The sequence below is a fragment of the Wolffia australiana genome, chromosome 2, assembly GCF_029677425.1.
Source record: "Wolffia australiana isolate 7733 chromosome 2, ASM2967742v1".
Taxonomy (NCBI): Eukaryota; Viridiplantae; Streptophyta; class Magnoliopsida; order Alismatales; family Araceae; genus Wolffia; species Wolffia australiana.
The window spans coordinates 16,535,702-16,606,634 of record NC_135836.1 but is presented as its reverse complement, the minus strand read 5'-3'; the positions used below and the strand labels follow the sequence as shown (position 1 = coordinate 16,606,634).

Sequence of the window (70,933 nt, the reverse complement as noted above, 5' to 3'; positions counted from 1 at the left end):
TTTGGCATTTGCATGGCATGCCTTGCACGCTTTATGCTTAGCTGGCACTTACTACGTGGGCCACCCCTCCTAGGATGTATGGGCCCCATTTTCCCCTTATCGGCCTGGTACCCACCCGGCGGGATCCCCACCAAGATGGCACATGCCACGTACGATCCCCCGCAAAAGTTGCGTCTACCACACGTGATGCCTGCTTTGGTGGCACCTGCCATCTAGGCAACCCGAATACACTATGGGCACCATGAAAGTGACCCACTTATGTGGTGGGCTCCACATGAGCAATGGCCTTACGTTGTCCCGCCACATAGGACGACGTCTTGAACATGGGTGGGGCCCCCAATTGTAGATCAGGTCAGACATAGTTTGCGCTGGGTGGTGCCTGCTCAGCCATAAGCAGGCCCCATCGTTGGGTTGGGTTATTGGGTCGGTTGGGGCAGCTCAACCCAATGCAGCGTGGCTCCAACCGTGAGCCGCCAGGGCGCGCCGTCATTGAACATGCCTAGTTCAGGCCGAACAGGGCCTAATCACGCAACCCAATTCAAATTTTGAACAGGGTCTGTTAAAGCTCTAGAGGGCATAGAACGGAAAGGAGCGTCATCTCAAACGTGAATGTGCCAAAAAGGAAGGTTTACAACCTTTTGCCACCCCATTTTAGACAATTTGGATGTCATGCTTCATCCTAGTCAAGGAAGAACTGAGATCAGATACAACTATTGGGATATATAGGCCTCGATGTGGATGCACAGAAGAATTCCCTAAAACAAAAAACTTAAACAGAATCATCATGGCATCATTAAAACAGAATCATTAAAATAATCTCGACACGGTTTGCACCCATGATTTTTTGGATCCTCAAGCCAGAAAAATTGAGCTGATCTTGTGCACATCCTCTAAATCTATCCATGCAGTCCATGGCATGTTGAATCTCCTCCTTTGCCTTGAAGACCTCTGTTCAACCTATGTCATCGTCGTTACACCGACCCAATAGCATCATTAGTGGAGTGGAGTGGCAGGTAGAAGAGAGAAGAAGGGGAAGGCCCCTGAACATTTCTATCTCGGGTGAACTTCATTCACGGCCTTCCCCTGTGTATACTTAGCTGGTATTTTTCATAAAACCCTCAGAACTTAAGTATATCTTCCAACGTCGAAATTATCATTTGTTCGTGACCCTCTAACCCCATGTATTAGTCAAGTTAACAAATCCAACATCCCCATAACCTTTATTGGCCTTCCAAATTAATTAATTATATTATCATATGATTAATTAATATCAGATCCATTAAACCCAATTGATAGGTTACGTCTCCAACCCTTAGCGTGCCAAGCTACACCTCGTTCTCTAGAAGATACAATGGAGTATGTATTGACTAACTCATGGAACATGTTCATTATCTGTTACTGTGTATGTATATTCCCTCGTCAACTTGTTGCTCCAATGATGAGTTAGGGTAGGGTCAACTGTCAAACCCTATTCGTTCATCAAAGTTAGTACTAATGCATTCAAAAATCATCGTATAACTCTTCTTTGATATTTCACTAGCTTGGCCAAGTACATCATCGCATCGTCTTCCTTGAGCTGTCACCTCTTATATCGAGGGTGGTCTACCACATCTTGACCACTCACTCATCTTCATGAATTTCTTGATGCACCCAAACTAGGACTGTCTAAAATTCGATGATTAGAAACTTCTAGGTCACGGGCAAAGTACAATTGTACGTCCACAATATGTCTTTGGTGTCTCAAGTCTACGGACCACTTGCACAACTATGGTGTGAATGAACTTGATTGACAGATCGGTATAATACCATTCAGGGATTCGTGGGGATCAATTCACTGAACTCTTTCCACTAAAGAGCACCCACTATATATCATTAGTGTATCCACACTAATGGCTACGAGTCCAGCCATACTCATCATATGAGGGAGGCTAGATAGTGCTACTCTATCTAGACACTTCGATGTTCTTATCGAGTATCCTTCGAATAGGAATATTTAGAATACATGCTTAAAGAATAGTGATCTCCATATTACGATCTCATTATAATTCACTATGTCTGATCATGTATTCATGGACTTGATTATAAGTATCGCACACGTATTATAATGAATATGTCCTATTAATGAACATTGAATGAGATATGAAATGTGTGATTGGCTGGCTGACCACATATATTTCCATCAATATAGATATGGTAGTATTTCATACATCACTGTGCATAACAAATATCATGACGGGAAAGCATTTCTCGCATTGTGCGTCTCCATTAAAGAAATCAAATGTATCTATATTTTACATGAATCCCTAATGCAGTTATCTAAATTGGGACTACTACATTGAACCATGGGTAAATGGGGAAATTCAAAGTAATAACCGTGTTAATAAAGTAATATTCCAAAATTTTCCATAATTGAGAAATTCATCATCAATTTAACGTCTGAGGTTGATGACCACTTGTCGTCAAGTTTATCCATTTAAAAATTGTTGTACATCTAGATTTCAAATTTTCTGAATGCTTTCATTATTATCTCTCTGAAATGTTTTCTATTTTGTTAGAAGAATATATGACATGTATGAAAATTATACATTCCATGTCTTGATCAATATTCATTGATACAATATAATCATTATAATGTGTGATGATTATAATTGATTAATATGAATACGAGTTGTGACTAAGTGTATTACGGCGCGATCATAATGCAGTCATGATTAGTCTTCAAACATGTCATCTAAATATTCCAGTTCAAATAATAGTCGAAAAGGAAATCAAAATATCTGGAAAGAACACCACTATCTAGTCTAGCTCGTATGATGAGTATGGTTGATTCTATGGCCTTAATGTGAAGATGCTAAAGATAGATATTGGATGCTCTTTAGGGAAAGAGTTTAATGGATCGATCAATATTATCTATGAATGGTATTATACCTAACAACAAGATTAAGAAGTGGTCCTTAGAACTAAGACACCAAAAAATCATGTAGATGCCTAGTTTTACTTTGAGTATGCCCTATGAGTCTCTAGCTTAAATGTATAAATATGGTGACTATGTGCTCAAAATACAAATGTATAAATATGGTACTAATAGGATATTGAATAAGGAAGAAGTATTTAAATCCATGGCCATGGCTGTGGAAATATCAAAGAAGGTGCTCTTTGATGATTTTACTATGCATTAGAACTAACTAGAATAACTGGTTAGTGTTTGATAGTTAATCACAGCCAGACTCATTTAGGAATCTCAAATAAATGAAGGATTATACATCCATAATAATGGATGATGGATAATGTTCTTTAAGAGAGTTGACATACTCACATGTATCTTCTAGAGCACAATGTGTAGCGTAGAACCCCACAAGCTAAAAACTCAACATGTTATTGGCTTCAATTAATCATTTATTAATTAATATATGTCAATTGATGAATCGAATAGTAGGTGCTAAATGACATACTTGAGTGAACTGTTTAATGACAATTCATATTTAAATTTATCATTTAAACATCATATAGCACTTAATTCATGAAGTTGGCCTAAATTAGTAATTGAATATTTATAAGTATTTTATAGACTACTCCACTTGAATCATAGAGTTAAGTGGAATGAATCTCACTTCTCTTTTAGAGTTTTTGATATTTTCAGGTTTTAGGTCTCATTTGAGTGTTATAGGGCTAAGGAAAAGAGGTTCAAGAAGTCCCATCCACGTTCAGAGCTCCAGGAGTGGCCCAGAGTTACAGCTTGCATGACTTAAATGAGCCTTTGTTCTCATTAAGGCCAAATCTTCAAAAAAAGGCAAGCCAATTGAGCAACCATAATGAGGAGAAATCAGAGGATTCAAATCTTATTGGAGGACACCTCTTCACCAGGATTGAGGCTGCTAAAAAGATCTGGACCATTCAAGACCTTGGGAGATCCAAGGGTCATCATTTCCCTCTCTTCCCTATATAAACCCCTCACAATCCAATGTATTATTCACTCTTGTTTCAATCTAAATCCAAGATTTAGTGGCCTGTGTGGAATTGTTCTTGAGTCCTCTTACCTTTAGTGAGAGTTGGGTAGAGCAGGAGCATTCCAAAGCAAGAGCTGTTGGAGAAGTGGAAGAGTCTTGATCACCTTGGGCCTTTGCGGGTGTGACAAAGAGGTTTGATTACTATTTCTTCCCCTCGTCTCTATCTGTTCACCTTTGTCTGCAGGTTAGTCTTAGATCAGCTAGCCAACATCGAGACTGTTCTAACGCCTCGAATATCTAGAAGGTTAAATTTATTTATTTTATTTTAAATTCAAAATAATTCTGAAAAATCCTTAAAAACTCCCAAAAATCATACTTTATCTAATTTTTCCTTTTTGGATTAATTTTAATATAGATAAAATATTCTTAATTATATTTTTTAGTAAATCTAGTTACTTTTCTTTATAGGTAATAAACTATAAGTGCAAATCTACCAAAAAAATATTTTAAACTGAAAATTCACTAACTATTACTTTGCTCTTTGGGGATCCACATTTTCTCTCCCTAGGCTAGTAAGGTGTATAAATATTGTTTTTTTAATTCAGATTACCTAAACGACTATAATTAGTGACGGTTTTAACACTGATACACCCCAAAAATTGAGTTATCACCAATATATTTAATAAATGTTATTATGCTATTTATGTTAATAATTAGACTAATAAATTTGCCTAGAGGGCCACACACATTAGATTGTTGGATATTGGTGGATATACTAAAAGTTTGAGGACTTTATCCCAAAGAGCATAAATATAGGGATACACCCTCATTTGATAACTCTGGGAGACAGTTTTTAGTTTTCCCACTGTCCATGAAAATGGGAGCACAAGGAAAATGACTCTAAATATATTGTCTAATAGGCCTTAAATGTGTTCATTTGGTTTCTAATATTTAGGTCTTGAACATAGAGCGAATAATGTGACATGACGTTAGTGAAAGAGCGGAAGTTTTGAGCCCATGGTATAGATAACACAGATCACAGCGTTCAACTTGGAAGTTCCAAAAATCAATCAAGGGTGTTGGACTAATCAACTCTCTCTCTCTCTCATATCAATTCCTACTCGTCAACATAGTTTGACCTACCAGGTGTTCTGTCACATGGAGCACGTAATTTAAGGCAATTGTTGACTGTTATAATGGCTGTTGAAAGATATATTGGGCTTGAAGTGTAAGCCCAATACGTGCATATATGAATCCCAAGGAAAACCTCATGAGAAGTGACAGTCTTTTTTCTCTGATGGGACTCCTCCACTCTCTGATTTATCTTCTTCTTGCATTCTATAATAGCCTAAAATCTATGAGTTAAAGTTATAATAGAACTTGATTGCAAGGGAAAAACATAATGAATTACCTGATTGAACCAAAGAAGCGGAACCAACTATGTCGCTGGTCTGAAGTTGACACCGAAGTTGTAGTTCCTCCTTCAATTGTGTGATGTCATCAATGTTATCAATGTGTTGCTCAGATTGTTCTCCTTTTGATTCATGACACATCACATTATTACTCTTACCAATAATTTTTATCTGTCCATGTCATGTCCTCCATGAATCTTCTGTTAAGTATATTTGGTATGATGATGCTTGCGGTAGTGACTACACCATAATTGGTCCTGGTAATCTCGAGTCCCTTTAGGTTGAGTCTTCTTATGTGCCAGTTTAGCATATGAAATTTGAGGTTGGATAACTGGTGGAGAAGGAAGTGGATTTCTAGTGGTATTCTACAGAGTTTTAATCATGCATACAGTTTTAATCATTAGTGTAATAATGTAGTTAGTGCCAAGCCCGATGCGACTTTCCTCTTTTCTAACTTGTTGGAATGTATCGTGAAGATTGAGCTTATGTTCTCTATTGAAAAACTGAGCTCTGACAGTTTCAAATTCAGGCCGAAGCCCCATGAGATTCTTATAGACTCTGTCATGGAGGACATATTGTATGTCCACAAAGTCAGTCGTAAGAGAGCGTTAAAAGTCAATTTCCTTCTCTTTGGCTTGGAGTTCATTAGATAATTCTAAAGCCAATCAATTCTTTTGGAGAACAGTAAAAAAGATATGTTATTAGCTTGGCCCAAGATCCAGTACATGATTGGACCAAACATATGGAGATAAATCGGCATTTCATCAAAGACAAGCTGGAGTCTGACCTCATTGAGATCACCTACATCTAGGGTTGGTCTTTTCTTGCGACTGGTCCGAAAAGAGTCCGATGTGCAGTCCGGTTCATTTTTTTGGACTGCACATCGGATAGTTCTACAGTACTTTACACCGTACATCAACCATAGTTATGTGCAGTGTGAATGTGCAAATTTGTTCGGTTTATTTTTAATGGCAGATTACAGTGGCGAGAGTCTCACTTCCGATTTCCCTCTTCCCTCTAAACACTAAAGACTGAAGTTTTGCTTCCCTTGGAGAAGTGAACACTGAAGGTCTGAAGCTTTGTTTACCTCGTCTGAAGCTTGAGAACTCAGTTGTCGAGTTCAATTGGCAAGTTGAAGTTGCAGGTTAGATCTTTTTCAACTCTTCAGGCAGTTCAGCTGCAGATATTTTTGTGCTTTTTTCAAACTGATTGGATATGATTTTTTCTGTAGTTAATCTGAAGATTTCTGAGCATTTTTGGTGATCAGTGGACAGTGGATTTCTGAAGATTTCTAACCCTTCTTTGTCTAATCAGGTGCGTTTAATATGCATTTTACTTGGAGTTTCTCATGGGTCATTTATGTTTAACTTACATCAGTAAGAGCTTTCACCCCCCATAATTATTTAAGTTTAAAATTGGTTTTTATAAACGATGGTTCAATAAATTTGATCTACTTGAATTATAACCAATAGTTTGTTTATCTGATCCAGAGATCTGATTTTAATCAGATCTCTGGACTGAAATGACATTAATGTTATTACATTCAACCAATGCTTATGTCCTTCTCTTCTCTTTTCTTCTCTTCTCCTCTCCTCTCTTGCTTATGTTCTCTTCTCTTTTCTGTTGTCACTGTCTTCTCCTCTCTTCTCTTCTACTCTGTCCTTTTCTCTCATTCTCTTCAGTCTTCACTCCTCTCACTCTCTTCTTTGTAATCACTCTCTTCTATTCTCTTCTACTATGTCATCTTCTATTAGTCTCTTCAGTCTTCACTCCTCTCATTCTCTTCTCTGCTGTCACTCTCTTCTATTCTCTTCTACTATATCATCTTCTATTAGTCTCTTTAGTCTTCACTCCTCTCACTCTCTTATATGTTGTCACTCTCTTTTCTTCTCTTCTACTCTGTCCTCTTCTCTCCCTCTCTTCAGTCTCTTCACTTCTTTAACTCTCTTCTCTGTTGTCACTCTCTTCTCATCTCTTCTTTCACGAGCTTTTCTTCTCTCACTTCTCTGATCTCACTCTCTTCTCTTCTAGCCTCTTCTCCTCTCTTCTCTAATCCTTTTCACTTATCTCGCTCTCTTCTCTTCTTGTCTTTCACTCTCTTCTCTTCTCCTCTCTTCTCTTCTCTAATCCTCTTCACTTCCCTTACTCTCTTCTCTTCTCTAATCCTCTTCATTTCTCTCACTCCCCTCTCTTCTCTTGTCTTCTCTAATCATCTTCATTTCTCTCATTCTCCTCTCTTCTCTTCCCTCACGAGCTTTTCTTCTCTCATTTCTATCATCTCACTCTTTTCTCTTCTCCCCCTCTCTTCTCTTCTCTAATCCTCTTCACTTCTATCACTCTCTTCTCTTCTCATCTCTCACTCTCTTCACTTCTCTCATTCTCTTCTCTTCTTATCTCTCACTCTCTTCTCTTCTCATCTCTCACTCTCTTCACTTCTCTCATTCTCTTCTCTTCTTATCTCTCACTCTCTTCTCTTCTCTTCTCATCTCTCACTCTCTTCTCCTCTCTTCTACTCTGTCCTCTTTTATCACTCTCTTCTCTTGTCTTCTCTCATTGAATGATTAGTGGGGAAAGAGTTACCCCTCCTGAAATAACCATCACGGACAGAGGAGTTACCCCCTCCTCCGTGGATAACAAATCCTTGGGGAAATAGAACTTGAACTGACCGCTTCGCAGATGCTTTACCCATCTCACTTTTCTTATAACTATTAGGATAAAAGACAGTGAAACCTCACATGGCCCAAATTTTACAGTAATGTCTGTGGAGGATGAGTCAAATGATAATGGCGCAAACAAATAACAGAGAAACCCCATCTTAATATATGTGATGCGCTAAGGTACTTCACATCTCTATAATGACAGAAATTCAGATGCAACTTATGCGATGTAATTTGATAATCTTATATTTTAGGGTTTTAATTTGTCATTGGTAATTGAGATTATTCAATAAAAATATATTTAACCGTACGAGTCATCTCCAGGGAACGATGATTAAGGATTTAATTTTCTTACTATAGAAAATGTGATGAAGACGAGAATAGAAAATGTGAGCTAGTGATATCGAGTAAAAGGATGTAATAGTTCTAATTCAACTTAAATTAGTAAAGAAAAGAGGAAGTGAAATTAGAATTATGTGAAGCAATATGTGGGTGAGATAGAGAACGTGAAGGATACGATAGTGATGAATGTAGGAACGATACGATAGAAAAGATAGAGACAAGATTAGGGGAATGTAAGGAAGTTGAATGATGGTAAAAAAGATTATAGTAAAACCTAATTAAGCTAACAATGATAGTGAGAAAGATCAATGTAAGGAAAATATGCTTACCTTAGATCCTTATGTTCTGCCAAGATCATAATAATTGCAAGTGCTGGTAAGCTCCCCCTCTTCTCTAATGCTTCTTCCCAAACACGCAAGACACCAAGAACACACTTTTTGGATCACAAAACTCACTATCGTTTAATCTGCTCACTCAAGCAGGAAGCAAGTTCAAGATGAATTTCACACCTCTATTTATAGATTAGAGGATTTGGATGGAAAGATGAGGGGGAGACAAAGTAGTGCTGAAAATTTCAGCTCAATCGGAGTTTTTGATCGCTAGATATTGCTGTTTGAAGTTGGAGAAATCCTAGCCCTTATTTTTCTCTCTCCTCATCATCGTCTCTCACAATTCCTTTTTTGTTTCCAATGAACCGTCATGTCATTGGAAATTCTGTATCTTCTCATCTTCTGCGCTCACATCTTTTGGAGTCGCCACCTATACCTACAATTGGAAAAAGACAAAAACAGAATCATTCTATTTATATTATTTAAATAGTTTACTTTATTCTTCTCAGAGTTGATGTGGCAACGCGTCAGTGTGCGCCACGTCAGAGCTTTCTTATTTTTGCCCAATTTCTGGCTGACACACGCATGCCACGTGTACACACGAGTGCCACGTGTACACATGGCACCATGTCAATGTTGGGTTCTAGAGGCCTTAACATAGATGAAAACGATGATTCCACGCAGGGAAAGACACGTAACAGAATCAAAATGGCATCGATAAAATCATGAAATGAAGTACCTTTGCACGGATCCCATCCGTGATTTCTTGGACTTGGAGTGAGACGAGTCGAGCTGCTCAAGTGTGAAGCCTCTAGACATATCCACGCGATCCTCGGCTTGTCGAATCTCCTACTTTTCTTTGACGAGCTCCGTTCAATCTTTGTCGTCATTATTACTTTGTCCCAATTGCATCGAATTTGGAGAGGGGATGTGGGGAGAAGGGAGAAGAAGGGGAAAGGCCCTTGAACAATTCTAGCCTGGGTGAATTTCATAGGTATTTTTCAAGGGCCTTCCCCTATTTATACTACATAGGTATTTTTCATAAAAACCCCCAAAACTTAAGTATATCTTCCGACGTCCAAAAAGACCATTTGCATGTGACCCTCTAGGCCTATGTACCAGTCTAGTTAATGACTCTAGTAGCCTAGTAACCTTTATTCGCCTTCTAATACTACATCATTATATAGATTAATTAATGTCGAATCGATTTAACCCAATCGATAGGTCGAGTCTCCAACACGTGGGATGCCAAGCTACACCTCGTGCTCTACAAGATACAAAGGAGTGTGTATCGACTCACTCATAGAACTTGTTCATCATCGGTTACCATGTACTTATAATCCCTCATTCACTTGATGCTCCTTGGACGACTTAGGGTATGGTCAACTGTCAAATCATAATCGATCATCCGAGTTAGTACGAAGCATTCAAAAATCATTGGAGAACTCTTCTCTGATATTTCATTTCCTTGGCCAAGGACTTTATCGCATCATCTTCCTTGAGCTGTCACCTCTTATTATAGTTCCAGGACGATGGACGGGGCGGATCGGAAACGGTTCGGGATGAAATTCGTCCCAAACTTCATCCCACGATACCTCCCGGACGATGGACGGGACGATTTTTCGTCTGGGAGGAAAAAAACCGTCCCGTCCCGAATGTCCAGGATGGTTTTTCATCCCGTCCGGCCGAAAAATTGTCCGTCCCTTCGTCCGAGACGAAAATTCAGACCCATTTTTTCCCCGCCCGCCCGCCATGGGTTTCCCGCTCGTGGAACCCTAAAGGGCCTGTCTGTCCAGTGGCTGCCTCCTCCGGTCCTCCCTGTCCCGGATCCCCTCCTCCAGTCGTCCCTCTCCCCGCTCAGCCTCCTCCGGTCCTCCCTGTCCCCTCTCCGCCTCCTCCGGTCCTCCTTCTCCCCTCTCCCCTCCTCCGGTCCTCCCTGTCTCCTCTCCGCCTCCTCCGGTCGTCCCTCTCCCCTCTCCTCCTCCTCCGGTCGTCCCTCTCCCCTCTCCGCCTCCTCCAGTCCTCCCTCTCCCCTCTCCCCTCCTCCAGTCCTCCCTGTCTCCTCTCCGCCTCCTCCAGTCGTGCCTCTCCCCTCTCCCCTCCTCCGGTCGTCCCTCTCCCCTCTTCGCCTCCTCCGGTCCTCCCTGTCCCCTCTCCGCATCCTCCGGTCCTCCTTCTCCCCTCTCCCCTCCTCTGGTCGTCCCTCTCCCCTCTCCGCCTCCTCCGGTCGTCCCTCTCCCCTCTCCCCTCCCCCGGGCGCCCCCCTCCCCGCTCCCCCTCCCCCGGTCCGCCCTCTCCCCGCTCCGCCCCCTCCGGCCTTCCCGGCCCCCTCCCCCCTTCTCCGGTCCTCCCCCTCCCCTCTCCCCTCCTCCGGTCGTCCCTCTCCCCTCTCCGCCTCCTCCTCCTCCTGTCCCCTCTCCGCATCCTCCGGTCCTCCTTCTCTCCTCTCCCCCTCCTCCGGTCGTCCCTCTCCCCTCTCCCCTCCTCTGGTCGTCCCTCTCCCCTCTCCGCACCCTCCGGTCCTCCCTCTCCCCTCTCCGCCTCCTCCGGTCCTCCCTGTCTCCTCTCCGCCCCCCCCGGTCGCCCCCCTCCCCTCCCCCCCCCTCTGGGCGCCCCCCTCCCCCCTCCGCCCCCCCCCGTCCTCCCTCTCCCCTCCCCGCCCCCTCCGGTCCTCCCTCTCCCCTCTCCGCCTCCTCCGGTCCTCCTGTCCCCTCTCCCTTCTCCGGTCCTCCCCCTCCCCTCTCCCCTCCTCCGGTCGTCCCTCTCCCCTCTCCGCCTCCTCCGGTCCTCCCTCTCCCCTCTCCGCCTCCTCCGGTCCTCCCTGTCCCCTCTCCCCTTCTTCGGTCCTCCCCCTCCCCTCTCCGCCTCCTACGGTCCTCCCTGTCCCCTCTCCCCTCCTCCGGTCCTCCCTTCCCCCTCTCCCCTCCTCCGGTCCTCCCTCTCCGTTCTCCTCCTCGACGGCGGCGGCGGCGTTCTCCCCTCGCGGCGGTGTCGTCGCTCTCAACGCTCCCCGCTCCACCTCGACCTCGGTAGCGGCGGCGGCGTCCTGCGGTCTAGGCTCTCCCCGCTCCACCTCGACCTCACCGGCGGTGGCGGCGTCCTGCGCTCTCGGCTCTCCCCCCTCCACCTCAACCTCCGCGGCGCCAGCGGCGTCCTGCGCTCTCGGCTCTCCCCGCTCCACCTCGACCTCCGCGGCGGCGGCGGCGTTCTCCCCTCGCGGTGGCATCGTGCGCTCTCGACTCTCCACGCTCCCCTCTCCACTGCGTCAAGCGGCATCGGCGCTCTCCACTGTCAACGTATGTGCCCATCTTTTTCTTCTTAACACAGTTACCGTAATGTGTTGCCATCTCTAAGACTTAACACAGTTACGTTCTGTATTATATTTCTTCTTCAGCAGCCGTGCGCACAGTTGGAAAATCAAGTTTGGTATTGCGGTGAAGAGTAAAATTTGGTCCGTGGTGCTAAAAACCGGTTGGTAACACCCTCAACCTGCTACTTCGTGTAGATTGTTTATTTCTATTACACGCCAATGGATAAAATTTATATCCTTTGAGCAATGCTCCGCTAGACGTAGATGCTTGCGTTGTCCCCGAACTATACCCGTGGCTTACGCTTAGACATTTAGGTAGATGGCAATTTATATTCTTCCTAACATGTAGTAATTAGATTGTTCATTATATGCACTCCTACTTAGCTGTTCAAACAGGTTTTATTCTGCAAGGTCGCCATGCACGGTAGTCGTCCCATTCCGCGCCGTAGTATCTGACTGCTCCTCCAACGGCTTGCCTACCACCACCCCAATGACGACGTCGTCACCATTTCCTCAGATTCGGATTCCGATATTGACAACCCGAAGCCTTCCACAGAACCACTACCGGCTGGACTTTGTCTTCCGTCTCCAAGAACCCTACTTCCACATGGCACGGCCCGACAACACGCCCTTATCATGGAAAGTTCATGCCGCCTTTTGTCCCGTGCATCCCTTCCTTTCCCGTGCGTCCCTTCCTTTTTGGGGTTCTGGATCCCCCCCAAAAGTTACCAAAAAATTGTTTCGCGAATACAGCCTTTTGGGAAGCCCATAACTTTTCGTCAGATATGATCGGCGTCGTACGAGCAATAGTAGCCCAACCTTTCCGCGATGACAATGTCGACACCGGTGCCCCAACATCTGAAGTCCCCTTGGCGGAAAGCGGCGAGAATGGGTGGCTAGTCGAGTGACATCTGCCGCATGCTTATAACCAAGCTTACTTCTTTAAAAGTTGAAGGCTAGTTGTTTTTTTTGTATTTCTCTTATAAGTTGGACGAACACAGTTTTCGCTGAATTGAATGTTATGCTTTATGTTTATCGTTACTTCTGCTCTCGTTATGTGTTACGTCTCTATGTTCTTGCCCTTCTCCAGTACTGATTGCGTTTTACTACTGAATTTACTTCATAATGTAATTCATACTTCCTTTTTTATAAGTGATATTGTCTCAATAACTGCTCAGGTAGAGCAATGGAATCGAACTCTGCCAGCACCCCAAAATCAATGGCTAAAGCAACGCCGTCGATGTCCACAAATTGCAACGCAATCGAGGTTGATGATAACTTATCGACTCGTAGCAACAGACAAAATCGATCAAGAGTTTTAGATTATTTTGTTGAATCTAGTCCGGATGAGTATCAGTGCACGCTCTGTCAAGCTGAGAACCCCCTCTGCAAGCTCGTCATCCGGAGGAACAAAGACAAGAGCACGAATTTTTTTTGGCGGCATCTCGAGAAGACGCACCGCAGAGTTCATGATGAAATATGTGGGCGCAAAGTGAAATAGAGAACCATTCTGCATTACGAACTATTCGCACGTAAGGGTTACTTACGCGGCATCACTATGGAGCAGACGAAAGAAGAGTTCGTTAGGTTCATCTGCGACAATGATCTTCCTTGGCGGCTTGTAAAGAAGAAGTCCTTCCGAAGGTTGTGGTTCTATGGGACACAGGCGTTGGGCGACCTTCCGGGTCCCGATGCGGTCAAGGCGACAGCCGAACGAATGTACGTCAATGTCCAAGGGAAGCTGGTGGAGATGTTTGCGGAGGTCTCTAGCGTATCACTTACCGTGGACGCTTGGACATCCCAAAACAACATCCCCCTTTTAGGGATCACTGCTCACTGGGTCGACAACAACTGGAAGATACGCGAGCTTCTTCTAGGGCTGCGTCAGATAAAGGGATCACATAGCGGCTCGAACTTAGTGACGCTCGTCGTGGAAGTGGCATATCATTACGGCATTGAGTCGAAGATATGTGCCATCACCACGGACAATGCGTCAAACAACAAAACAATGATTGCTTCTATAGTGCAGCAGTTGAAGCCAGTGAACCCCCAGTTCACGATAGACCGACATGTACTGTGCTTTGCCCATATCCTGAACCTCGTCGTCCAGGCCGACCTCAAGGTAATTCGCAATCCGGAACCCCCTACAGCAAATTTACTACGTGTCCGAGATAGTCGCCCAGTGACACCGTTGGACACGGAAGACCCGACAGACTCAAATGTTGAAGAAGAGATGGCGGCGGTAGTTGCACCTTTGGGGGAAGCCGTTTCACGCGTGAGAGCCATTGTGAACGCCATTCAGGGATCGACGCAGCGTATGGAAAAATATGTTGACATGTGCAAGATGTTTGACTTGCCCGATTCCAACAAGATAAAGATCGACTGCCCCACGCGTTGGAACTCAACCTTCAAGATGTTAGAGCGTGCGCTTGGGAAGAGAGAAGTGCTGGACCACTTGGCTATGCGGTTCCTCTCGACGCCGAACAGAGATTACGGGCTGTGTCAGGAGGACTGGGAGATGGTAGACGAATACCTATGCGTCCTTGGGCCACTATGCCAGGGGACTGACTTTGTTTGCTCGACGAAGAAATTGCCGATAATTGAAGTGACATCATTAGTGAGAGCTCTCAACGCATCTTGAGCATGCCACGGAAAATGCGAGGGCAACTTTGGATGCCGATCGTCGGAATGCCCTACGATCAGCGTGTGGTGCTATGCGGAACAAATTGATGCAGTATGCAACGGTGCTTTGGGCCAACACAACCATCGCAACAGCCGCAACATTAGATCCTTTCTCCAAATTAGATGTGGTGTATCCGTCGTGCAGACAGAATGTGATTTCCTACCTAGGCACTCTATTGGAGTCTACGGCTTCTGCGAAAGGAGATGGAAGTGACACGGAGCGGGTCACGGTGTCCCTAAATCGACAGCCAAAGCAATATTCAGCCAAGCGCCAGTATACACGTCCGTGTAGCCGTCAACGCCCGAGGTCAGCGCCACGGCAAGAGCTGGATATGTATGTTAACATCCCATGCAGCGAGGAGGAAGATAACCCACTCAGTTGGTGGAAGGATGTTGGTATGCGGTACTTGCCAAATCTGACGGTAATTGCTCGTCAATTTCTTGCCGTTAGTCCAACCAGCGCACCGGTGGAGCGACTTTTTTCGGTTGGCCGAGGCATCACAACGTACTGAAGATCAAGGCTTGATGCAGAGAGCATTGAAATGTTGATGATGCTTTGCGCCTGGTTCCGTCGAGAGGAGCAGGACTCCGACGACTCCGATGACGACTCCAACGATGATGATGAGAGCTCCAGCGATGGTAGGTTATGCTACAGCTATTTCATTCTTTTCCTAATCATTTTTCTATTTTATTAAGCCCCCATGTTTCATGTTGCAGAGTAACGGGAGACATGATAGGATCACGTTGTCGAATGCAAGCAGGGCAGACATCGTCATTGTAAGTACAGTCTTCGTCTTAACATTGTCAATACTTCCTTGTACATCACTTGCATCCTTCTCGACTCTACAGTGTTCACCGTCAGAGATGTGCGTCGCTCCCATGAACAATATATTGGTCTTCGCAGACTGTGTGTGTCAAAATTATTGTGTCAAATACTTGAATTCCCACTGAACATTAATTTATATCTCACAATTACATGCCCATTTACTTTCAGGAAGAGGGTGTACGGTTCATCTCAGGCAGCAGATACGGTGTGGGCATGGTGCGTCCTCTGCGTAGAGACAAAGCGGCTCCCAGACCAACCCCCAGACGTCGTATTACTTATCTGTTTTCTTCGCACAGTACAACTAGCTTCTAAACAATTCAGTTACTGGCTACCAATTTTCTGTTTTGGATAAAGTAAATGTGTGAGTTTTTCATATTCATTTACGTACTCCATCCGAGGCATAAAAAAGTAGGGGACATGAAGGTGGTGGAAGTGTCCCTTGCAGAATCATAAACAGAGGTGATTTTATTCTTAGTTCTCATTTAACTCAGGTGATTTTATTTTTTTAATTTCATCAGTATCATAAAATTCCACCCTAAAAGGTTGCTATGAAGGTATACAAATGGGCATAAATGTAATGGCATCTTCAGGGAAAAGGGTAGCGGACATGAAGTTGGTTGAAGTGCCCCTTGCAGGAGAATAATCTCCACTTGAAACATTTTGGAGACATGTTGTTTTGGTGGTGGAAACATCTCTAAGGAATGAAATGATAGACTAAAGCATATAAATTTATGCCGACCTCTAATTATTTTCAGTATACTACATTTCACATATTTATTTTATTTACTACGCCATGCAATTAAATTAACCAAAAAAAGGGTGAAATATTCCAACAAATATAGCAGAATTTCCAAAAAAAAATGTGCAATCGCAACATAGTGTAATTTTTTCGTCCGAAACCGTCCGTCCAACGTCCCCAATACTCAGACGGACGAATTTTTCGTCCGGGGGGACAAATTTCGTCCTGTCCTAAGAACCTCCGGACGAATTTTCGTTCGTAAATTTGTCCGGAGGTCTCGGACGGGACGAAATTCGTCCCGCGGGACGAACAATTCGTTCGTCCCGCGTCCTGATACTATACCTCTTATACCGAGGGTGGATGATCCTCTCTTGACTACTCAATCATCTTCGTGAACTTCTTGTTGTACCTGAACTAAGACCATTTAGAAACCCATGATTAGAGACCCATTGGCCATTGCCAAAGTACAACCGTCTGTCCACAAGACGTCTTTGGTGTCTCTGGTCTAAGGACCACTTACACAACCGTGACATGAATCAACCTGATTGACAGTTCCATATAATACCATTTAGGGATTCATACGGATCAATTCAGTGAACTCTTTCCACTAAAGAGCACCCACTATCTATCCTTAGTGTCTCCACACTACTGGCTACGAGATCAGCCATACTCATCATATGAGTAAGGCTAGATAGTGGTATTTTATCTGGATACTTCGATTTCCTTCTCGTGTATCCTTTGAATAAGAATGTTTAGACCATATCCTTAAAGACTAGTGATCTCCATATTATGATCTCATCATAATTGACTAAGTCCGATCATGTATTCTTGGACTTCATTTTAAGCATCACCCGTGCACTACAATGAATATGTTCTTTTAATGAACATGGAATGAGATGTGGAATGAGTGATTGGCTTGCCGGCCACATATATTTTCATCAGTCAATGCTCCATGTGGTCTGCCCACCATTATCGACTTTTAAAAAGAGAGAGAAGAAAATTTTATTTTTTGTCTTTTTGTGCCTCGATCCACTAAAAGCATTTATTGTGAAAAATCATCCCTTTTTTATTGGTCCATGTCACCCCTCCACTGAAAAATCCAAAAATTGATTTGCTAATCATACATACAATCATGGCTTCGCTAATAGCGATGCCATGACTTCTCGGGTAAATGATTGGTTGTCGTCAATCATTGCCGCTAGCTATGATTTGTTGATGTTCAACGAATCGAACATCGACACGTGGCGGCGCGAGATTAAAGGGTTAGAAAATCTGCTAAATTTCATATTAAATAAAATAAAAGCCAAAAAATACAAATATATATTTTGACTTAGGAAAATCATATCTTTCCAAATTCAATGTCTAAAAATTCCAGATAAATCATTTTCTGTTGCAAAAAGTTATATAATTTAAGATTCTATTGTCAGAAAAATAAAAATGCATAAAAATGAAGAAAATTTAGAACATCATTTTAAAAATGGAAATAAAGCATGTATATATGATCAGATTAAATTACTAAAATTGCATGTTATCATAATTTTAGACTGCAACAAATATCTATACAATAGTCCTCTTTGGAGATATGGAAAGGTTTCATTGGAAAGTGTTCGCATCCTTGAAGGGCAAGGGGAAATGAGTTCCAAGGGAGATGTCAGTAACTGAATATTTTGATGCAGCAGGTAGTAAGAAGAAGTATTATATTGGCCTTACGCTTGAGCATATGAAGCAAGAATTGGTGCGCTTCATACGTCTTTCTGATTCACCGTAGAAAATTGTTAGAAGAAGAACTTCATAAGACTTCTCCGTTATATCACACAAGAAGAGCTATCAATCCCTTCAGTGTAGGCTATCAAAGCAAAAGAGATCTATCTCTAATGCATGTATATGAAAAAAACAGGACAAAAATTGGCTGACGTTGGCCGTGTATCACTAATAAGGTGGGGATATGCACTTGACGCGTGAACTTCAGAGAACAACATTGCATTCTTAGGGGTGATTGTGCATTAGGTGTACCTAGAGCAGAAATTGTGTAAGCGTGTGCTTGGGATATGCCAATTGAAAGATCCCCACACTATGGAAAATGTGAGTGTGTCTGTGAACCTAAGTTCGAATTGAAATTGAATGTATGAATCACATTGTCATCAATAATAGTTTGTACTATGTCATTTTCACTTTAATGATGTAATTTTACGTAGGTGTGTGCAGTGACCGCTGACAATGCATCAAATAATAGGAAAATGATTACTACTCAAGAAGATGAATTGAAGCATCTAAATCATCATTTCACCGCATGTAGGCACGTGTTCAACGTGGCACACGTCATCAACCTTGTAGTCCAGGCCAGGCTGAGCTCACTACGAGTTACGGAGTCACCATCGGAGCAGGTCATTTTGGATGATTATAGTCTTGGCGCCAATGAAAGTCAAAACATATGGCGACTTTGGTTCATCTACGTTGGGCAACCGTTGTGCTCTGGCTGAGGGACATTGTCACTACAACACATGGGTCGACACAACTTGACGAGCACTACATATCATTGTGCTAGCAGTTTGGCCTACCGAACCAGACAAAAATCCCTTCAGATTGCACGACTAGGTGGAGTTCAACATATAAGATGCTTGTAGCGAGCGTCAAGAAGAAGGATATTCTTGATAAAATGGTAGTGAATGTGTTGAAGAAACCTGTGCTGGATGAAAAAGAAGGGCTGATGATCAAGGATTTTGCGTGGATACTACAACCCCTTGTGCTTGCTACCGCCCTTGCATGCCAATCAAAGTCACCAGCATCAAATGAAGTGAATGTTATCCTCAAAGGGATAATGAGATATCTCGCCATTGTCATGCGTGGAATCAGAGAGTCAAAGATTTTTCAAGTAAATAGTGTCATATAATCATGTCAGCTAACTTCCATCTACAATGTGTGTCTGGCAATGAAGACCAAGCTAATGAAATATGCAGCCGCCCCCACTCGCAACCAAGCCTTCATCATTTCTGCACTCATTGATCCATACATTAAGTTATAGTAAATTGACCGTGACTATCGGGACAAAGTCATGAGTTCTGTGCAGAATTTATTAACTATGCATTGGGTCAACAATGATCAAAGCATGGTTGATTCAATTTCTTCTAGATCTTTTTGTCCCACCTAGAGAACTACAGTTTTGTTTAGTGACGCACTTGATGAGTTATTGCTAGATAATGATCATATACCCCCCTCTGATCCAGTGCACGAGCTAGATGTCTACATTAGCATACCTCCTATTAAGGGGGCAGAACCGTTACAAAGCACTTGTATCCAGGATTAGCAATAATTGTGAAGGAGTTCTTATTAGTATCGGTGGAAAGCGCAACCTTAGAGAGATTTTTCTCCGCCAATCGTGCCGTCATCAACTACAAGCGATCAAGGTTGACAGTGGAGAGCATCAAGCTACTCATGACACTAAACTTTTGGTGGAGAGTGGATGACGATGTCAACAATGGTAATGACAAAGATGATGAAGATAACAACGAGGATCCAAGGGCTGCTTAGCATGTTAAAGTTTTGAAACTCTGTTTTGAATACTGTTTGGTGATATGCCATTCAATTCTATTGTCCACAATTTTTTCCCTCCATATTATCGTATAGAATACACTAAGTTTGAACACCATTATAATTGTTATATAGTTAGAAGTGGAATAAAATAGTTATAAGTTTAAATTTAGAATCATAATTTTTTTATACTACCATGAGCCCACGTAACAGCTAATGTTATTAACATATTGAACATCATGCACTAAGTTTTACCAACATTATAATTATTATCTAGTTAGAGGTGGAGTCAAATAATTATAAATTCAAATTTAAATCATAATACTTTTAATAATACCATGAGCCCATGACGCAGGAGAGCTACGGAATGGACGACTAAGGAATGGACGACTGGGTTGACGGGACAGACTATGGGTAGATGGATGACTAGGGATGGATCGGGTACTGGAGGGATAAAACAGCCACAGAAATCACACGATCGAATTCGGACTTTAAAATCGATGAAAATCTGGTGGTGCAGCTCCTACCCTTATCGAGGGCGGGAGTCTGTCTTCCCCCACCGCGACGATGCCTTAGCACCGAAATCAATATCCGAATTCGCGTCGCAAAGAAACACTTGAGAAAGAGAGAGAAGAAGTGGAAATCCAAACCAAGTCTAATTCTGACGGCAGTCGAAACTTCTCGAGAAAACACTAAGCAGGGAACACTTTGACACCAAAGAGTTCAGGCGTGCCTCGGCACCGTGGTGCATGAAGAGGATGCGGGAAATTCTGATCATGACAAGGCTGGGCGAGTTCAGGCGTTGAGAGGCCCACTGGACGACAAGATCTGGACGTTCCGGGCATTGAATGGCCCTGGCAGTGAGTAGTTGTCGTTGTCGTAGAGTCAGGCGTACGCGAATACCCGCGCGCGCGAAGCGCGCGGAGTGCGCGGAGGGCGCGGAGTGCGCGGAGGGCGCGGAGTGCGCGGAGGGCGCGGAGTGCTCGGAGGGCGCGGAGTGGGCGGAGTGCGCGGAGGGCGCGCAGTGCACCCGGAGCGCTCGTAGAGCGTGGCTTGAAGCGTAGGACGGCGTCTGGACTGGGGCAGCCTGAGTGCGGCCTTGGGCAACCCTGTTTGGACGGACTGGGCTGCTCGTGGGCGGCCCTGGCAGGGGCGGCCTAGGTGGCTTTGGGCGGCCCTAGGCGTGGCCTGGGCGGCCAGACTGGGGCAGCCTGAGCGCGGCCTTGGGCAGCCCTGTTTGGGCGGCCTTGGGCTGCTCGTGGGCGGCCCTGGCAGGGGCTGCCTGGGCGGCCTTGGGCGGCCCTGGCAGGGGCGCCCGTGGGCGAGGCCTGGGTGGCCTGGCTGGGGCGGCCTGGGCGGCCCTAGCAGGGGCGGCCTGGCTGGGCCGGCCTGGGCGACCTTGGGGCGGCCCTGGCTGGGGCAGCTTGGGCGGTCCTGGGCGGGCCTGACTGGGGCAACCTAGGCGGCCTTGGGGTGGCAGGTCTGAGTGAAAGAGAGGGAGGGGGAGAGAGAGAGAGATGGAAATGAGGAAGAGGTGGCCGGCGACGAACACTACAGCGGCGATGGCGACGGCGGTGACGGCGACGGCTAGGGTTTGAGGGTAGAGGGAGGCTGGGCAGTCCTCCAAGAAGAGTTTAACTGAAAACTCAATTCTTGAAATATGATTGCCTAAGTGTTTCTTGAAAACAGTGGCCTATATATAGGCCTTGGAGGAAAGAGAAATGACGAGAAATTAGAGACGAGAAATCAAAGACATGTGTCATGTCACGCCAAAGGGCATTTGTGGATCTGCCTCTGGCGTCGTGTCATGACGCGCGTAGGGACGTGCGCGGGTGGAGACGTGCTTGTCGAGGGTTGCGGTGTGTTGACTTTGGTTGACCGTGGTGGGTTGACTTTGGTTGACTTTGCCGTTGGGTCCATAGCAGGCGTGTTGACTCCGGTTAACTGTGGCATTGGGTCCATAGCAGGCGTGTTGACTCCGGTTGACTGTGGCGATGCATTTGACGGTGATGTGTTGGCGTCCTCGCCATCAATTCCCCCGGGGTGCGAAAAACTCGACTCAGTCGAGTAAGCGTCTGAAAGCTCCAACAGGGTCACCAAGTCGGGGCGCAGGTGAGCCAGGTCTTCCTCCGTAATCCATGTGTCGTCCGTCGCTGCTTTGCCCTGCCAACGAACAAGAAACTTCCACACCATTCCATCTTTGGTGAAGGTGATTACCTCATCCAGTATTTCCTCGATGATTTCATGCTAGTCAGAGGGTAGAGATGGGGGAGTGGACAAGTCAAACTCGCTCATCAGAAAGTCCGAGGGTAGAACAAGGCCATTAGATGAAGGAGGTGGGGCTTTAAACGCGACTAAATCCGAGATATTGAAAGTGGTGCTTATTCCCCAAGAGGGGGGTATGTCGACGGCATAGGAATTTTCCCCAACTCGTTTGAGGATTGGAAACGGCCTGGCACTACGAGCATGAAGCTTAGTAGCCCGTTTAGAGGAAAATATTTCCGGCCTAATCCTCACCATCTCCATTTCACCTTCTTTAAATTTGCGAAAACGACGATGCAAATCTGCGGACTGTTTATATGAGGCATTACTATTTATGATACGTGTACGGATTTCCTAATGCAGACTTCTAATATGATCAGCAAACTCATGACCGTCATCTGAGACTCTAGCATGTGGTAACATAGGTATGAGGTCGGTAGGGGTACGAGAAAGATGACCATGCACAATCTCAAATGGACTCATACCGATAGTGTGGTTGACTGACGCGTTGTAAGCAAATTTGGCACGCGGAATGACAGAATCCCAAGACTTGAGGTTGTCTTCCACCAGCGATCGTAATAGGTTGACGAGGCTCCTATTAACGACCTCGGTCTTGGTTGGGGGTGAAAAGCTGTGGAAAATTTGAGCTTGGTCCCCAAAAGATGCCAAAGGGTCTTCCAAAAGTAGCTAGTGAATCGGACATCTCTGTCCGATACTATGCTTTTTGGAAGTCCATGGAGACGCAACTACTTCATTGAAAAATAATTGAGCGACATGAGAAGCATCAGAGGTTTTAAAGCAGGGAATGAAATGAGCCATCTTCGAGAAATGATCCACAACCACCATGATGGAATCATGGCGTTGGTTCGTCCTCGGAAGCCCTAGCACAAAGTCGATGCTCACATCGTCCCAAGGTTTTTCGGGGACCGGGAGAGGGGTGTATAGGCCGGTATTTTGTTTAACCTGTTTGGTAAGGGAACATACACGACATTGGGAGACTATATTAGCTACGTCTCGCTTAAGAGATGGCCAGTAGAACCTGTGCTCGACCATAGCAATTGTTTTATCTCTCCCAAAATGACCACTAAGGCCTCCGGCATGTGTTTCCCACACAAGAAAATCCCTAAGAGATGACCGTGGGATGCATAGGCGACGATCATAAAATAAGAATCCATTCTCTAAAATATAATCTTGGTTATCAGGGTTCGGGTATTTGCCTAAGATCTGTAGAATGGGAGCAAAATCCAGGCAACCAGGATATAGATCCTTCATCTGATCAAACCCAATAACCTCGACTTTCATAATATTAAACAAATGGACTCTTGTACTCAAAGTATCGGTGACTCGGTTCTCGACTCCCTTCTTATGTTTAAGGACAAAGGTATAAGACTGAATGAATTCGACCCACTTAATGTGCCTAGAGTTTAGTTTCTGTTGGGAATGGAGATACTTTAAGGCTTCATGGTCAGAGTAGAGGACGAATTCCTTAGAGAGTAGATAATGATGCCAATGACGTAAGGATTGGACAATCGCATAAAATTCTTTGTCGTAGGTAGAATACTTAAGCTTAGCATCATTCAACTTTTCACTAAAGAAGGCGATGGGATGATTTTCTTGACTCAGGACTCCTCCTATTCCTAACCCTGAAGCATCATAGGCGACCTCAAATACTTTATCAAAATTAGGTAAACGGAGAATAGGGGCTTGAGTCATTCTAAGTTTGATCTCCTCAAAGGATTTTTGCGCATCTACAGTCCATTCAAAATGATTTCCCTTAAGGCATTCAGTCAACGGTGCAATGATGGTACTAAAGTTGGATATGAATCGACGGTAGAAAGTTGCAAGATCGTGAAAACTACAAACATCATGGGTATTTCTAGGCGTTGGCCACTGGGTTATGGCATCAATTTTGGCCGGATCAACGAATACGCCTTGGCCAGATAGGATAAAACCTAAGAACGAAACATGACTGACAAGGAAGGAACATTTTTTTGGGTGAGCATACAACTGCTCGGTTTTCAATACTTCGCAAACTAAACGTAAGTGATGGAGATGATCGGGTGTGGATTTGCTGTAGATAAGGATATCATCAAAATATACGAAGATGAAATTTCCTATGAACGGTGTAAGTATGTGGTTCATCAATCGCTGAAAGGTGCTAGGTGCGTTCGATAAACCAAAGGGCATGATCTTCCACTCATATAGTCCGTCTTTGATCTTAAAGGCAGTTTTCCATTCGTCTCCTGGTCGGATACGAACTTGGTGATAACCGCTTTTAAGATAAATCTTGGAGAAAATTATCCAACCTGCCATCATATCAAACATGTCGTCGATGCGGGGAATAGGAAACCTATACTTGACCGTAATCTTATTTATAGCTCTACTCTCAATGCACATGCGCCAACTCCAATCCTTTTTGGGAGCCAATAGTGCAGGAACGGCACACAGGCTAAGACTCTCTCGGATGAACCCCTTGACCAAGAGTTCTTGGACTTGGCGATGTAATTCCTTGTACTGCGTAGGGTCCATTCGATAGTGAGGGAGGTTGGGTAATGACGACCCCGGAATGAAATCAATAGCGTGCTGAATATCACGCATCGGAGGTAGGTCATTGGGCAAATCATTAGGGAAAACACCTGTGAATTCCTCGAGTAGCTGAGAAAGCTTGGGAGATGGGGTAGAGGAATCCTCAGAGGAGTGATCAGGTATCATGGCCAAGCACATAGTCATTTCACTGTCGAGTTCCTTTTGAAATTGATAACCACTAATGACGCACAAGCCTACGGATGGAGATTTTGGTGAGGTTCTCTGCGGACTATGAGTGTAAGGATGCCATGTGATCTTCTTGCCCTGATGGATGAAAGAACAGGTATTGCTCCGTCCATAGAGGTGTACATCATTATCATACAACCAAGGACGGCCGAGGATAATGCTGCCCACCTTCATGGGTAAGACATCACATAGTATCTCCTCTTCGTAGGATTGAACCTTCAAAGGGAGACGGCATTGGTTCTTCACAGGGATTGAGGTAGCATCGATCCAAGACACAAAATAGGGGTGAGGATGATCAATCAAAGGTAACCCCAAACGTGATGTCATAACATCGGAGATGACATTAATACAACTACCACTGTCTTTGATCGTCTTACACATCTTATCACCAATTTTAAAATATGTGTAAAATATGGATGTCCTCAATGCGGAATTATCAGTGGAAGGCTGAGTGAGGTTGCAGCGGACAATTCCCCTAACTGACATAGATGGGTCGTGACGAGGAAGAGACGGTGGGCAGTCTGTGATGCCAATGAAACTCACTAATCCATCATCATGCACAAATTCATCGACAACATAATTCTCAACTCTATACTCCTCATCAATAGGTGGCTCATCTAGGGTGGGGTCGCTATCGAGGGGCTCCTGTCCTATGTGTAAGGCTCGTGATGGACATTGGGAGGCTCTATGACCTCGACCCTGGCATTTAAAACAAGTCAAGCTGGAAGGACCGAGTTGTGCAGAATTGGGTTGAGGAGGGGCCCTAGTGGTGGACTCGAGAGAAGGTGATGTACGAGGGTTTGGTGTAGTAGACGACTAAGTCAGAGGGGGTGGACGAAGTTTGGTGGGAGTACGAGTGGCGGTAGGAACTGATGGTGGTGGTGCCGGGAGGGCTAAGGGAGGATTATGCTGGGTCGCACAGTTGGAATAAGAAGGATTAGATAAGTGTGACCGATCAGTGAGAACAGGGCGATTGTACACAGGAGTATGATATAAATTCTGACAGTGCTCTAGGTCTTCTACAATCTGATAAGCCTGCTCTGGGGTGGCGGCTTTGCGGACTAGCAGTTCCATCTCAAGATAAGGGTTAAGACCGGTTCTACGAGAAATAACGACTCGGGGATTCTCCTCAACTCGACACCTCATATAGAATTCTTCGAATTGGGTAATGTACTCAGAAACGGGGCGTCTACCCTACTGCAGTTTGTGCCATTGGTCAAGAAGGTTATCTAGATAGGCAAGTGGGACGTATTTCTCACGCAGTTTGTCCTTCATTTGGGGCCAAGTATCTATGGGTGCCTCACGACGGTTATAAATCAAAAATTCAAGATTCTCCCAAAAGATCTTCGCTTATCCTCCTAATCTCATCTCGGCGTATTGGACTTTCTGCCACTCTAACATATTATACCACTTAAAATAACTATTTAATTTGGACTCACAATCAAGATACTCCTTAGGGTCCCTAGATCCCTCGTAGTATGGAACATCGACTTTGACGCTACGCTGAATCTGCTGCCATTGGTTGTCGTGATCCGCACGGTGTTGATCACGAGGGGGAACCACATCCTCAGGTGGATAAGGATCGTCCTTGTCTGGACGATTCCTGTTCCATCCACGATACTGATCGTCAGGCGGATAAGGATCATTCCGTGGGGGGTGATTCCTATCACGCCTTGGGATCCTCTCCTCCGGTGGATGGTAATCGTCTCGGGGTAAACGATTTCCATCATGCACCGGGGCTCTATCCACAGGCGGATAGGGATCGTTCCGTGGGGGATGATTCCTGTCCTGGCCTGGGGTCCTAGGCTCAGGCGGATAGTAATCATTCCGTGGGAGACGATTACTATAAGGGACCGGAGTGCGAATATCCAGAGGAATCAGATTGTCTCACTCGGGACGATTCTGATTTCGGCTTCCGGATCTATCCTTGGGTCGTATAGGATCATCAAGGTCACGATGATTCCTATCACGGTCTCGAGATCTAGGATCAGGTGGGTAGTGGTTCTCGCGATCACGGCGATGTCGATCCAGACCTCTATTCTCGAGTTGGTAAGTCCGTTCGCTCACCGCATCGATCAAATTGGTTAGACGGTTGTCCATATTGGTAATTCGTGTATTAACATCATGAAAACCATTCTAGACACCGTCTAATACACGATCGATGTCCCCTCGAGAGGAGGTCAGTGGGGCGGACGATGACAACTCATGGACGGGGATGGACACCTCACGACCGTCTTGGTGTTGGTCTGTCATCGGAGCGGAGACTCATTTTCCTGAACGCAAATGCATGCAATGGGACTGACGAATGAAGAATGGAGACGTCTACAATGGCGGAAATGACTGGGCTGACAGGTTAGGCTTTGATACCAATTTGACGTAGGACAGCTACAGAATGGACGACCAAGGAATGGACGACTGGGTTGACGGGACAGACTACGGTTGCAGCTTGTTGACTTTGGTGTTGACTTTGGTTGACCATGGTGGGTTGACTTTGGTTGACTTTACCGTTGGGTCCATAGCAGGCGTGTTGACTCCAGTTGACCGTGGCGTTGGGTCCATAGCAGGTGTGTTGACTTAGGTTGACCGTGGCGACGCGTTCGACGGTGATGTGTTGGCGTCCTCGCCATCAGCCCACTTAACACCTATTGTTCTTAACATATTGTACATAATGCACTAATTTTTGCCAACATTATAATTATTGTCCAGTTAGAGGTGGAACAAAATAATTACAAATTTAATTTTGAACCATAATATTTTTAGAACCATCAAGTGCATTTAACTTGAATATATATATATCCAATATTTTAAGAACATTATAACCATTGTCTTGTGATTAATAAATAGTTGTGGAATTAATTTCATAACCATCAAATGCCTTTAACTTGAATATATATCTTCAATATTTTAAGAACATTACAACCATTGTCTTGTGATTAATAAATAGTTATGGAATTAATTTCACAATCAAATGCATTTCACTTGAATATATATCTTCAATATTTTAAGAACATGATAACCCTTCTCTAGTGATCCATAAATAGTTATGAAATTAATTTCATAACCATCAAATGCATGTAACTTGAATTTATATCTTCAATATTTTAAGGAAATTACTTATTAAATATAAAACTTAACATATTGAATATAAAGCACAGTAATGGCCAGGTTCAAATACCTCGGCTGAAAAGCATATTGTTATCTGTCTTGCGTTTTGATTTTTTCTTGCCTTTGTCATTTTTGTCTTCATCATTGTCTTTGTTGTTTTTGTATTTGTCATTGACTTCGTCATTTTCGTCTTTGACATGGCCATCTACCTAGCGTTTGAATCGTTTACTTTATTTGTTGTTGTAAGGAGGGTCCTTGTGTTAACAGACCCTCATGTTGGACCCCTTTTTAAAGGGCTAATGGACCCACTTGTAAGGGCCCATCATGGCCCTATATAAGGCCACGAGGGGCAAAAGTTAATCTTAGATATGGAATTTTTGTTTTTAGCAGTTACATTCGTCCAGATCTCGCACCAAGAGGAAGAAGGAGAGGAAGGAAGAAGGAGAGGAAGAAGAAGAGGAAGAAGGAAAAAGAGAAGATAGGGTATCGCTCTACCCGTTGTGCACCCACCGCCAAACGTGCACGAGAACCAGCTGCGCGCACAGACCATCCGCCAAACCCCACCGTGGCTTGCCGCCAGCCTTGAGTCAGCACACCGTTTGCACGACACCATGCCTAACAATGCACGGCTGCTAGGCTTCTAGGAACGTGTCACTTCTGTTGAGACTCCCTGATGCCGAACGTCGTCTGGTCAGTACCAAGGACGAAGCTCGGGTACCGAGATATGGGTGTCGGACGTCGACGGTGTCATCGTTCGATGGATAGATAAACCCTAAATGAGTGTATGTAACTATGATGCAAATGAAGCCGTTCTACTTGTCGTACGTGCAGGTCCAGACTCGGTGAGAATGCCAAACTCCGAAGGGGTCACTGGTGACGGCGACGGTGGCCTCTTGAATCTCATCAAAGGGAAAATGACGTCTACAGGCTGAACAGAATCAATCCGTAGGGCTCGCACGTAAAGGACGGACTCGTCCGTACCGTAAAGACGCTCAATTGTCTTGTAGTTATCTCTCAATTCCTTCCTCTCTCACCTATCTAGGCCGAGTGTGGAGAAACCAGTATGAAATTATTCTGCAAAGGATAATTTAACGAGCGGCGAGGAGGACGATGTACCTCAACGACGCATGGCTCATGTGCAGTCTTTATCAATTGTGGCTGGTGTTGTTGCGGGCAACGTGGGGTGGAGAGCAACGTGCTAGAGAGAGTTGGTGGAGGGTGAATAGGGGTCCGACGAGGAGCAGTGCCACAGTACAGGGTGAGGAACCCTGCTAATACGTCCCTATAGTGTCGGTGCCGATAGGGTTCGTTGATAGACGCGAACGATGGGACATTTCGGCAATGGAACGTGGGTTGTGATGACCATCAGCAGCCACAAGGGGGTTTGGCAGTTCGGTGGAGGCCAAGGCACGGCCTGGGAGTCGCTGCACGATTGACGGCGTCGGTTGGCTGGTGCAGTTTGACCGACATTAGTTGACCAGCGTCAACTTGATTGGCATCAAATTGACCGATGGTGGTTGGCCGACATTGGGCTGATCGACAACGGCGAGGACCATGTCGATGGACGGCGTTAGCTAGGCTAGCTTCAGCTGATTGTTTCTGACCAGTTCGGCGCTGGCTCATTTGGCAGAGGGTCTAACCTGCCATGGTTTGACCTATCTCAGCCTGGACGTTGTTGCCGTACCGAGCGAGACCTTGACAGATGACGACGGTCTCATAGGAATTGCTGGTGATTCCAGATTGTGAAGTTCACTCCACAAGGATGGCCTCACCTTCCTTGAGCCAAATTTCAACGCCCGAAGTCCGAGTCAACCACGAGGCACGATGATCCAGCGGTCAATCAGTGCTGATCGGGTGAACAGGAGGGCTCCGCGTCCAATTCCGAGCCCAATTTGGCATAGATCTGCCGTCCAGGGGTGATTTATTGTCCGTCAGCCGCAGTCTGTAGAGGCAGTGGCAGAATGACGGGCGGGATTGTGACCTGTAGCACTGACCACAGTGCGGTCTTCCTCTCTGGGAGAGCGGTAGAAAACCGTCGCATAGATGGATCCGTGAGGAGATAAGATGGTTGGGGGGGTGAGGAAGGGCACTCTGAGCTACTGTTTCTAGCAAGGCCAAGCTCTCCATCACCCTCCCACGTCCTCTTCCTTCCCGTCCTTCTTTCCCCTTCTTCACCATCCCTTCTTCCTGATACGGGAGGGGTGAGACCAAGTAACAGGAACACAATTCCTAAGAAAACAAGATTACCTGGTCTGAGGTTCTTTGGGCGCCCCCTCTTCCCTTATAAGGGGAAGTCAATTTGTTTGGTTGTAATGGGCCCCCATTACAACCAAACAAAATAAAATAAAATAAGATGATAAAACGACTGACACGGACTTGACGAAATGATTGGATGGGATCAAGAAAAATGTAAACACGAATAGACAGAGGAGACAACAGAAATCAGAACACGATAAAAGTGAGCATAATTCTATCTGGTGGTCGATGACGATGGCGGGTGGCGCGGACGACATCTTTGACGAGTCAAGATGGCGTGCACCATCACTTCCTGATGATGGACGTCGTTGGAGACGTCATCTAGACGGGTACCGAGACAATGCTTAGATACCGATTGATGTCGGACCTCGTCCGGTCAGGTATGGGTCTACGAAGATGTGACTACATGATGCAAAAGACTCCAAGCCAAGCTCCGGCGTGCATGCCCCGACTCGTGGGGTTCACCAAGCTCCGGGCTCCGCGGTCAGCCACCGATGATGGTGACAACGACCTCCTGACCCTTGTCTAAGTGACAACTGTGTCTACGGCGGCGAACGTAGTGAGTCCGTGGGCACTTTCACGTAACGGGCGGGCTTGGCCCATACCTAGGGAAGACGCTCTGTAGATTCTCTCGTGTCCATTTATCCTCTCACCTACTCTAACCCAAGTGCGGTGGAGTGCAATCGAAAGATATACAACAAAAGATAAACTAACGAGTAGGATAGGGGAGCGAGGTACCTCTATGGTGACGTCATCCCGGAGTCGTGGTACTTGTTAATGGGGGAACCAGTGGTTGGGCGAGGGGGGGGGAGGGGGGCGGGGGGGGAGTTGGTGGAGCTGTGTCGGAGATGGGCACAGTGTCGCTCCACTGGCGGCATGACGTGGCTCAAGAGTCGTGACGCAGGAGTAGAGGAGGCGAGGCAGAGGCGCAGTAACGACGGCGGCGCAGCCGCTGCGATGGAGCAGGCATCGGTGGTGTTCGGCGGTGGTGGTGGCAGTGCGAGAAGCGGCGCGGGTGGCAGCGCAATGGCGGCGTTCGGCGGTGGCGGCGCAAGCAGCACGCGGTAGCGACACGGTGGCGACGCGGGAAGTGGCACGGCCGGCGACACAGGAAGCGGCGCGGCCGGCGGCACGACGGCCGCGTAGGCAACAGCGTGGTGGCGGCACGGCGACGGCATTTGGTAGAAGGTGGTGGCGCTGCTCTCTCTCTCCTCCTTTTTTCTTCTCTTCCTAGTCCTCCATCTTTTTATTCTTCTTCTTCTTTCTCTCACGATCGTGAACGATCCTTTTTCAAAAAATTCAACTAGACTTAAAAAAACTAGGGCACCCCCTCCATCGCTTATAACAGGATGGTGAAGACCCTAAACAAAGGGTCTATAAGAGGGGGCCTATTAGCATAGGGGCCCCTCTTAAAATAACAAAAATAAAAAACAGATAGAACAGCAGTTTGACGAGGAAAGGAAAGGGTCATGCGTGGAGATATGGCCTAAAAATTGAAATCACAAAAGTACCTTCGCCTTCCACCACGTGGAGCTGTGTCAGAGATGGGCACGATGTCGCTCGACTGGCGGTGTGATGTGACTCATGAATCGTGACGTAGGAGCAGAGGATGCGAGGCAGAGGCACGGCCATGGCGACGGCGCAATTGTGGCGTTGGCGTGCGTGTCGGTGGCATTCGGCGGTGGTGGTGGCAGCGCGAGAAGCGGGCGGGTGGCAGTGCAACGGCGCTGTTCGGCGGTAACAACGACGCCTCAAGCGGCGGCGCGAGCAGCACGCGATGATAGCACGGCGACAGCGCTAGGCGGTGCGTCCAGTGGCACGACTGCGGCGCGGGCGACAGCGCGGGTGGCAGCACGGTGGCGGAAAAGCAGCGGCATTCCATGAAAAGAGGCGTCGCCACTCTCTCTCTCCTCATTTTTTTCTTCTCTTCCTCCATCTTTTTATTCTTCTTCTTCTTTCTCTCACGATCATGCACGATCCTTTTTCAAAAAATTCAACTAGACTTAAAAAAACTAGGGCACCCCCTCCATCGCTTATAAACGGATGGTAACGGGCCCAAACAAAGGGTCTAGAAGAGGGGGCCCATTAGCATATGGGCCCCTCTTAAACTCGACTCCAATGAGTTGGGGTCATAGGAGGCGGTGGTTGATGAAGATTCAGCGCCCAGCATCGTAAGTTGTCCTTGGGCTTCCATGTAGAGCCTGCACAAGTGCGCTCCCGTCCCTGCACCAAAAATCTTTGCGAGGCCTTGTCCCCTACATGGTTAACTATCTCTTGGCATATACCTTTGACTGACGCATGCCAATCGGGCGATAGTATCTGGGGGGTAGACATGGTCGTTCTGTTCTTTTGGTGCGAATTTGTGCGAATTGTTCGTTCTGTTCGGTTTTCCGATCAGAACAAAAACGAATTCAAACAGAACATCGAACAGACCCGTGTTCTGTTCTTTTGTTCGCTTTGTGCAAATTTTAGTCTAAATTTGTGGGAATTTGTGCGAATGTGCGAATTTTGTTCGTTTTTTAAAAAGAAAAAGAACAGAACAAATGACAAGGGCCTGTGCGGTTCTTTTGTTCAAATTTTGTGTTTGTTTCAAACGAACAGAACAGAACGACCATGTCTACTAGGGGGTAGTTGCGGCAAACTCCCTCACACTGAGTTGGTCTAAAGAGGCTGGGTCAGGGGGGAAAGGGGGCTCGGTACGGAACAAGGTTTGCCATGTTACATGTGGAGCTAATCCTACACAAGGGAGGGATGGCGATGATGCAGGTGAGATTTCTCACTCGTTGGAGGATTGAGGACGGGCCGGCATTACGAACACGTAGCTTCGTTGTCGTCCTAGGAGAATAACTCTCTAGTATGATTCTCACCACCATATGGTGTCCCATGTCAAACACTCGGAACTGGCGATGCGAGTCGGCAACCTGCTTGTACAATGCAATGAGACTCATGGTGTTAGCATGAGAATACTGATGCAAAGATAAAGCATGTAGGGCGGACGCAAAACCATGACGTTCTATGGGTGCTAATGCGTTGGGTCGATGAGGAACAAGGCCGAAGGCGATCTTCGTAGGACTCAACCCGGTGGGGCGACTCACTAGGGAGTTCAGCGCGCGCTTGGCGCTGGGAGTAGGACAATGGTGCACTACCATTGTTTGAGGGATGGCACAGCAATCGCAACACATGCATGTTGTACCATTCCTTTCTAGCGCGAAGAGTGTAGGGGTCACCCCAGGATTCCAACTCTCTTGAGTGAGTCTAGGCAGGACGACATGCACTTGCCATAGGCAGGCTCCGCGGGCTACTAAGTGAGCAGCACGGTCGGCCGACTGTGGTGGGGTGTCGTCGTTATCGCGTCCCAGCTCTCAAGGGGGGGGGGGGGGCACGGGGCGAGATGACGGAGGATCGTTAGCCCGACCGATCTGGTCGGGGCACTCTTTGTTGTCAATTTCGTGGTGTAAGGGTACCACGTAACTCGTCGTACTCGGTGCATGAACGAATATGTGTTCGTCCACCCAGAAATGGTGACGTCGTGGTCATATAACCATAGACGACCCAAGATGATGCTTTCTACCTTCATAGGAAGGATGTCACAGAGGACGTTCTCATCATACGTGCTCGCCTTTAACGGCACGTGGCAGTGCTGCTTCACCGATAGTGACAAAACGTCAATCCACAAGGCATCATAGGGAGACAGGTGGGAATGGGCAGTCAACCCCAATCGGGTGACAATTGTGTCGCAGATGGCCTTGATACAACTGTCACTGTCCACGATCAACTTACACACGTTGTCATTGAGGTTGACAAACATGTAGAAGATTGACATGCGGAGGGCCGCATCGGCCCTCGGGTCCGTCCCCGGTGGGACGGTTGCAGGTGTAACTAACGGTGGCACATAGTTGGGGCTTGCAACCTGATAGTGCTGGGGAAATTGACTGCTAGGCTGGCCAGCTTCGGCCAGTGGGGCATGGGACAGGTGTCGAGGTCGCAACGAGCTTCTACGATCTGGATGTACCCGACTCGCCTGTCAGGTTCCTTGTACTCGTTTGCGAACTCCTCATCCATGTGGTACTCATCGTCGAGTTGTTGTCCCACCTCTTCCACATGGTCCTGGTCGACGCCGTCAACCTCGATCAGGAGGCCGACGACGGATATTGGTTGGCTTGGTGCCCTTTTCCTTGGCGCTTGAAGCATGTTATGTGCTTGGCTTACGATCGGGCTTCGGGCCATGGTGTTAGTGGTGATGGCCTGAATTGGTGGGGCGGAGCCCACTTATGTGGTCGGGACGTTTCATGGGCCTCTAATAACTAGTGAGGTCTGTGTGGTCACGGACGGGGTAGTTCGAGCAAGGGTGGCTCGAGGTGCAGATGGGTAGGGTGGATGACAACTTCATCGTACGAGTGCTCTAGATGCTCCATGATGTGATAGGCTTCGTCGACTTCAGCAGGATTTCATTTAAGCATCTTGCTGCTTGGGGTCGGTCGAAGCCCATGGGCAAATAGACCTATAATGATCCGCGGGTCCTCCACGAATTGACCTTGCATCTGGTATTCTTCGAAGGCTCCACGTATTCCATCACAGATTGTTGACCTTGCTTTAGGTCGAGCCATGTGAGGAATACCATCATTTGGTACTGCTTGGGCATGTACTTGCTCCTTAGTTTATGAGCCATCTCAGTCCATGTCGTGATGGGCCTTCCTCGTTGCCTAGAGGCAATGTGCTCGTTCTCCTAAAAGATCTTGGCTTGGCCGCCAAGCCTCGTATTCGCATATTTGACACGTAGGTCATCGTCCACGCAATACCATCGGAAGTAGGAGCTCAAGCTCGATTCCCAGTCCATGAACTCCTTCGACTTCCTCAACCCTTCAAAGAAGGAGACATCGGCTTGGACGCTCTTCTAGATCTAGGCTCGATGCTCTTCACATCGGCACTCATAATCATCTGGGTGAAGACCATGCACCAGGTACTCTTTGAGACGGCGTCCGAAGGGTCGTTGAGGTAGAGTCAGGTAGCTTTCATGGTCAACCCATCATCAGCGTTGACCATCATGTGGGACGCAGATATCAGGTATCCCGCGCGGTGGGTATCGAGGAACCTCGGCAGGTTCATCGTACTGGTAATCTCGGGGCCGAATGTATTCATCTCGACGAGCTAGAGGATCAACCTTGAATCCATGATCGTAGTCGAATCATGGATCTCGAGCATAGATGTTCGAGGGGACGCATGCGGGATAATGGTCAAGACAGGGGTCTCTTCGGGCCTCGTCCTACCACCTATCTTCATCACTTTGTTGTCACCGTACGGTCTCTGAGGGTGCTCCCGGGGTTGTGGGACCGGTGGAGGGTCACGAACTCAGTCAAGTGCCACGGGCGTAGGTGCAGGGGTGGGTGCCGGCAATTTCGTCTGTCGAGCCACCAGCTGCTCCACTTGTTCGGCGAAGGTGTTCATGGTGCGGAGGTAGATGTTCCAGTCCTCGGTCAGGTTCTCCTGATGTCGAAGATGCTGTTGCGTTCTTCCTTGATTACATCATGCTCCTCGGCCTCGTGTGACGGGAGCCCGGCGTGTCGGCTCGTTCATGGGTTCTTTACCATGCGAGTGGTGACTCGTCGTTGCCACTTCCTTGTCGTCACCAGGAAATGAAGTCCCTAGTGACTGTGAGGAGCTATGCTGGGATTGTGCTCATCCCTGGCGGACGCAGGTGTGTCCGCATGGACCGGACGATCCGGCGGCACCCCTATCGGTGGGTGTAATCCGTCCGGGTTCCGAAAGATGTGGTGATGCACTACCTTCGAGGATCGGAGGACAGTGTTTTGTGATGCGCGTCGAGCTGCCTCTCTCAGTTGGTGGTAAGTCGGCTCATCGTGGGGAGGTCGAACCTCTGGGTTGCATCTGTCTGCTGGATCACGTCTCAACGGCCATGGCTAGTTCCTCAAGAATCCTAGATGCGTTTTCGAAATGATGAAATGAAGATGCTATGATGCGGGTACAAAGACGTTTTGCGAGCGACCACAGCCTGCTCTAATACCAAGATGATGTCGGACATCGTCCGGACGGGTATTGAGACAATGCTCGGATATCGGGTTGATGTCGGACCTCGTCCGGTCGAGTATGGATCTAGGAAGATGCGACTACGTGATGCAAAGACTCCTAGGCAGATGTACGTCCATGCCCGACTCGTGGGGTTTGCCAAGCTCCCGACTCCGGGGTGAGCGACCCATGATGGTGACAATGACCTCCTGACCCTTGTTGGAGCGACGACTGTGTCTACGGCGGTGAATGTACTGAGTCCATGGGTGCTTTCACGTAACGGACGAGCTCAGCCCGTACATAGGGAAGACGCTCGTTAGATTCTCTTGTGTCCGTTTATCCTCTCACCAACTCTAACCGAAGTGCAGTGGAATGCAATCGAAAGATATATGACAATAGATAAACTAACGAGCGGGCGATGGGAGTGAGGTACCTCTATGGTGATGTCATCGCGGAGTCGTGGTACTTGTCGATGCAGGAACTGGTTGGCTAGTGTGTGGTACTCTAACCGGTTCGAAAAGGAAAACGAATGGTCGTGCATGGAGATATGGCCTGAAAATTGAAATCACGAAAGTACCTTTGCCTTCCTCTTGGCGTGCCAATCTAGCGGAGCTTGAGCCAATGGCTGTCGCGGACGACGGCATAGGCTTTGGTGTCATCCTTCATGGAGTGGGATGTCCTGCTCCATCACTCCCGGCATGGACTTGTACCAGGTCTCACCGAGCGCGATGAACCCTAGTTGGCGCCTTGTTGTCACTCGCCGTCAACCCTGAATCAGGGTGTAAACGGCCTTCGCGCGTTGACCGTGATTTTCCGCCCTTTCATCTCCCGCGCGCGGACGCGCGATGGCATTGAGACTTTGGCCTTCGTAGCGAATTTTCGTTGTGGTCAACAGAGTAACTGTGCGACCGGACAACTCAACGCTCACGCGACGATTCCCCGAACTCAACTTGTCGGCATTGCGGCCTCCGACCATGGGCAAGGACCACTGACCACGCAATAGCCTGTCCCTGGACACCAAGGCACTGACCCAGCATCAATCCTGCGCACGGCGAGAGTCATCTGGGCGCTGCACCCACACGAAATCTGTCCCACCAAACCACATTGATTCGCGAAGTTGTCCAACGTCGATTGCGTGATGTGGTGTGTCCTGTGCTCCTTAGGTCATGCGGGCACAGTTCTCCATTAACACGGAGGTGCGTGCCTTCGCCCACGTGTATCTGAGCACCGCAAGTTCAGTGCGTGCCTCCGAACATCTCCCATGGTCATTTGCATTGTTGTGTGTGAGTGTGATTCTACGCACTGTCCCGACTCAAGCTGCAACCAGCTGCGTACGTCCCAGCCAGACTCATCTAGCCCGTGAACCACCTGCCCGGCCACATGTCTCCCCGAGCTACTTCACTACCCTTCGCCTGTTGCATAGAGTATGCCCGCCCTAGGACGTCTGTTGTCGCTCGCAACTGCACCGGCTAGTATAAGGTCGCGCCCATAAAGCACCACCATTTGCTAGAGCTGCCTCGCTGCTGGCCCATCGCCTCTCACTGCCGTCAGTCAAGCCAAGCCGTGGCTCATCCACAGCACGCCTCCACCTACATGTCTGCACTGGCCCGTGCACCGACAAAGCCTCCGACGATGAACGCTGCCACCGACGAGTTACGTCGTTCCCCCTTGTCTTGTCAGTTATATTACGTCTTTCAGTATATTTTCGGCTGCACTCCACCGAGCTTGGGTTAGTTTAGGTGAGAGAATTGTTGACCTTTTAATTGATGTTGGGAGATATATTGGGCTGGAAGTGCAAGCCCAATACGTGTATATGTATCCGAAAAAAACCTAATGAAAAGTGAGTCTTTTCTCTCTAATAGGATTCCTCCTCTCTCCAATTTCTCTTTTCCTTGACACTACCCAAACATGGTTAAACCCCAATTATATTTTTCTTCTCTAAAGTATCTGACAGTGTATCACTAGTGGGAGGGAAGCCAATAGGCTTGCCATCAAGTGATCATCATCAATGCAGGCAAGGATAGGAGGAGAACAATGATTCACCATCATCATCATCATTGTTGTCGTTGGTTTACGTCCAGATGATGATGGACTCGTCATCTGCCTCTGTCTACATATTGCTAACAGATGAAGATTACAAAGTGTTATCATTCTTTCATCACTTTCTCTATTTTTTTCAGTTTCATATGATGAGGACAATGACATCAAATATTGACGACCATGGTCTTGGTATCTTCACTTGTGTACTTGGCCATGAGTATACCCAAGTAGAATTCTAAGTAAATAATAAAACTTGGGGATAAAAATTTGAAAAGTTGAGAACGTTGCAGAGTCATCATCGTCGCCGGACACTACTACTGACCGTTGGATGCAGTCGCACGTGGGAAAACGGTAGGGGTACTATAAATACTCGTGCGATATTAGGATTCAGAAAAAAAATTTCATCTAGGGTTCATCTTCGTTCATCCCGCCCAAAGGGAGAGCCCCAATTTCTTCGTTGTTCTTCGGTATTATGATTGGTACGCGTCGGAAAACTGATTACCAGCGGCCACACTCCATGGCTGACTGCGTATGAGGCGACGCGAAATCAGTTTCAACCTTGTTCTTGCCTGAAGCGAGATTTCGGCATCCACCGCCGTCATTTCACAGGCCATCGTTGATATATCTTCCTTTTAGCAATTTACATTTCGTCCTTCCTGCTGTGATATTTTCCGTTTTGTGATGTGATGATGATCCTTTCCCCGACTGATCGACGCTGATTAGTCTATGCAACTAGTAATTTCATCATCTCCTCGGAGATGATGCAAATGCAAGCCAGGATTCTGAACAGCAAACGCCATACAACTTCGAATCAACCGGTAGTTCATAGATCTAACAGATTCTTCCTTGTATTCGATTGTATTCCTTCATGTATAGGCGCCGTTGATAATTTCTTTGCACCACCAAAATAAAGTTCTACTTTGGATGACAAGTTCTTAATTTTAAATTTGTCGTGTGTTGTACTGATGATCCTTTCCCCGACTGATCGACGCTGATTAGTCTATGCAACATGTAATTTCATTATCCTCTCGGGGACTCTGAAAATGCAAGCCAGGATTCTGAACTACACTTTACAAGCAATCTAATAGTTAATGGGAAATCATGTCAGTTTTAATGTACGTATAGTCTCCTTACAATAAGAAATACATCGAAGCAGAGACTTTTTGTAGTTTATTCTCCACTCCAATGCCAATCTGAATCTTTCCATCGATCTCTTCTGCTTCTCCAACGAGGAAGTCTCATCAACCTGAAGAATCTTCCGAATTTCTTCATCCTGAAGAATCTTCACCGGACAAACTACATTTCCTTCTGAAAACTGAAGTTGCAATTTTATAACCTTGTTCAATAGTAAACAATCATCATCATGGATAGTGGGAAGCCCGTCTAGCGCTTTTTGGCAGGTCTTTTGGAGCCAATTCATCACAGAGATCTCGTTATCAACTGAAATCTGCAATCCCGAGTAAACTCGCTGCCCAATTGTTCTTCGTAGATGCACTGGCGCAGCCCAAAGTCGAAGAGTTAATAACAGAGCGAAAGAAGGCCTTCCATCTCCATGAACATAGACTGCATCGCTTTGCCACTGACTAGAGCAACGGATCGAGGATTCTACCGGTATGAACGCCTTATCGCTCGGATTTTTTGAGCCCAGCAGAAACCCATAGTGTTCAAGAAGCTCCAAATTCGTATAAGAACCATAGCATAGCAGGACCTGTAAAACCGATCGATTCAGCAGTTACCAAGATTCAAGAAATAATTTTCAATGGAGCTTAGGCACCTGTTCTCCTTTCCTATACGATTTTCTTGCGTAGAAACAATAAGCTGCCTCGATCTCGTCATATCCGCCGTCTGTTAATCTTTGACTGTTTGTTTCTTCATCCGCTTCATTTCCAGGTATAGCGTAGTTGAATAGATCGCCCACGGGGCAGAGGCAGCCTGCCGGGTCCCAGGGTAAATGCAGAGCCCGAGAAGAAACCTGTAAAAAATCAAAATAACAGTCGATAAAATTAACCGTAAATTTTAAAGTTGAAGAAATAATTGAACTTACAGTGGCTGAGGCCCAAAGCCATGATTTGAAGGTTGTCAGGCGAGGATTGATTCCTATTTCTTGCAATAGATCGAAAGCTTCTTTCCACTCCGAATGAACCCTAGCAAGGACCTGCTTAGAACTCCAGATCGCATCTTCGGCCTAATTGAAAAAAGAAAAAATTTCGATCCTCGATTGAGCAGATGATTTAAGTGAACAAGCGCCAAGAGATGAGACCTGCAGAAACTCGATCTCGAGCTGAGAAAAATAGGCCAATGTATCGTAGATCCGCGGCAATTGGGAGATATACAAGTACCATAGAGAATTTCTCCCTTTCCCCACTTCTACCAGTAAACAAACAGTTAATATCTGCACAAGAGAGATCACAAACAAATCGGTTAGAACAAAATCATCGAGAATTGAGAATAAAATAATCAATCGGAGAGAAAGGAAGAGGAATGATGGAGGAAGAAGTTGCCGTGCCTGCGCAGGGGATAGCTTCGGCCGCCGCGTTATGCAGTCCGCCACCGCCGCGTTCGCCTTCATCACGGTCTGGCTCGTCAGAAGCGCGGCGTTCGGCACTTTGAGAACTCTCTCACCGATCGCGAGGTCTCTCTCGGCAGCCAAGCCTCGTCTGGGGGCCAAAATCTCGAACAATTGAGATCGAATTTGGGAGATTTGTAGCCCTAGAGGGAAAGATTCTCACCCGCCGGCATTGGGAAAGTGAGAGATGAGGAGAGTGTTTCCCAGGCAAGATGAAGGCGATGGCGAGGAGGGAGATGAAGAGGAGCTCGCGTCGGAGATGCCTGCCTGCGCCGCCCAACGGAGGAACTCCTCCCCCTTCTCTTCGCCGGAGACCCGCCGCATCGGAGCTTCTGGCCGCCGTCGTACTCCAAATAAAGTTGTTGGGCCGGTTTTGAAGGTCGGGGTTTATATACCCGACGTGAAGACAGTGTCTGGACCTGATGGGAACTTGGCCCAATACCGGTTCCCCCCCCCCCCCCCCCCCCCCCCCTGATTACAGTATTGGGACTGATGCCGTACCAGATACCAAAAATCAAATTTTCGGTATTCATTTTTTCCGACATCCAGATATCGGATAACGATATCAGGTACTATTTGCTACAGTGCCAATATCCGATATCGGTATCCATCCCGATGTCGTCATCTGCCTCTGTTTCACAAGGCGGATGACGATATCGGATATCGGATATCGGATTCCGATAGCCAACTTAGAAGGGTTGTATAAAAATATTATTTAATCATTATTAAGCAGCAGTTAGACAAATCGTCGTGCGGAAGAGGGTAGTTGGATATTGGAATCCTCCACGTGAGACAGAGGCGGATGACGACATCGGGACGGATACCGATATCAGATATCGGCAGTGTAGCAACCGATCCCTGATATCGTTATCCAATATTCACATATCGGATGACGATATCAGGGATCGGTTGCTACACTGCCGATTTCCGATATGGGATAACAGCAGGATTCCGAGTTTAACATCAAACTCCGAATCCTTTATCCCATATGGAAGAAAATAGAAATTTTGGGCTCTATTTATTAGATAAGTTACTAATATCCTAAATATATTGCATATATAACCGGCTTAAAATATACTGAATTTTTATTAAAATGTTACTAAATTGTTTAACAAATGTAATACCTTATCTAATATAAACGGCGCACGATCTCTACTTTCTTCCATATGGGATAACAGGATTCAAAGTTTAATGTAAACTCCGAATCCTGTTATCCCATGTGAAAGAAAATAAAAGTCTTGCATTGTATGTATTAACCGGGGTTGAATATATATCAAAAGTACATGGCATTGGATGTACATAAATCATCGAATGTGATGAGTAATATTATTTTTTCTATCGATACTGGATATCGATATCCAGATCGTCCTTACCCCTCCGATATCCATCTTCAATATCCGTCCACACTTTAATGACGAATATCGACCAATATCCGATATCAGGAATTGTCCCGGTTTTATTGCCGATATCCGATATCGGTTGTCCGATACCAGATATCGGACGGATATCGGTCGGCGAACACTACTTGTACCTAATAAAGTTCCGGATCGTCCGAGACGTCATGATGGACGGGACGTCCCGTCCTAGGTCCCAATTTTTAGAGTTTCTTTAAAATCGTCCCTTTCAGGGTTTGTCCTGTCCCATTTTTTTTTGTCCATGTCCCGTCTCATCCGAAACTGTCCCGGAACGAAACAGGGCGTGCATCATCATTAGACCACTCAGAAATTGACATGTGGCAAGCATGTGTCGGGCAGGTGCACCTGTCACGTCCATACTATACTCCTACAGGACGAAATAACCGTCCCATCCCCCGTCCAAGGCCCTAGATGGGAGGGTTGTTTCATCAAAGGACAAACCAATCATCCAGTTCGGGGACGAGCGGGCGATTCTTCATCATGTCAATCGTCCGAAGTCCTGGGTGGGACAATTTTTTCATCTACGAACATAATTACCATCTCGTCCGCATCCACGGACGCAGTTTCCTTTTGTTTCCTTCAGAGGGTTTGGACGGGACGGATGACGGAATGGACAGAGGATGTATATTAACCCTACATACTTGATGATAGAGATGTAAGCAGGCTATCGTTTTGTCCGCTATGGCGTTGTCAAGATGAATGACTGACGACGTTAAGGGATGGAAAGGATGCTAGGCATCGTGCGTTGGACATTACGAGATCTGGAAGGAGGGATGAGGGACATGTCATATGGCCTTGGGGAGGTGTGGGACAAGAGACGACACTCTCGTAGGATGGCCTGAGAGAAAAATATGTCTTTGATTGGATAGGATTGCCTGCATGTGCTCGGGGCTGCCAAAAGCCTTCATTTCTAAAGTTGAATCTGATAATTTATTTACTAATTTGCTAAATGTTGTCCGCTCATGAAACATAATTTTCCTTTTCTACAAAAAATAACCCTTATTGGCCACGTCCTTGGTCGCAGCTTTCCAGGGGCATCATATATATGAAAAGAGTGATATTATATATGGTGTGAGGGGCCCCAAGCACATAGAAGCATATGACTCAAAAAGATTAAAGACTTAGATGTTATTGATGCAATGTGAGATGTGAAGGGGAAAGGTGATATGGCCTAGGGATGAAAAGAGACAAACTTGAGTAAGGTAGAGGTCATTGCCTTAAATCTCGGTGCTAGGTGTAATCATTAACCACTCACGGTCCAAGAGCGGCCATTGCCTAACAACCCAAGGCAAATACCCTTAACAAGTCTTAGTTCAATATTCGTTACTAGGAGGAACCGGTGTTACACTCTTGTTCAGGATGTAATTGGATTTTGTTTTCGTTCAAGACGATAAGTCAGAAGCGATGATAAACTCAACATCAGAGTAAAATTATGCCGTTGTGAATTTGAGTTTAATCAATAATATTTATAAGCTTTTACTCATAAATAATTTATCTAGATAGCCATGAGCAAGGTCTTCTCCATAGGGAATGGATCTTAGGGAAATAACTCTCTCTATAGGGTGTATTGAAGATGACAATAAGGGATATGTATAATGTAAGAGGTAGTGATATGATGGAGATAGTGAAGTAGGAGTAGCGTGATGAGTGAAATGGGGGAAGATAGTGGTTTAGGTTTTTTTAGACAAAAAGAGTGGGGACACGTGACGAGATTGTGACAACATAGGTGTTCCGTGAGGTGGATGGTAGATGGTGATAAGTAGGGATGATGATGGACAAGAGTGAAGGATGATCTGCCTAGATTGGTAAAGAAAGACCAATGTAAGACGTCTATGTTCTGCAGGGATCAAGGCATCTTCTTGACACAAATCAGCCTCCCCAGTTCTCTGTTGATCCTCTCTAAGAACTCAAAACACCAAGGACACTCTTGATGGACCCTCAAAACTTCACTTTCTTTTAATCTGCCTCTCTTGGAGGAAATGAGCGTAAAGATGTTTTTAACAAAGATTGGGAGCTCAATTTATGGATCCAGTTGTATGGATGGATAGAGGACATAAAGATAAAGCTATCCTTAGGAGTTCTGGTTCGTCATATATGAAGCCTAGAAATTGGACGATTCCTAGCTGATTATTTAATCAAAAGATTTCTCTCTCCTCATTTTCGTCAACACTGTCATGCCGTTATGTTAGGGTTTTGTGTCATCGTGACATTTATTCAAATGATTGGCTCAAATTCATCCTCATCATTCACAATGAATGGATCCTGTTGCGCCACACGTCATATAAAAAAATATACGAGATGAATGACAATATTTATTATAATAATATTTATTATAATACTATTTATTATAATAATATTTAAATATAGGAGGATGTGTGATGTGGTGGCATTAAGAAAGTGTGACGTGTCATCACCCTCCATCCTCTCCTCCAATAATAAAATGACATGCATACGTTATGTGCACACATGTGTGCCACATGTTCATGTGGCACCATGTCTCCATGACACGTCATCGCCCTCCTTCCTCTCCTCCAATAATAAAATCACATGCATACGTTATGTGCACATATGCGTGCCACATGTTCATGTGGCGCCATGTGTCCATGACATGTCATCGCCCTCCCTCCTCTCCCCCAATAATAAAATCACATGCATACGTTATGTGCACACATGCGTGCCACACGTTCATGTGGTGCCTTGTGTCCATGACACGTCATCGACACCACAACTTTTCAGCAGTCAAAAGCTAAAGAATAAAAACTTTTTTATTTTAATTTTGTGCCGGTCCTCGCATCTCATCTATTGTGAAAATTTTGATCCTTTTTTTATTGGGCCACGTCACCCCTGCACTTAAAAAGTTAAGAAAGAAACAGTTAATTAATGGTCTACGATGAATGATTGGTTTTCGCCAATCATTAACCTTAAATATGCATTCGTTGCAGTTCGTTAATTCGAATGGCGACCTTGTGGCATTGCAAGAATAAAAAGGACCCAAAAAATCTAAAATGAAATAAAATTGTAAAATGTATAAATAAATGTGAATGTCAGCTTAGAAAAATCATATCTTCACAAATTTAATGTCGAAAAAATTCAGGAAAAAATCATGTTGTAACTCAAAAAATTATTTACTTTAAGAACTTGTTGTTTGAAAAATCCCTAAGAATATGTAAAAATTCAAAAAATTCAAAACATCAGTTTAAAAATAGATTTAATAATTTTAAGCTTGGTTACACACAAATATAATTGACTTAATGCAAGTAAACATGTAAACATGATCAGATTAATCTACCAAAAATGTGTGTTATCAGACACCCAAATCAGATACTCCATCCTCAATGATCTCCAAGCAATACATCATTATTGTGGGTCGTTGAATGGAAGTGTGTATCATATCCAAATGGAAATCATGTCAAGATATTCAAGAATGTATCCACCATGTGCATTTCAAGGAAAGTCCTGCCACGACAAGAAAACAATGCATGTTGAAATATATCTCATGATTGGCTAGTTTGTAGACTATCCAATACCCTCGAGTACTTGGTAATGAGTTGTTAGTAGGTCTCCTACATAACCTTATGATGCTCTCACAAATTCATCTTAGACAAAAGTGTGAATAAGAACATTCATGGAGTATATTGACTAACAAGTGTGAGCTAGATGCAAGGATGATAGCATGAAAATTCTGGTCCTCACATAGTAATTGCTCATTATGCATCTCTGTCACATTATTAGTCAAAACATCATAGAAATAAGAAAAAAAATGATTCTTCTTATATGATCTAGTAATATTACTCTACCTTGGACATGCCACGAGTTTTCCTAGGCTGCACCATCTAGGTTGAGCTTCAAGATTCCAAGAGGTAGGGGATGCCATCAATTGAAATGCATAGTGATCATGGTGATGGAAATAGTGTGGTCATCAAGCCAATCACACTTTATTATCATGTTTAAGTTAATTGAAATAAATATTTATTCATTACTATTCTCATCTGATTTTAGTAATGAAGTCCATAAATTCATGAAATGAATTAGTGAATTATGATGTGACCATAATATAGTTATAATTGGTCTTTTAACATGTAATATGAGTATTCCTACTCAAAGGATACTCCAGATTAACATAAAACTATCATAAATGGATAACACAATGTAATCATTCTTTTATGATAAGTACATGTGACCCTTAGTGTAGATGCTCTATGGGTGGATGGTGGGATCTCTTTAGAGAAAGAATTCACTAAATTAAATTCCTGAATGGTATCCATCATACCTGATTATTAACCATGTTGATTCATGCCAGAATCACGTAATTGGCATTAAGACCTAAGACGTCAAAGACATCTTGTGGATGGACAATTATAAACCTGTAATCATGCAATTCAAATCATTCTTTGTTCATATATATAATAAGTATGCAAAGGTGATTGGACGTCAGATTAGACCATTCATCTATAGTATGAGAGGAAGTTAGTTCAAGGCAGAAGATGTGTTAAATTTCCTCGTGAGGGTAGCAAAAATATTGGAGAAGACATTCCCCAATGGTCCGCGTCACATGTCAATACTAACTATAGTAATAGTTTAAGGTTTAATAGTTCACTATACCAAAAGTGATTGGGAGTCTCAAGTAGACAAAGACTTACACATGTACGATAAATGATGAAGGTAATAGTTCCTTGAGAGAGTTTAATTACTCCAATCTATCTTCTAGAGCATGAACTATAGCTTCGCATCCCACAATCTAGGAATTTAATATATTTATTGGTTCAATATTCTTATATAATTCATGTATTTGAAGCTATATGTCACTATAGTTAATTAAAATTGATTTCCCCCTTTTATTCTCCCCTTCTCAAAAAATCCATCTCCTTTAAGTGTTACCAGATGGTGATAAGATTGACCAAATCTTCAAGAAGAATTGAAGAAGTTCAAGAAAAAGATCCATCATTCTATTGTTCATGAGGATATGTATAGATGTTGTACATGTGAACATCTTAAAGATACACTTTTAGAAAATAAAGTGAGAGTTGAGTCAGCTCCACACAAGGTGATATGGTCAATCTTTTGTTTTATAGCTTAATTTTGAATTATTATTTTCATCCCGCTGCATCTGATAACATTTTGATAATCAATCAAGCCAACATAACCAAACAACAATAACATTCTGGGGACATATGTGTCAGAAAAAAGACGATGTGATAAGGATGGCTTGGTAGGGAAGGATGGCATTATAGATGTTGGGTTCGGTCCCTTGGTTCATCCATGGTAGACACGTTTTCATGGATGCAAAAATGTGTCGATCGATTCACAATCAATATTTAAAATAAAACATTGAACGTACCTTGTGGGGAACTCATTCCACCCTTGACTTTGCCGCTCTGAGATCGTTCTGAAGCCATTCATGTGTCCGACCTCTAGAAGTATCCACACGATCACTCGGCGCTTGGATCTCCACGTCTTCTTCTTCAACTCTTCTTGAAAATCTTGAAGATCTCCTCACCATGAAGACACTCTTCCTTGGATGAGTGGAGAAGAGAATAGAGAAATGGGGGGGGGGATCTCAAATCAGGCTTGCATGGGTGCTTAAAATGAGACCTCTTTCCCTCTTTATATTTCACTTAAGGTTTTTCTCAAAAACCCTACAAAGTAAAATATATCCACCAATGCCCTTAATACCTTGTGCGTGTGACACTCAATGCCCACGTATCATTAAAATTAATAACATTAGTGGTCCAATAACATTTATTGACCAACCTTATTAATTATCTATATCAATATATATATTAATTAATTAATTAAGGATCGATTTAACCCAAACGATATGTTAAGTTTCCAGCTCGTGGGGTGCCAAGCTACACCTCGTGCTCTAGAAGATACTGAGCAGTCTCGAACTCTCTCATGGAACCTTTATTCTCATCGGTTACTATATATGTATAATCCATCATCCGTGCGAGACTCTCGAACCACTTAGGGTATGGTTTATCATCAAACCCTAATCCATCCTTTGATTAGTATTGATGCGTAATGGGGATCATTGGAGAACGCCTTCTCCAATATGCTCACTACCCTTAGCCTAGGATTTTTCTGCATCGACTTCCTTGAGTCAATCTCATCTTATACCGAGGATGGATGATCCCGTCTTGACCACTCAATCATCTTCGTACGCTTCTTACTACATCTGATCTATAACTTATTTGAATCCCATGATTAGAGGCTTGTAAATCATTTAAAATAAAGTTGTCTACTCACGAGATGTCCTTGATGTCTGTGGTTAGTGGATTACTTTTACAACCGTGACTTAAATCATCTTGATTGACGTTTAGGTAAAATAAGGTTTAGGGATTCGAAGGGATCAATTTAGTGAAGTCTTTGTCCAAAGAGCACCCATTATCTATCCTTAGTGTCGCCACACTAATAGCCATAGGATCATCTTTACTTAGCATAAGTAGGATCAACTAGTGCTATTCTATTCGGATTATTTGATGTCCGTCTCGACTATCTGTTGAATAGGAATATTTAGAATACATGTTTAAAGATTAGTGATCACTGTATTATGGTCTCATCATAATTCACTAAGTCATTGCACGTATTCATGGACTTCATTATAAACATCACACGGAATAATAATGAACGTAAATATTTTTATTCAATGAACTTAAATAAACATGGTAGTGTGATTGGTTTGACAGCCACATAATATCGATAAGTATTGATGTTGATGCCATTTCGTTAGTCTTCCACTGCAAGGAATCGTCATTTTCATCCAAACCAATACTTGTAGAGACCAACACTACTTTGGTAGGCTGAGAAAAAGAAAGTAATTTACGAATATTTCTTATTGAATATTTCTTATTGAATCCTCATGTAATTACATAATGCCTTGACCCTAGCAAAATATAAGGATCTATATTTAGTTACTTGCACTTACATTTTCATTTTTTTCTGAACACCTATCCATCCATCCAATAGATATTACTTGCGCTTCCATCAATGATCACTATCATCTTGATTGCAACAAACATTGTCATGATTGTCAACTACATCATGCACGTTGCAAAGAGTTATCATATATGACAATTTACGATGACAATTGACAAACATTCATCATTTATGATAATCGCTGTCATTGTCCTTGTCAGTGATAGTTGTCGTCCTCATCAACAGTTTTTGCCTCAACATTGTGAGCCATCATTCTTAACGACAGTTGTAGTCGTTGTCAATAACATCCGTCGTTCTCCTCAAGAGTGCACACATTGATATTGTCTATCATCATAAAAACAAAAATCATCATTGTCGACAAGCAATCATTATCATTTTCAACAATCCTGATGTATTCAACTATCCTCTTCAATGATTCTTCCATCAACATTGTTTGTCATTGTGGCAGAGACCATCATCATTATTATTGTTGACAAATAGTGATCTTTTTTATCACAGACCATAACTGTTATTATCGTCATTGTCATCCTTGATGATAGCCCTAGCCGTTGCCAACAACAGTCATCATCCTCATCACTCAAAATAATCGTACTTGGCAATGATAATTGTCGTTTTCATTGGTGACACTTTTGTTGATACTTTTAGTCACCCCATAGTGATAATTGTCATCATTGGCAAGAATCATCAACATGGTCTTCAAGGACACTTGTGGATGACAATCATTTTTGTCATTGTCCTCTGTGACAACCTTTTATTGCAATTTACACAGTCATCATTGTCATGGCTGACATTCACAATCATTGTCAGTTGTTGACCTCGGCGATGTCACTTACAAATTGTCAGTTGTTATCAACGAAAAGTCAAAGAAGACGGTCATAGTCATCAGTAACCACATATGCCGTCCAGTCTACGTCGTCCGTCATCCAATTATATTAATGACATCCGATATGGTATTGGAACTTACAATCTACTCTTTGGTTTACTAGTCCTTTATTCTAGACTGATTCAAGAGTCAAATCTGTTGGTACTTGTTCATGGGGGTATGAATAAATATAATTTTGAACCATTGCATTTTCTATAATTAATGGATATCGCTGTCGATATCGGTATCGGACTTTCGTAGAGGAAACCGCAATACTTTGTTTGAGATTTGGGGAAATTGGGGAAATTGAGGCGAACGAGAGGGGAGGAAGGAGGGAAATCGCGCAAGGTTTGGTCGATCGATCGTCGGAGAAGGGATCAATGGCGGAATTGGAGGAGGTGAAGCTCGGTTCATCGAAGCCGATGATCGCGACTCAGGAAGAGATGGTGCAGGCGAAGGTTCCGATTCCCTACCGCGATCAATGCGCGCATCTCTTGATTCCCCTCAACAAGTGCCGATCGAAGGAGTTTTACCTCCCGTGGAAGTGCGAGGACGAGCGCCATACCTATGAGAAATGCGAGTACGAGCTTGTCATGGAGAGGCTCCTCCAGATGCAGAAGATCCGCGAACGGGAGGAAAGGCTGAAGCTGAAAAAGAAGCAGACTGCCGATGGCCCGCTCATCCCGTCCACGGCCAATGCTTAGGGTCGCAGGTGTGCTCATATTCGATGACTTCAATCTGAGCCCTAGACTATTTGCAGCTAATTTCGTCGATTCGTCTTTGTTGTTTAAGATGATCTTGTCTTTTCGAATTCACTGGCGAATTCTCCTGGGTATGTTTGAAATTCAGGGCTTCTAAATCAAGATCTCTCATCTTAAGCTGAGCCTCTTACTGTATTATTTAGGAAAAAAAATTCGTTCAAAAATTTGTTTTAGGAAATAATGTGGTGCGTGTTTGAATATAAATCCAAGATTATGAATCATCTTATCGGATCATAGACCTGACTTTAAAAGTCCAAATGGGTGACTTTGCCTCTTTTGCTGGATGTGAACGGGTTAGAACGTCATTGGCTCTCCGCTTGGGATTTAGTTGGAAATTTGTCTTCTCAACTTGGAATCTATCTCCAAAACTGCGAATTTATTGCTCGAAAGATATTAGTTGAACCCTTATTGTCCGCACTTAACTTGGAGTTTATGATCTCCCATAAACTGATGAGACTACAAAACTAAGGGATTGGGGCATTGTTTACTAAGATAGAGATTATAATTTGACCGATTAGCCCTGTTCCAACCGCAGTGGTGTATTTTCGGGCAGATTTTACATTTGGGGTAAAATCTAATTCGTATGTCTGTTAAATTTAATCCCCAAAGGTTCAATTTGACAGTTCATCTCCATAATGTCTATTGTAAATTTAAATTCATGATTTCTAAGAATCACGATTTATTATTATTCCATTTTAATTTTCAAAGAACCAGAGAAGTACACTTGCATTTAAGTATAAGCCTCTGGCGTATACGATGTATTCGTATTGCTCTAATTTACTTCCTTTTCGTTTTATGGCGGATTGTTTTTCTCCTGAACTCTTTTGACGAGACAAGAAAATGTCGTATTTTCATTGAGTCTCCTGTGGATTAGGCCCCATTCTATAATTATCGTGCCCAAAACTTCAACTACTCGAATGAACTATTTTTAAGTTGTTGCCCTTCATATTCTTGGAAATTACGACTTGCAAATACTTTATAGTAGTACATTCATAGCTTTATACGAAACGGTATTGTAGAAAAACCTTCGCATCCAGTCTTGAATCTTTTTCATGATGGTCATGGCCAATATCTCTGTTGCATGAATCCATTTTCTGTCGGAATATCGATATGAAAATATGTTTTTTGGGCCTTTATCTTAAGTTACCTTAACTACGTAGCTGACAGCTATTTCACTTTCCGAGACATCAGTCGTGCCCATTCCTCTCATCAGACTTGAATCGTTTTCATGATGGTCATGGCTAATATCTCTGTTGCATGAATCCATTTTCTGTCGGAATATCGATATGAAAATATGTTTTTTGGGCCTTTACCTGAAGTTCACTTAACTACGTAGCTGACTGCTATTCCATTCTCCGAGACATCACTCGTGCCCATTCCTCTCATCAGACTTGAATTGTTTTCATGATGGTCGTGGCTTATATCTCTGTTGCATGAATGCGTTTTCTGTTGGAATATCGATATGAAAACAAGTTTTTTGGGCCTTCTCAGGAATTAAGTTCACTTTTCTTCGTTTTTTTAAGAATTAAGTTCACTTAACTACGTAGCATTCATCTATTCCGGTCTCCGAGACATCGCTCGTAGTTATTCTTCTTCCTCTTTCCTTTATCGACTCTCTAAGAAAGTCATAGATCAAGTTAGAACTGGGCTTTGTCGTGCAGGAAAATTTATTGTCTCTTAATCACCCATTAATAGTGGACGAATGACAAAATTTAGGAAAAATAGTAGCTGAAAAACCTTCAAAATAATATTTTCCTTGGATGCATAACTGCTCCAGCGGCAGAATTCAAGCTTTTCCGGCCATCTCAAGTAATCATATCAAAGATCTTCCTCATTACACTCTTGTTAAATACCCAGAATCGATCGTCAAATCTCTGCGCCTAGTAGTTCGCGTCAGTAATGTTATAACTGCCCCGTGTTTTATTCCATGTTTCCACAATATATTTGATATCTTTTAAATCAACGCGATGAATTTATGTCTAAATTCTTTGACCGTCGGTCGCGTTCAAACTCTTTATTCACTGCACTGCAGGCGCGGGCTACGCCGGCGATTCGGCCGGCCGACGAGCATGGAACTCGTAAATTTCTAGTTTTTCATCTATCGAGTCCGAACCCAGTTAAAATTTCTGCATGGTCTTCGAATAAAGCCGTGGTTTTCTTTCTTTTGGTTGTTTGCACTGCATTTAATAGCATAATCGGAGTCCATCAATGTTGACCGGCGGGCCCGTCGGTCAGCTCATCGTCGAATCAGAGGTTATAATTAGTTATGCATTTTAATGGCGTGTCGGTGCTTAATTAGTTCTGAAATCTGATTGGCGGTGGGGGCCGAAGAGGACCACTCCGCCACCCTGAGAAAACCGCTGCTCGCGGTTTTCTCTGAATAAACTTCGCGCAGCGCAAGACGGGCTGCGCGCCGTTAATACTACGAGGTGGGTGGGCTGCCTCTGCATGCCATAATACGACCCCCTCCCTTTCTCTCTTATATGCATGTCAGTCGCTGCATGTATCAATTTATCAATTGCATTAACATTAACGTATCTATGATTATACCATCGTATCTCAAGGCATGTATGTGGATATCGGTTCTTTGGGTTCGTTTTCTGACACGCCTGCAGATCCAATTTGTCCGGCGAGTTTCTTCTGGCGCGAGATAAATGGGCAACGGAGTGGGATAGTTGTCTCTGACGGGCAAAGGAAGGAAGGAAGAACAGAGCGTGGGCCATGCAGGTATGCCATAATATTAATCCAGCCATTAAAAGCTCCTCTTCAATGGCGCCTGTGGTTCATGGTTGGATTCCGGGGCAAAACTTAGTCATTCAATGGAGCAGACAAATACGGATTGCTGGCCACGTCAAGGTCTCTCTAATGCTCTGAGCTACACCTTCCTCAGCCCGGTTCAGTTATCCTCTGCAACCCCGCAGGTGTCCCAAAGTCGAGTTCTGTTCTTCCTCGTTCTCACTGCAACCCTCCCCACAACCTCTAGGGGTGATGAGAGAGACATAGATTGCAATATATCTATCTCTCTCTCTCTCTTAAACCAGCTATCTATACATAGAAAGATAGATTGCGAGATACATGGATTGATAGATTGCTAGATTATAAGAGAGATTTAAAGATGGCTAGTTCAATAGAGAGATAGATATATTACTAGGTTAATAGATAGAGATAAATAGATAGCTAGATTAATAGAGAGAGTTAGATATACTGATAGTTAGATATACATAGATAAGATTGAGAGAGGGAGATAGATAGCTAGATTGCGAGAAAGAGAGATAGATAGATAGCTAGATTAATAGAGAGAGATAGCTAGATTGAGAAAGAGAGATAGATAGATAGGTAGATTGAGAGAGAGGTATTGATAGATAGGTAGCTAAATTGAGAAAGGGAGAGATAGATAGATAGACAGAGAGAGATGGAGAGATAGATTCAGAGAGAGACAGAGTGACAAAGAGAAAGCTGAGAGAGAGAGAGAGTGTGATATAGAGAGATGGATTGAGAGATGGAGACAGAGACAGAGACAGAAAGGGAAAAAGAGAGGTGGAAGAGAGAGAGAGAGAGAGAGAGAGAGAGAGAGAGAGAGAGAGAGATAGAGAGAGAGAGAGAGAGAGAGAGAGAGAGAGAGAGAGAGAGAGAGAGAGAGAGAGAGAGAGAGAGAGAGAGAGAGAGAGAGAGAGAGAGAGAGAGAGAGAGAGAGAGAGAGAGAGAGAGGAGGGGGGGGGGGGGACTCATGACTGCTAAACGGAGACAAGTCAGACGAAGATGGAAGGAGGAATATAGGACAATCTTGTCCATTTAAGACGTCAGGGGGGGGCGATAAGATAACTCTATCCGCGGGACACTGTGCCCATATAAGTGTAATACGTCCTCAACTCTGATAGAATAAATGAGTTTACCAGTTGAAACAGCGATCCTTCACATCATCTCTAGCTGCCAAAACCTTCTGCAAAACCAGCTAGAATACGCAAGAATCCTACTTATTATGTCTCTCTCTTCCTATGTCTCTCTCTATCCATCCTTGTGGTTATTTCTATCTAATTTGTCGCGCCGGCGGAGGAAAATCCGTCTTCTTGTTTAGGGTTTCGTACAGATGGGCAAAAAAGAATAGGAGCCCTGATGGGTACGTAGTCTACGTCAGAGGATAGTTGTGCTTAGAGACCACGACGGGACAGACCGATTGACCCATCATAAACAATGCGGAGGATATCTTCCCCTCACAGTTACACAGAGAGATGAAACGGGCAACGGATCGACCCCCTCCAGTTACTGCCTCCCATTCAATGCCCTCTCCCCCACCTTATCATCTCTTTCTCTCTCTAAACAGTGGCCCCCCCCCCCCACCACGGCCCCTGAACACGCCAAGAATTCTGGCTCTCTCTATCTCTTTCTCTCTCTATCTCGTCGAACTTGGTCTGGGGGAAGAAGACGTCGTTTTCGTAGGGGATGATCAGTGTCTTCTCCACATCATTCCTTCAAGCAGTAGCCTCATTATTCCGTTTGGCAGGCCTGCGTGCAGTAGAGACAAAAGGAATTAAGGAGGTGTTAACAGGGCCTCGCCTTTCGTCGTGCCCCTTTCCCTCGGACGGCGGAGCCATTACTCGATCCCCTTCTTCGACTGTTAGCACGTCATTTCCACCGGATTCACGTATAATTCCTTCTATCCACTTCTCTCTCTCTCTGCGCCGCCATGCACAGTTCTCGTCCCTTCTGCAACCCTCGGGTCCCCCCCTCGCCCACTCAATCCAAGTTGCTCCATCCTTTCACTCGCGCTACTGTTCGAATGCACTGTCATATAAGATAATTCTTTGTGAGAGAGATGGGAAGATAGATGTATACCCTTATAGATATGGAGAGGGAGAGAGAGAGATTTATAGAGAGAGGGAGAGAGATGCATTATATAGGCAAAGTGAGAGAGGTAGATTGATATAGTATGTCAAAAAAACATTCTGATAGGGATATATTATACACATGAGATATTTGTGTTAACATATGCATAGTATTAAGAATATGTTTTATTATTTATAAGATAATTCTTAGAGAGAGAGATGGTAAGATAGATGTATACCCTTATGGAGATGGAGAGGGAGAGAGAGATTTATAGAGAAGGGAGATAGAGGGGGTGGAAGAGATGGAAGAGAGAGGGAGAGAGATGCACTATTTAGGCAAAGTGAGAGAGGTTGATTGATATAGTATGTCGATAAAACATTCTGATAGGGATATAATTCATGCACAGTGAGATATATATGTTAACGTGTGCATAGTGGGATGGATATATTTTATTATTTATAAATAGTGTGAGAGAGAGACTAATATGCATGGATATGTCGCTCTGTAGATATGTCATTGTAAGATGGATATGATATATACTTAGAGAGAGAGAGAGACAGAGGCAGAGAGAGAGAGATGGATATATATATAAAGAGAGAGAGAGGAGATAGAGACAGAGAGACAGAGCGAGGGTGATAGAGGCAGAAAGAGACGGAAAGAGATAGATAGAGAGAGAGAGAGAGGCAGAGAGAGACAGAGAGGCAGAGCGAGGGAGATAGAGGCGAGAGAGAGACAGAAAGAGATAGACAGATGGATAGGGAGAGAGAGACAGATCGAAACAGAGAGGCAGAGCGAGGGAGATAGAGGCAGAGAGAGAGACAGAAAGAGATCGATAGATGGATAGGGAGAGAGAGACAGATCGAAACAGAGAGGCAGAGCGAGGGAGATAGAGGCAGAGAGAGAGACAGAAAGAGATCGATAGATGGATAGGGAGAGAGAGACAGATCGAAACAGAGAGGCAGAGCGAGGGAGATAGAGGCAGAGAGAGAGACGAAAAGAGATAGATGGATTGAGAGAGAGAGAGAAAGGCAGAGAGAGACAGAGAGGCAGAAAGAGAGAGAGAGAGAGAGAGGGGCAGAGAGAGAGGGGCAGAGAGAGAGAGAGAGGCAGAGAGAGATGAAATGATGTATCGCGGAATGTTACGACGTTTTCTGGCCCTCCTCGTTTCGTCTCTTCTGTTGGTGGCCATCCCTTCGCCACTGTGGCCACTACACGGCACCAAGGCTCGTGCTAAGGAGAAATGGCCGAGACGGCGATACCTTCCTCAGTAATCACTGTTCCCCCGTCTCCTCTGTCCCGGCCGCTACCTAAAATAGTTGACTTTTCTTGACTTGATGGAAATGACGCGCAGTATGCATCACCCGTCAGATCATCTCCCCTTTTACTGTAAGGACGAAGGATGGTACGACCTGTCCGATTAGGGTTCTTCGGTTCGTCGAGTTAGAGAGAGAAACGACTTCTGCCTTTCAATTTGTGTTTTCGATCTAAATTTTGCAATAATAATCTAGTGCTCCAGTGCCAGTGCAAGTGGATTCTGTATACACAGCGCGTAAGCGTTTCTCTGACTCTCCCAGGCCCTTCGATCATGGCGATGTTGCCCTCTCGATAAACCCTGATTTTCTCTCTGTAGATTCTGCTCTCTCTCTCTCTCTCTCTACAGGCGACGCAGCTCTGAAGATGAAATTTGTAGGGTTCTACAGAAGTCCAATAGCTCGTGACAAGAATTCGATATGCTCCGCGCAATATTCTTGTGTCAGACATCCGTTTTCCTCATAAACCCTGGAACATCCCCGAGTTTTCATGCGCGGGGGCAGCCTTTTTAATTGCCTGTCCCTGCCTCGCTTCTTACACTCCGATTAGACTAAACGCGTAAAATTCTATTTTTCCCGGTCAGCGTACAATCTAACGATAGCATAAAATTCCCCAGCCGACGGTAAGAAATCGCATGTCCCGTATCGTCGTTCTCTGCCGAGGGTCCTCACCAACTCATGATTCTCTCTTTTCTATCTCTCTCTCTCTCTCTCTCTACTTAGTTGTCAGATACACGAACAAGTCAAGCACACGATGGCCCGCTCGTGTAGCTCGCTATTCGAATGTCGCTATAGCAGTGGACAAGCTCAACAGTATTTAGGGGCGAGTAGCGGAGTTGCTGTAGAGTAGAGAGACTCCTGTCTGTGCTCTCCGGCGATGTGATAGATATTAAGGGAGGCAAGAGCAAAGTGTAGGAGCGAAAAGCGTTTCAGTTCTTCCCCTTGAACGGCAACGCTGCTTGTTGGGTTGGAAGATGGGCAATTGCGGCAGGAATGGCGCGGTGCGGCAGTACATACGCTCCAAAGTTCCTCGCTTGAAGTGGACTCCAGAGCTTCACCACTGCTTCGTCCATGCCATCGAACGCCTTGGCGGCCAAGAAAGTAGAGCTCTCTCTCTCTCTCTCTATCTGTGTGTGTGTGTGTCTCTCTCTCTCTGTGTCTTTCGCTCGCGCTATGTCTTCTTCTCTCTCTCTCTGTGTCTTCCTCTCTCGCTCTGTGTCTTCCTCTCTCTCAGTCTCTGTGTTTTCCTCTCTCGCTCTGTCTTCATCTCTCGCTCGCTGTCTTCCTCTCTCTCTCGTTCTGTGTCTTTCTCTCGCTGTGTCTTCCTCTATCTCTCTCTCTCTCTGTCTTCCTCTCTCTCTCTCTCGCTCTGTGTCTTCCTCTCTCTCTCTCTCTCTCTGTGTCTTCCTCTCTCTCTCTCTCTCTGTGTCTTCCTCTCTCTCTCTCGCTCTGTGTCTTCCTCTCTCTCTCTCTCTGTGTCTTCCTTTCTCTCTCTCGCTCTGTGTCTTCCTATCTCTCTCTCGCTCTGCGTCTTCCTATCTCTCTCTCGCTCTGCGTCTTCCTCTCTCTCTCTCGCTCTGCGTCTTCCTCTCTCTCTCTCGCTCTGTGTTTTCCTGTCTCTCTCTCTCTCGTTCTGTGTTTTCCTCTCTTTCGTTCTCTGCGTTTTCCTCTCAGTCTCAATGTTTTCGTCTCTCTCTCTCTCTCTCTCCTTTTTCTCTCTGTGTCTTCCTCCCTCTCTCTCTTTCCCTTTCTTCCTCTTTCGCTCGCTCTAACATGGTCTCTCTCTCTCTCTCTATCTATCTATCGTTCCGTCTCTTGGAAGCTTCTTTCCTTTGTTTGTGCTAACATGGTGGTCTTACTCACTGGTTCCAGAGGCCACTCCCAAGCTCGTTCTTCAGTTGATGGATGTAAGAGGGCTCACCATCTCCCACGTGAAGAGCCATCTCCAGGTACCTATCTTGCGAGCGATAAACAGATAAATTTCTGATTTTAGTTCATAAGTCTCTCGTCCGCTAACTTTGGTTGTCTTCTCGTGTTTCTGCTGCTCACCAGATGTACAGGAGCATGAAGAACGATACGGCAAAGCAAGGTAGAAATCAGTACCAGCGAAATATTCTTATTCTAATCTAGTCGATTGTTTTTTATCGTGTTCTCTTCTGTGGGTCTCTGCCAGAAGAGATCTCCACACGCGTAAGAACAAAAAAGCCGCGATCTTAACGGGGTTTCTTTCTTTTGGACGTGGCATCAGATTCGCTAACCGGTCAAGGAAGAAAGCGTCATCCTTCTCCGAGCCCCGACGCAGAGGCTAAGTCCCGGCCAGACGCTCTTCTCAAGTGCGTCAGACCCGCGGAATGCCAGTCTAAATCTCAGAGTATCTCGCCGCCTTCTCTGAAGAGGTCAGCCTTGAGCCGCAAAATTTACTGCGCTTGACATTTCCCTCTATCCTTAGCCTCTCCTCCGTTGCTTTTCTCTTGCTTCGTTATTTCTGGAACTGACTTCCGTATGAACAGCGCTGAGTTCTACGGAGAAGCGGCTTCTTGTGCCTTTTTCGAAGAACTCCTTGAAGGAAGTTCTACGGAATGGGGAATAAAGGGCAGCTTCTGCTGGCAGAAGAGCGCCGGCGCAGACTTCCTTCTGCAAGACTACGGTCGCCATTTCAATGCATTGGGCTACCTGCTTCAGGAATCCGGTCCTTTCAAGGTATTATTCCCCAACTCTCTCTTCTTCCCCTTTACTTCCCTGTTCCCGCAGAAACGGACTATTAAAAGCCTGCAGCTTTGGTAGCTCATGCAGAACTTACGTACGCTTCCTCTTCTCTTACACTCTTGCAACTCACGCCAGATAACATGAAAAATAAATGACCGCGGTTCATAAATTATAACCCACGGACCGGGTAACCGAGATTCGACGTTGGTTTTCCGTGCAACCGTTCAGATCTTGCTATTAACTTGCCATGATGGTTCAGGAAAGAGCATCTATTTCTCCCTGACCGGCTGGTTAATACTTAATAGTCTCTTTTCTCGGCGCAGGCGATATGGGAAGCGAGGGAGAAAGACGGGAGCTCGGCCTTGCCGCAAGACGAGTCGGGAAGTGGGCGGAAATCGGACGGTGGAGAAGCGGCCGTGGACTGCTCTCTCTCGCTATCGCTGCCGCGATCGTCGACAAGCGAGACGAGCGAAGTTCTATCGTCTTTCCCGGGGAAGAGCCACGGGGGTTCCTGTGCCTTGTCCGATGGAGCTGGACCCAATCTAGACCTCTCTATGGCCGTCTGTAGCAACGCGTTTTAATTGGCCTAGTTTCTCTCCAATTGTACAATCTCCGGCCCATTCTGGCCCATAACGTTTGGACAGTCGTGGCAACACCATGGCCGGGCAAAGCCTGACGCGTGGCACTTCCTGGGAGACCCAGAGATTGACCTTTTGCATTCTTCGTGATCGCTTTCTTCCACGTGTCCGCTTCACACTCGCTCAAGCCTATCACACGATAACCCTATCCTTGTTCCGACGTCTGCTTCCTTCCCACGCGTCCTGCTCGAATCCAATCGTGCAAATTAACGAGCGTTGTAATTGAGCTGGACGAGGATTGGTGAAAGGACAGGTGTTGAGGACGTCTGTGGGGAGAGCAAGGGGAGAAGTGCTGGCGAGTGGCTATCTGGTGTCGCCGATTCGCCGTTTATACCGTATTCATGCTCTTCTACCGATCGTTTTCCAAGAGGGAAAGAGTTTAGGCTGTCTCTTCGGCTGGCCGCACTGAAAAGAACCGTTCTTCGATACCCTCTCCGGAACGAATTTCGGTATGTCAAAGAACCCGCCAACTTAGCTTCGTCCTCTTACTTGCAGTATTTCCCCTAATTCTTCGTTTCTCGCATGATGGGTACCTCGATTTTGCTATAATTGTTTTGAAAATGGTTTCTTTCCTTTCTAATTGATCGTCTGCGAACCCGGGAAGAAGTGGGGTAATGAGAAATTAACGACGCGATGAACTTGTCGAGTCAGGTGCCTTCTTCTACCGGCTAATCTATCATGGCCGTCGCCCTGGGGCGGCTGGTCTTGCCCATTGAGGTCTCCTCGAGCTTCTGTTCCATGGAGACGGCTCGAAGGGGGAGTCATTTCTTTTCATCCCCGAGCCTTGAAGACGAGAGGCGCAAGACGAAGAAGAAGAATCAGAGACGGGCCAGGCCCATGCTTTACTCGAGTGTTAAGATCGAGACAGAGAACAGGCGTTATCTACCAGTAGTTTCATCGAGTTTTGTCGCTAATCCGGCCGGGGAGGTGGTCATCCCCTCCGAGCAAAGAGTCTACGACGTCGTCCTCAAGCAGGCAGCTCTAGTGAAGGAGCTGAGTTCGACCAAAGCCGCCGAGAAAAAACCCGATCTCGTTCTCCCTGGAGATCGGACCCTGCTCAACGAAGCGTACGAGCGTTGTGGCGAAGTCTGCGCCGAGTACGCGAAGACCTTTTACTTGGGTAAGTTTCTCTATCCAATGATCCTTCTTATCTCTGGTCTCTTATCTACGGTCCTTTTCAGGAACTCTGCTCATGACCCCCGAGAAGAGAAAGGCTATCTGGGCGATATATGGTAATTCCTCGGCTATTTTCTTTCTTTTTTTTTGTGTTTTTGGGATCTGTGAATCTTCCCATACCATGCTATTCATTTAGGCTAAGTCCTCTGTGCTAAAAGCTCTAACTTATAGTCATTATTCCAACGCGTGCTTCCAGTTTGGTGTCGAAGGACGGATGAGCTTGTGGACGGCCCCAATGCATCACACATTACTCCCGCTGCACTCGACAGGTGGGACTCCAGACTGGATGATCTCTTTGCCGGCCGCCCATACGACATGCTCGACGCCGCCTTATCTGATACTGTCGCCAAGTTCCCTGTTGACATTCAGGTAACCTCTCCCTCTCTGTTAAAATTTGGCAGGATGTTGATCTCCAACACTCCCCCCACAAAACCTGGTGCTGGCCTATAAAAAACCCAGAGGACATTTTGTCCAAATATCTATTTATCTCTCATGCATCATCTCATGGGCATTGACTGGGCTATAGAAGATCTACGTATCTATCTGGGTTACTCGTTAATTTTCAAGTGTCCTATTTTTTTTTTTTTACTGGTGGATTGGTATCAATACATCATGTGATCTGCCAAGGGAAGTCTGTACCATGAATTTCCCATAATCGATCTAGCCTTGGTGCACTAACTGTGGAGTTTAATAATGATATGCACTGTGTCAAGCTCTCTGGATCTCTATTTATCTACCTATCAAGCATCACCTAAAACAATGACTGAGGGGAACAGCTGTGTGTAGCCTTTCAGGGACATGATTGAGGGGATGCGGCTGGATCTCAAGAAGTCGAGATACATGAACTTTGACGAGCTCTACCTCTACTGCTACTACGTCGCTGGCACCGTGGGGCTGATGAGCGTGCCAGTCATGGGCATCGCCGGCGACTCGCAAGCCACCACGGAGGCCGTCTACAACGCTGCTCTGGCCCTCGGAATAGCCAACCAGCTCACCAACATTCTCAGAGACGTTGGAGAAGAGTACGACTCTCTCTCTCTCTCTCTCTCTCTCTCTCTCTCTCTCTCTCTCTCTCTCCGTGTAAATCATACTCCGGAGTTGAATCTAATTGTTTTAGGATTTATTTTTTCCAGCGCGCGCAGAGGTAGAATATATCTGCCGCAAGACGAGCTCGCCCAGGCGGGTCTCTCCGACGAGGACATCTTCGCTGGGAGGGTGACAGACAAGTGGAGAAACTTCATGAAAAATCAGATCAAGAGGGCAAGGCTGTTCTTCGACCAGGCAGAAAGCGGCGTCACAGAGTTGAGCGATGCCAGCCGGTGGCCTGTAAGTGCAATGCTTCATCCTCTTCATCTCTTCTCTTCAATCTCTCTTGAGAGAGTTAGATTGCGTGGAAATATCTAAAATTCACCCATTTAGATGCTTTTTCGTTCTCGTTGCCGATACTAAGTAGCCATAAGAAATCTCCATTTTTCATGATCTCCGTCTCGATACAGAGAGAGAGAGTGTGTGTGTGGAAATATTTACATTTCACCCTTTTTGATGCTTTTTCCAGACACATTTCCTAAAAAGGACGAGTAAAAGTTTTACCCATTTTTCATGATCCCTCTCCCACAAGAGATAAAGTGCATATATTTACATTTCACTGTTTTAGGTGCATTTAAAATTGTATTCTTATCCCATGATCTACTTCTCTCTCTTCTATCTTATGGATTGAATTGGTTCTCAGGTGTGGGCGTCCTTGTTACTTTACCGGCAAATTCTGGACGAGATTGAAGCGAACGACTACAATAACTTCACAAAGCGAGCGTACGTTAGCAAGGGCAAGAAGCTCCTCGCCCTTCCCGTGGCTTACGCGCGGTCTCTTATCCGCCCGTCAAGAACACCTCCGCCGACCTTCGGTAAGCGCTTGGGCTAGCTACGACAGATGCCGTCGTCCTCTCACCTGTACATACCGCGAACTGAGCGCCATATAGACGTGTGGTGCGTTGTCTCTGCTGAGCTATCTTTGTAGTGTTTGAAGTAGCAGCAGAAAAGTTGTGATTTTTCTACGCCTAGAAAATAAGGGCTGAACCGTATTCGGACGTGAGCTAATCTAGAAGATAATGAAAGAAATCAAAGAACCAACGCAATGAGAATACCTCAAGGCAGCGGTCCCCAAGTGTTGCTTGCATGAAAGGATGAAAAGACGAGCAGGCAGTGGATGTTCCACACGACGATCCAAGTAGAGAATTCTAGTGATTTAGGGAAGTTAACAGCCAGAATCTTGTTAGAGCGGGAGAGCATTGTCTTTCAGGGTCGCAGTAATCAAATAAAACTAGATCGGGGGTCAATATTCCAGAATGGTACTCAGGCTACACTGTCCAACCTACATCTACAAGTATCAAGGGAGGAGACATACTTGTGAAGATTAAGCTTTAAGGGCATTCTAGTAAAATACTTTAATGTGTATTTTGACGAATGTTCTAAGTAATGAATGTCTAAATAAGGCTTATGATCCAACCACAATAGGTCTTCAACCAACTAGTTGACTGATTGTAAGTGAAGATAAAATGACAACCATAGTTATATTAAAAGGCTACTTAGTTTGACCATATGGGAACAACTCAAATCACGTATTTAGGACTTCAATTTTCAATTACATGAAGATAAATATATATTCTAAAACTGTTAAAAAAATTGACTGAATCTGAATCCATTTAATTGGTTTAATAACTTATTTCAATTCCTAATTACTACCTTCAACTATTTAAGGCTGAATTTTATAATGATTTAATGAAAACTAATTAAATAAAGATGTTAGTATCCAATCTTGATATCTTGATCACAATGATGTGGTAAACATATCTAACAATTAAAGATTATTATAAAGCTGAAATACTCTTCATAACAAACACTTTTTGCTCTTAACACTTGAAAGATAGTTTGAACTTATGGCAAAATAGTAAATATAAAAATCAAAATTAAAATGATGATTATTTTATATTGTCTAATCGTAATCAATACATATGATTATTAGACTGTTGATAAATTATCATTATGCCCTTTCGGATTTCTAAGTCTATATATAAAGTTTTGAGCCCTAATTTAAAACCCCTTCTCCTTGCCCTTTGATAATCGCAGTCCACAAGCTAGAGGCATTTTTCAATCCCCCGAGCAACTTTTAAGTAATTTTTAAGCATTCGTTGAAGAAAACATTTTTTGTTCATATCAATCCAAGTCCATCGAACTTTTTTTGTGGTTTTTGGCACAGGGTGTTTCAAGATTCAAAGGAAAGAAGGCTGGCCTCCGAAATTCACATGTCCTCGAGCTTGTGATAAGTTTGAGTTCTTTAGCATAACTTTTAAATTTAAGATATTCTTTTAACCTATCAATAGTTGTTGCGTACAAATCCAAATAGCTTGGACTCACATCTTTTAGTTGAGTTTGTAAGAAGTTACAAGAGTGTAAAGTTGGATGTGGAGGAATCAGGTAGTAAACTTAGAATGTGAAAAGATTGATCTCTAGATATTTATCTGCTTTACTTTTGAACATTTTGCGTGACATAATAGGTGTGCAAAATTTTGTTACAAACCCATTCCAGGGGGAATCTTCTCATCTGGTGCAGGAATGAAAAATATATTTGAGTTTAAAGCATCAAAGGTCAAACAAAAATCAAGGAATTTCATCCAAGGAAAAACGCGGAGGAGAAGAGGACTTGAGGGAAGAACAATACAACCAGGGAGGTTTTAGTATAGGGAATTCATAATTTGTATTTGAAATTAAAAATATTCCTATTTAAATACATGAATTTAGGCCTTGTCTTCAATACTACTAGATGAGTTGTCATATTAAGTGTTGTTGACGAGAAGATACAATTCATAAATGTATTGTTCTTGCTAGATCTTTGTGGTCATTAGGGTTAATGCTTTGGGGGCAATAAGAAGAAGGCTTTAGGGGCGAAGTTGAAGTAGGTCAAGCAATGTAGTTCCATGGAAGACTTTGGGGGTCGAGGATCGATAGATATTATGTGGCTGTCAAGCCAATCACACCGCCATGTTTATTAAAGTTCATTGAATAAAAATATTCATGTTCATTATTATTCTGGTGTGATGTTTATAATGAAGTCCAAGAATATGTGCAATGACTTAGTGAATTATGATGAGATCATAATACAGTGATCACTAGTCTTTAAACATGTATTCCAAATATTCCTATTTGATGGATGATTGAGGCGGGCATCAAATTATCCATATATAATAGCACTAGCTGATCCTACTTATACGATAAGTATAGTTGATCATGTGCCTATTAGTGTGGCAACACTAAGGATAGATAGTGGGTGCTCTTTGGAGAAAGAGTTCGCTGAATTGATCTGTATGAATCCTTGAATGGTATTATACCTAAACATTTATCAAGTTGATTCATGTCATGGTTGTATAAGTGATCCACTGACCTAAGACACCAAGAACATCTCGTGAATGGACGACTATATTTTGACTACGACTTATGAGCCTTTAATCATGGGGTTTTAACAAGTCACAGCTCAGATGTAGTAAGAAGCTTACAGAGATGATTGAGTGGTCAAGATGGAATCATCTGCCCTCAGTATAAGAAGAGATTGACTCAAGGAAGACAATGCAGAAAATCCTGGCCCGGGTTGTGAGGATATTGGAGAAGACGTTCTCCAATGATCCCTGTCACACATCAGTACTAATCGAATGACGGATTAGGGTTTCACGATAAATCATACCCTAAGGTTTTTGAGAGTCTCGTGCGGATGATGGATTATACATCTATGGTAACCAATGTGGTAAAGGTTCCATGAGAGAGTTCAACACTACTACATATCTTCTAGAGAAAGAGGTGTAGCTTGGCACCCCACGAGCTGAAAACTTAGCATATAGATTGGGTTAAATCGATCTTTATTTAATTAATCTATATGTTGATATAGTTAATTAATAAGGCTGGTCAATAATTATTATTGGACCACTAAAATTATAAACTAGAATGATACATGGGCCTAGAGGGTCACACACATAAGGTCATAAAGGCATTGGGGGATATATTTTAATTTTAGGATTTTTCAAAAAAAATTTTGGGGCAAAAAATACGGTGCCAGGTATGGCCAACCCTGCGGTTGTGCCCGTAGGCCGATCCATCCGTGCCGTGGACGCCACCCAGGGAGATTTTATTTATAAAGTGAAGTGTTTATCAATGTTTATAGGTGTGGAGCGAGTATAAATATCCCAATTACACTTGGATCACACTCGTCCATGCCCATGTGCAGGACAAGAAACAATACATAAGTGATACCTTACAGGTGCTTAGAGAACTGCTCGCGTCGACGCCTCACACGAGCCCCCCGCATGATGATGGTGGAGAGATAGTGGAGCTATCCCCGCCTTTAACAAGTGCATCGATGAAGTGCGTGGCGAGGACCTCATCTGAGGTGGGCGCAGTCCACCCAGCTGTCATGATCGTCGGATCAGGCGTGAGCGCCTGCTAAGAAAGGAAGGGAGGAAGGGAGTCGTGTGTGTACCACGTGGTTGGTGAGGGCATCTGTTGTGTGGTTGCCTTCTTGTAGCTGATGACGAACGCTAGTTAAGCGAGGGAGGCATCGCATGATGTCCTGCCATACACAAAAAAATTTAATTAAAATATAAAGAGGAAAAGGGATCTCATATTCAAGCACCCAGGCCAGCCAGATTTGAGAGCTCCTCACTTTCTACACTCTCTTATCCACTCATCCAAGAAGAGTGTCTTCATGGTAAGAAGATCCTCTAGATTTTCAAGAAGATTTGAAGAAGAAGACATGGATATCCAAGCACCGTGTGATCGTGTGGATACTTCTAGAGGTCGATTATGAATCGATCAACATGCTTCCACATCTATGGAATTGTGTTTTCCATGGACGCACCAAGGCATCGAACCCAACAAGGATGACAAAGCTTCTTCGACTTTCTTCTTTTTTGATATCCTTGTTCAGCCCTATTCCATGGTGATTTTCTTAGAGGGCATTCACATAAACACATTGATGCGAAACGCCGACGGCCGGGATCGAGCGGCGCGTTTCGCGTCACAGGAATAATGATGATATGATGCAAACACAATGAGATTTTTATGATCGAGCAGTTAAGACACAAGGAGATAACGCGATGGACGGTGACGATCACCAAATAGATTGATCCGAAAGTCAGACTCCCAATGACCCTCAAGATCACTAGACGTCTAGACGAGAGGGGCGTCTAACGGCCCTGATAAGTTCGGAATTTAAAGATCAAGTGACAGACCGTTTACCTCAAGAAAGTCCTGCTCCCACAACAGTGGCTTGTTCCTAATCCGTCGTCGAGTGATGAGTGGCGGCAGAGGATGCGATAGCGGAGGACGGCACTGGAACAGGTAATAATACTGGTTAAGGAGGGAGAGGAGACGAGCTGACCTTAAAATATGTAGTCCACGGCGTATTGAAGACGGGCGTTGAGATAGCGTTCCGGGGACGGATTCGTCTTGTCGTAGGCCGGAATGCCGGGAGGGATCAATGTGGCTTGGCGCAAGTGACGGGGCGGCACCGGTCGCAACTGGCAGTGGCGGTGGCGCAGAGCCACGGTACAGGGCAGAACGGGCGCAGGGGGTTGATGACGCGGGCGGCTCGGCGCGCGTGGAGCCACAGAGTGCGGCAGAACTGTGGCGATTGGCGGACCGCGGCGGGCGCGAACTCGCGGCGCACGGTCAGATCACGGCTGGCGCGAGTCGCGGCGCTGGCGGCGCGCGCTGGGCGCGGAGTCGCGCGCGGAATGGGTCCCACGGCGCGCGTGGGGTCGCGGCACAGAGCGGGTCCCCGACGCGGGCGATGATGCGGGGTGGTCGGGAATCGGGGTTCGGGGCGGGGCGGCAATGGGAGAAGTGGCGGTCGAATCAAGAAAAGGGGGGGGGAAGCCAAAGGGTGATGCAAGAATGGGGTGGTTATGGTCAAGAACGATGGAAGATGGTGGGGAATGGTCAAGAACGATGAGGGTGAAGAGGAAGATTCAAGAAACGATGGAGAAAGGAGGGTGGGCGATCAAGAAAGGCAAGAGGAGGCGGTTGGGAATCAAGAAATGATGGGGAAAAGAGGGTGGGCGATCAAGAGAGGCAAGAGGAGGCGGTTGGGAATCAAGAAATGATGGGGAAAAGAGGGTGGGCGATCAAGAGAGGCAAGAGGAGGCGGTTGGGAATCAAGAAACGAAGGGGAAAGGAGGGTGGGCGATCAAGAAAGGCAGGGTAGGGGGAGGGCAATCAAGAAAGGCAAGAAGAGGTGGTTGGGCGATCAAGAAGGGCAGGGGAAGGGGAAAGGGCGATCAAGAAAGGGTAGGGGAAGCGGTTGGGCGATCAAGAATTTCAAGAAAATGGGGGATGAGAATGGGTGGCGTTCAAGAATCGGCGGGAAAGATCAAGAAATGGGGTTGGATGATCAAGAAGCGAGGGTGAAGGGGTGGCGTCCAAGGAAATGTGGGCGAGATGGGCTGGATGAAGGAGAAGGGGGGGGGGTGGATGGGTAGAGCCAAGAACCTGGCGTGGTGAATTCTTGGTGGGTCGCGGGTGGTTCTCCTCGTTGGAGATGATTTCCCGAATGCAGCGGGGCGCCGTAGTCGTCGCGAACCTTCGAGGACACCCAGAGTGATCTCGATGGGTGCTCTCTCGATTCTTGATTTCAACAGCTTCTTGAAAATCTTCAACGTACCGGAGTGATCTCGACGGTACGGTTGAACACGTCACGCCCGGAGTGATCTCGACGGACAGGACGTGGGCTCTACTCCTCGGAGTGGTCTCGACGAAGAGGTGGGGCTAGCCAAACCCCCTACGCTACGACTACGATAGGGGGAAGATTCTTGAAACAATTTCAATTCAAAAACTTCCAAGTAGTCCCTTGGGCATGCCCTCCCCTTATATAGGGAGGAGGGGTGCCAAGGAGACGTGGGGAGAGGTTGAACCGTCATGAGACGTGGTTCGACCTCTCCTTACAAAATCAAAATACAATCTTAAAATGAAAATAAAGACGAGGATGGGCCCTACGATACTGGCCCAATCCATAATTCGAAATGCAAAGAAAATACACATAGAAAAAACATAAATTGTTCGAACCTACCCGGAGTACTTAAACCCCGGGTTGCGGACGTCGGCACGAGCTGTCCGACGTGGCTGCTGGCGAGTCGTCGTCGGTCGTCCGGCTGATGTCGTCGTCATCATCAGGTCGTCGTCGGCACGATGGTCCTCCATCACACATTCTCATAAATAACAAATTCTTTGGAGGTTTAAATTGTGTATTTGTTGGTGGGTTTGGCTAGGTAACATAATGGAAATGTATGGGACTACAAATCCTAGAATGATGGTTCGACCCCGTCCTTGGCCTCGGGAAGTGGCGAGCAGCACTCCACTTTCCTCTTTTAAAGAGAAATCTTCCTCTTCTTTTCTGCGGGGGTTGGCCTTTATGTTAAATTCTTTAGGTCACATCATTCTTCGGGACGGATACCCCCGAACAACATTAAGGATAACCCTAAGTTGTGTAAAAACAATTGTGTCTCACATTTCCTCGACCTCATTTCACAAGTAGAAAAATCATAGGTTAAATAAAAAATTTAAAAAATAATATATATAGAGAACCTAATTTACCCCTCCCTCTTAGGTTATTCTTTAGCTACTTAAACCAACAACCTGGGATGATTGGCGGTGATGTAGGGGGAGGGGGTAGAGGCATAAACACAACAATGATGGAGTACAACGGTGGCGGAGCGAGGAGACTGTTGGAAGCTAAGAGGGGGGGTGAATTACCTTTTCTGATTTTATATTATCTAAATAGCTTTTAATGATTCCTTGTTTTAACTCTCACCTCCTTTCTCTAAGACACCAAGTTTACTTGGTTCCTCGATCCGCTAAGTGATCGAGTCAATCCAAGGTCCCCCTTCAAGTCCAAACTAGGACTTAGGATATCCTTATCAAGGATCCTCCCTTGTAAGGTACCCTCACCCAACTTACAGAGTTGCTGAGGAGTCTTCCGGTGGCACTTCTCGTTCCTTGGTGCACGAGCTTCAACCCCGAACGCCTTCGGGTAGACCGTCACGAGCACTTCCTCGTACGCCTACTTCTCTCGTCACCGTCACGTCCTTGATGCCACCCATGTCACCTCCCCGCCTTCTGAATCTTCTTCACCTGCTCAGATTAGTAAAGAGGAAAACAATGCCACTCCCCGTGATTGATTCAACAGTCAATCACCGCACTCAATGATGGATGAGTATATGATAATATCACAAGCACAAGAATCAAATCTTCTTTCAATCTCAGATCAAATTACTATCAAAAATATCTCTCAGATCACAGAAATCAATTTCAAATATTTCTTTCAAAAGATCAAGATCAAAATTCCACTATCCTTCACAATACTATATGAAAAATCACCACTAAGACTATGATTGTGAAGGAATCTATCAACCTTTTCACTAAATGAGTGAATGATCAACATGAAAAACTTCCCTTATGAGTAGAGAAGCAC

At 45.0% G+C, this 70,933-nt stretch overlaps 5 protein-coding genes and 2 non-coding genes across 7 annotated transcripts; 6 read left to right on the top strand and 1 right to left on the bottom strand.

Annotated features, from left to right (window-relative positions):
* Window positions 1-13,555: 13,555 nt before the first annotated feature.
* Window positions 13,556-14,638, top strand: LOC144716377 (putative transcriptional regulator tpeD). Its single transcript, XM_078591495.1, has one exon. The coding sequence runs from the start codon at window positions 13,556-13,558 to the stop codon at window positions 14,636-14,638; it is 1,083 nt and encodes a 360-aa protein (XP_078447621.1).
* A 24,273-nt stretch (window positions 14,639-38,911) lies between these two features.
* Window positions 38,912-39,022, top strand: LOC144700337 (small nucleolar RNA Z103). The gene has a single exon (XR_013580712.1). It is a non-coding gene; the product is annotated as a small nucleolar RNA Z103 (small nucleolar RNA).
* Window positions 39,023-39,187: 165 nt separating this feature from the next.
* On the top strand, window positions 39,188-39,298 carry LOC144700336 (small nucleolar RNA Z103). Its single transcript, XR_013580711.1, has one exon. It is a non-coding gene; the product is annotated as a small nucleolar RNA Z103 (small nucleolar RNA).
* Window positions 39,299-39,313: 15 nt separating this feature from the next.
* SDG40 (SET domain group 40) lies at window positions 39,314-41,144 on the bottom strand. The gene is made up of 6 exons (XM_078592336.1): window positions 40,961-41,144; window positions 40,738-40,888; window positions 40,492-40,623; window positions 40,276-40,416; window positions 40,006-40,203; window positions 39,314-39,939 (listed from the first exon to the last, which is right to left on the bottom strand). The coding sequence occupies exons 1-6, from the start codon at window positions 41,119-41,121 to the stop codon at window positions 39,331-39,333; spliced, it is 1,392 nt and encodes a 463-aa protein (XP_078448462.1). The 5' UTR covers window positions 41,122-41,144; the 3' UTR covers window positions 39,314-39,330.
* Window positions 41,145-50,257: 9,113 nt separating this feature from the next.
* LOC144717023 (NADH-ubiquinone oxidoreductase B18 subunit) lies at window positions 50,258-52,933 on the top strand. Its single transcript, XM_078592335.1, has 2 exons — window positions 50,258-50,722; window positions 52,804-52,933. Exon 1 carries the CDS (start codon window positions 50,391-50,393, stop codon window positions 50,712-50,714), a length of 324 nt encoding a protein of 107 aa, XP_078448461.1. The 5' UTR covers window positions 50,258-50,390; the 3' UTR covers window positions 50,715-50,722; window positions 52,804-52,933.
* A 4,523-nt stretch (window positions 52,934-57,456) lies between these two features.
* Window positions 57,457-60,336, top strand: LOC144717022 (myb family transcription factor MOF1-like). Its single transcript, XM_078592334.1, has 6 exons — window positions 57,457-58,006; window positions 58,778-58,854; window positions 58,958-58,994; window positions 59,154-59,301; window positions 59,416-59,605; window positions 59,935-60,336. The coding sequence occupies exons 1-6, from the start codon at window positions 57,880-57,882 to the stop codon at window positions 60,190-60,192; spliced, it is 837 nt and encodes a 278-aa protein (XP_078448460.1). The 5' UTR covers window positions 57,457-57,879; the 3' UTR covers window positions 60,193-60,336.
* A 148-nt stretch (window positions 60,337-60,484) lies between these two features.
* On the top strand, window positions 60,485-63,511 carry PSY (PHYTOENE SYNTHASE). The gene is made up of 7 exons (XM_078592333.1): window positions 60,485-60,698; window positions 60,901-61,369; window positions 61,431-61,481; window positions 61,622-61,794; window positions 62,212-62,447; window positions 62,559-62,751; window positions 63,155-63,511. Exons 2-7 carry the CDS (start codon window positions 60,928-60,930, stop codon window positions 63,341-63,343), a joined length of 1,284 nt encoding a protein of 427 aa, XP_078448459.1. The 5' UTR covers window positions 60,485-60,698; window positions 60,901-60,927; the 3' UTR covers window positions 63,344-63,511.
* Window positions 63,512-70,933: the final 7,422 nt, after the last annotated feature.

Excerpts from the sequence above, each read along its gene's own strand:
- LOC144716377 (XM_078591495.1), top strand. The coding sequence starts at position 13,556 with ATGGAGCAGACGAAAGAAGAGTTCGTTAGGTTCATCTGCGACAATGAT.
- LOC144717022 (XM_078592334.1), top strand. The coding sequence starts at position 57,880 with ATGGGCAATTGCGGCAGGAATGGCGCGGTGCGGCAGTACATACGCTCC. Across the intron at positions 58,007-58,777 it reads ACGCCTTGGCGGCCAAGAAA|AGGCCACTCCCAAGCTCGTT; the intron begins GTAGAGCTCTCT and ends CACTGGTTCCAG. Across the intron at positions 58,995-59,153 it reads GAACGATACGGCAAAGCAAG|ATTCGCTAACCGGTCAAGGA; the intron begins GTAGAAATCAGT and ends ACGTGGCATCAG.
- PSY (XM_078592333.1), top strand. The coding sequence starts at position 60,928 with ATGGCCGTCGCCCTGGGGCGGCTGGTCTTGCCCATTGAGGTCTCCTCG. Across the intron at positions 61,370-61,430 it reads CGCGAAGACCTTTTACTTGG|GAACTCTGCTCATGACCCCC; the intron begins GTAAGTTTCTCT and ends GGTCCTTTTCAG. Across the intron at positions 62,752-63,154 it reads GCGATGCCAGCCGGTGGCCT|GTGTGGGCGTCCTTGTTACT; the intron begins GTAAGTGCAATG and ends ATTGGTTCTCAG.
- SDG40 (XM_078592336.1), bottom strand. The coding sequence starts at position 41,121 with ATGCGGCGGGTCTCCGGCGAAGAGAAGGGGGAGGAGTTCCTCCGTTGG. Across the intron at positions 40,624-40,737 it reads CGAAGCTATCCCCTGCGCAG|ATATTAACTGTTTGTTTACT; the intron begins GCACGGCAACTT and ends TCTCTTGTGCAG. Across the intron at positions 40,204-40,275 it reads GGCTTTGGGCCTCAGCCACT|GTTTCTTCTCGGGCTCTGCA; the intron begins GTAAGTTCAATT and ends GATTTTTTACAG.
- LOC144717023 (XM_078592335.1), top strand. The coding sequence starts at position 50,391 with ATGGCGGAATTGGAGGAGGTGAAGCTCGGTTCATCGAAGCCGATGATC.